Below are 60,948 nucleotides of genomic sequence, written 5' to 3' on the forward strand. Positions count from 1 at the left end.
TTCTCTTCCTTTTCGTGTTGACAGCGAAACCGGAAGCTCATTCTCAAAGCCCCGTTCTAACGGTCAACAGCGAGAAATAAAAAGGTGTCTGCCAACATTCCAGTGTACGTCCGTGGTTGCACTGTAAAGTGTCTGGGGAGAGGACCTGAGCCGAAGACCGTCCAAAGAAACACAACGAATTAACCCTCCTCTACAGGTAATCGTTACACAAAGTGGAGGAGGTGTAGGTGTGGTGGGTGGTGTGGGGTGGACAACTGAGCTTTGCATTGTGTTTGGCCCCGATGTCTCATGTCGCAGACATACAACCCCGGTCTGTGGAGTCAAGCACCAGGAGGCGGCGAGACCTCTAGACGTAAACACTTTGGCTGCCTGCGCGTGTCTGAGAGATCGGGAGAGAGAGATGGTGGGTGGGAGAAGGGAGGGCCAGGAGTATGCTCGCACGTGCGAGTCGTTGGCAGGAATGACAATTATGGGCTTCTGTTCTTTGAATGCTGCTACGTTATCAACTGCATGTCTAACCGACCCTACCCCCAAAAATTTCTCCCATCAGCTCTCCTCTGCCTAACTTCATTTCCTCGTCTGCATCCCTCACTACGCCAAGCACAATATCGGCGAACAGTCTGTCTCCCTCCGACCACTCTTCTCCCTCCATCTACAAACCTCCCATCAAACCATTCTTCCTTAATGGAGTAAGCGAAATAACTTCAGGGATATTTGCTGATGGTTTTAGTTCTGGTTATTCAAATAGCGACCAGTGATGTCTGCTCTCTGAGGAGGGAGTCAGCAGTTTTTGAGTGACACGCGATGTGTGTACGACGTGATCAACGGAAACGAGTTCAGTTCCCCGTGCGCGCGCGCTGGCGTGCAAATGTGTTTGCCTCGTATTTGCGCATCAAATGTGTTTGTATGTCAGCACGAGTTTGAGTGAACGTGCACGATGTGTATGAATGCTTGACTTGTTTGTCCATGTACGTGTAAGCCCTCGCATTACATTTAGATGTGTACGTTCTGAATACGTGGGCTACACGTGTTAACTTATTTTACCACATAGATGTGGATGCATTGCTTGTGCTCATAAAATGTGTTTGCATACGTTCGTGCGTGAGTGAGAGAGTGTGTGTGGAAAATGACCGATGCCAGAAATAAGAAAAGATTTCAAGGTTCATAGCAAAATTTCATCCTATCTGCAAAGAGCTCCATCAAACTCTAGTTTCCTTATCTTGTTCGTACAGTGTACATAATTATGCCCCCAACCCCCATCCTGGAATAGTAAAACTCTCTTTTAGTCGAAGACATGGTCACTGCCACCTTTATTTAAACACTCACTTGTTCTCGTTCAAATCTGATAGGAGATGACAGACTGAAAAATTTCAAAAACAGGAAACGAAAGATAGAAATTACAATTTAAAATAATTTGTAAAAATCCCCTCGTTTCTTTTCATGGTACGAAACGGTTTAATAATAAGTAGTTGTTTACACTAGGGATCAGAGGTGTATATGTCCCTGATCTATATTTACTCCAGGAAGTTATCTACTGACCTTAGATAGGTCCATCCCCCTCCCTCCCCTAAATGTCTTCTCGTATCTATGGTGGAGACGGGTTTCGCTCCGGTTTCTAGGTACCGTCCCCGAAAAGATAACAAATGACTAAACAAACAGTAAAACTGTTCATAAATTATTAGAACTAAAAATGGATAAGGAATGCTGGGGGCGGATACTAAATGGGAGTATTATACCATCTTAAGTTTAATTCATTTTGAAAAATAACCAGATAAATATGCATTCAAGACACAGACCCCCCAACTGCTTTGCTCACTTTTTGAATTATCTAAATTTTTTTCTTCGCTCAACTTTTGTTGTTGTTGTTTCCCATAACGTGTTATCGCAACAGGCAAACAAACAGACCCAACATTGGACATGCAGCTAACATGGCTAGAGTGCAAAGGGCAAAGACAAACGGACCTACAGCCACTTCATGACTCTGACTGCTTGAAAACAACGAAGCTGCAGGACGATCAAGGTCTTGTTCTGTCCGAGTGTCTGCATCCGGAGGTCGGACAACAATTCCAGGGGCTGACAGAGCAGGCGGAGGGTTCAAGGACGTGCATGCAAGTGTCAAGGATATCCGTTGCCAAAAGATTTGCTCTTCGGAGCTCCACGAAGCAGTGTGGTAAACTACATGTCTATATAAAAAAAAAATCAAGTTTAAACAGCTTTGTAAATGTGTTTGCCTTTTCGGTTCCCTAACTCCGTTGTAGTCGGTGTTGTTTGTGAAGGTGTTCAGGAGGGCGGGAAAAATGTCGCACCTGTGTGTGTGGGTGGGAGGGGTGGGTTTGAACAATCTGAAACAGCAGTAAGGGCGAGTGCGCACGCTCATACACACCTGCAGTAAAGCGCAGTCTTGGCAATAAGTATAAGGAAGAAAACACTTCTAAACTTCAAAATTTGTTTAAATCACCGCACAATGGAATATTTCCTTATAGTCAACACAGGGAAGCTCGAGGAGGATGCCTGCAGGCAACGTAAGACTGCTCGCATCTACACTCGCACACACATACATATACACAAGTTCTTGTGCAGGAACATAATTTTCATACATGCTCTCAATCACACGTTCGCACGCACTCACCAGCTTCCTCTTCAGGGCTTGTCGATTATAATCTAAATGGAACAGGAAGAGACATTTCTAATCAGAATAACTACAAGGCAAGAAATAAGCTGAGTGGATTTCTTTCTGTGCTTGTGCTGTTCTGGTTGTTAGTCAACGTGCGTGCATGTCCGTGTGTCCGAATGTGTGTGTACGTGCATGTTTCTGTTAATCCGTGTGTGTGTGTGAGTAAGAGAGAGCACGCACCTGTATTCGTGTGACCACGTTGGTGCGTGAGTCATGTTCACCGTATCAGTCAAGATTTAGAAGAATATTAGTTACTCAACTACGACTTTTCTAGTTGGGGCTTATTGTAAATAGCCGGAGGTAGGGATGGGGAGTGCTTGGTACATATTTTGGCAACCAACTACTCACTTGTAGTATAGGAAGTAAGGAGTGTGTACTTTATAGTCATTGGCTACTAACTTCGGACACTCACATGACCTGTTGATAGTGTCAGACACAGGAAGCATTTGTTCACGTACGGATCATCTTGTGTTACGATGATGTAGATGTTTGAGCAGATAAAGCCAGAAGAATAGTTTAAATCGTTGCTACTTGCAGTCCCCTCGCCCACCCCTCCAAGTGCTCTTCTGCATAAACCAGGGCGCACGCAACCCATGTGAAAAGTTTGTAGGCAGACTTCAAGTGTTCTCACAAGACAAGTGGTCACAGTATATGAAGTATCTCACAAGTAGTAGAAATCATCATAATCATCATCATCATCAATCATCATCCAAGAAGTGTGATAGTGTTCATTTCAAACCTCTCTAAAATAAAAACTTATCATCCTCTAAAAAGTTGTGTCATTATAATTTTCTATCTAAAATAAACAACTGTCACTGTCTTTTGCTCAGTAAAATAAAGAATTGCCAATGTCAATACTTTTCTGTCTAAAGCAAAGAATTGTCATAGTCGTTTCTCTCTAAGATAACGATTTGCCATCTTCGTTATCTCACTAAAGATCGACTGTCGTTCTCTCTCAAAAATGAAGAATTGTCAGTTACTGTCATTCTCTCTGACTAACGACTTTCTGTTGTCATTTCCCTATAAAATAAAGAACTGTCCTTGTCAGTCTTTAAAGTGAATACTTGTTACTGTCATTTTTTTTCTTTTGAAAATGATCGTTGTCGTTGCTTCTCTCTCTCACGTGGTCTGTGATCTACGCTCTCACGATCACCTGACAACAAGTGAGTCCGCCCACCACTTCTCTCGTATGAATTACTGTGACACAGACGTACGCAAAAACCCTACTAATGATAGCAGGAACACCTCCATTAAAATAAAACAAACTGTGCTTCCTACTAGTTTGATACATGTGTGTGTTTTGCTGCCAGGATGAAGGAGGGGTGGAAGGGAAGAAGGTGAGAAGTGTTGAACGCTAACTCACCATTGTAGTCAATGTTGGTGTGGGGGTAGGTAATGTACATAAACATGTATAGTGGGTACATTTTATGTAGATGGTCAGCGTGTATGTGTGTGGATGAGAGAAAGAATAGCATGTGCCGCAGGGGCTGAAAATATGCCTTCCGGAGCAATGTGTACTTATGTGGACTACGTGCAGGTCTGCGGAATGTTCTCAACCCAGGAAGCCAGTAAGCAGACAGGCAGGCAGGCAGACAGTCATGAAGACGAGCAAACAGGCACACAACTCCAGACGGACAGACAGGTAAAGGGTGAGACATCGCCAGGCGGAACGGCGTGTGGTTAGTGCATACACAGCTTGTGCCTATCAGCATGCTTCCCACGTGCCACGAGCAGCTCGCCCCTTGTCTTCCATCCAGCCCCCAACCTCCCCACCTGGGCCAGGTTCTCTATCCATGAACTCTAAACCCTGCACAGGTGCCGTGACCTGTCTGCTCGCGCACCTGACTTTGCAGCTTGTCCGGCCAGCTCGCTCACGGCAGCAAGGTCGCACGTGACGTCATGACAGCCGAACGAAACGTGACCACCCGGCCGGACGGATGCGTGGCGGATCTCACTCGTCACGCGAATGATGCTGTTGACCTCCCACACCATATCTACGACACGCTGTTGACGCAGTCTTCCCCCCACAACAAGGCCGTTAATTATATATATTTACTCGTCGAGAAATAAAATCCAAACACAACAACCAGTCACAGTGCATGCTTATCACGAGGCACCCGGAAACGTAAAGCGAGGTGGGTGAAGGGAGGGGGAATGTATTAATACCGTGATCTAAAAATAAAAACGGATGTTGCACATGCTCGTCACCTACACAGCTTCTGTCTGACGAGCGAGCGACGACTTTGTTCTATCGACCACTTCCCCCCTTCTCCCCTCGAAACCCGTCCCCATCCTCCCCATGCCCTATGCACGACACAAACGAATGCACGAGCCGTGGTAATGACGATATTAATACTTCTGCTGCTCAAGCACGTGTCAGAGACTCGCTTGGCTAATGATGATAGGTCACGACCAGGTTCAGGCACTGCACTTACAGCCGCGAGTAGGTCAAGCCAAGGGGTGGTCAATCTCCGTCCTGGTTCAGCTACCATGCACTCCCTCTTACCTCTCCCTCCTCTCACACACATACACACTTACAGCACATCGAGCCATTAACTTTAAGGACGTATAAGTATGATAAGCAAAGATTATTATTATTATTATTAGTAGTAGCATAGCTTGCAGGTCCGTTTGTGTCATTGACCTATATGGGGAAACGGATCGAGATACACAATCATTTTTTTGTTTTTTAGCCAATAATCACTAAATATTTACTTTAATATATGTACACGATACAGATTGGCTGGTCTTTCCATTTTTTGCAGAAAATACCTGAATATATAGTTGCATTTTTAAAACTCTGCTCCTGATTTATGCATTACACTGATGATTATTTTTGTACCTTAATAATTATGTGCACGATCAAACACCTTTGTGTGTTCAGGTCTTTCTGTAGGATATTGGGATTATAGCCAAGATCCTGTATTGTTATACAGAGTCTTTGAATATAGTCCTACTAGCTAGGGTACCCTTGTTCATTCGGGTTGATTCCGACCCTTGCAGATGTAATGTCCTCGTTGACTTTTAATCTGCTGCTTCAGTTGAATCAAGCACGCGCTGGTGTGATATAATGATAAATGCCTGTCCTCTCCATGTCCCTTACCAATCTGACATGGTCGGCAACGTCCTCGGCGTTTCACTCACTCCCCCTTTCGCCTACCACCCCTTTCCTCCCCTCACCTGTTTCCATCGGTACCACGCTCAAAACGACATTTTCTGAATGGTTAATTTTTTATGTTTATTTAACTCCATTTATATTGCATTATAACTTTCTCGTAACTTTCAAATGGAGCCAACAGGGGCTGGGAGGACCAATAAATCTATTTCCGGAAAGTATACACGAACAAATAACGAACAGCTTTCCAAACGGATTAAGTCGTTAACTTCCACTGTAAGCCAAGATTGTAATACAGAGTCTTTTTTAAAAACCACAACATCCCTCCATAAATGCACGCACACACACGCTTTTAATCTGCACATTCAGTTGAATCAAGCACGTGGTGTGATATAATAAAGCCTGTATCCCTTACCAAGACATGGTGTTTCAGCTCTTCACGTGCTCTGTCGTGGAAAGCTCGCCTGGAATGACTAAAGTAACCACGAGGTATCGGGTTCAGATCTCGTTTCAGAGCACGCTCTCAATAAATAATCCTTGTTCACAAGTCCAGCCGTCAGGTGTTTTCTCCGGGAACTCCGGTTTCCTCCCGTTTCGTCAACATCCTCCACGTGGTGCGAAGTTGACACGAAGTAGAAGCACTTTCCTGTTGAATAAATCAAATGACCTCACGTTTCTTCGTCGGTTGTCTACTGCAACTAAGACAGCAAGGTGTTTACGTGTTTAGGACCACCATTTGCGATAAGAGTAGTTGTCATGGAGTAGGTGCAAGTAGAAACTGATTGTGTCGATGGCAGCAGCAGCCAGGGGCGCTAAATACGAAGTGATTGTGCGTGTTGCTTGTCGGGTTATCCTTCCCTCAGGCCGTGCGGTTCATTCCACCCTTTTAGCATTTGTTTATCTTATTATTTGATTTCCCTCTCAAGACTAGTAGCGAATGTCATGTTAGTGACTTCCCGGCGACCCCTCGCATGTGGTGGTGAGCTGCGCATGTGCAGAAAACTTCATCCGCTCTCTAGGAAAGAAAACCAACAAAAACATCGGCGGAAGCTCACAGGCTTATTTTTATTTTTAATTTTTGCACATCCTGTGTGCGACGATCGTGTCTTTCTTTCACAATCTCATAAATTGCGTGGTCTATTATTAATCACAGTCGCGATATTTTATGCACGTGCATCTGTTCTTTGACAGGAGATGCGTGTGCGGATCGAGCAGGGGCGTAGGAAGACGCTCGGTTTTTGGGGGGCAGAGGACAAATTCATGCTGACAGTGAACGACGTTCACATTCTTACCTCCTCAGTATTTTTTTCTGAGGGTTCGGCTGCCCCCTACCCTTTGCTCACCCCTATTCCTACGCCACTGTGGAGTTGCACGCGCTTTAAAATGTGACCGTAGTGCTACCCCTATTAAAAGACCCTAGAGGTCTGTTAGCATTCTTTTCAAGACAACCAGTAGGGGCAGTTAACGCCTAATAAAATTTGTACTTATCCTGGCAAAGCTATTGTTCTCTGCGGAGGGTCTGCCTTAGGGTTAATACGTTTGTTGGGAAACGTTTCCTGAATGAGACTATAGATTGGAGGGGGCCGATCTACATGCATGTGTTTTCATCAAACCACGGGACAAAAGCTATCAAGTTTCGGCGCTAAAATAAGAACTCTATTCATTGTCAACCCTTTATATTAGGCAGACAGTGTGTTGAAAACAATCCCATCAGTATGTGTCTCTCCCCACCACACCGCTAGCACCCTGTAAAGTCTCCCACCTTTCACTGGCTGAGTTTCGAGGTGAATAGCATTACAGGTGTTTAACTTCGGTCACTTCAGTTAACAGCCTCTTGACGTTTGTCGATCTTGGAGTCAGCAAACCACACGATTGTCACGAAGCAATATATGTTTGTATATCCCAGCCTTATGACCGCACACCTTCACAAGTTTAACTGAATAGCTGAATGTCAAAGTTATACTCGTGAATAAACAAAAAAGTTAATATAGATATACAATCGCAATCATCAGCTACAGGCTTTTATTACTAAGATTACAGAAATTATAACGAGATTATAGCCTTTTTACTCGGCACAGTCGCAGTTGCCAGTGACGCATTTCACTTCAAAGAAAACCTTTGCACTTACAGCACCTGAAGACATAAAATTCCTGTGGTAATAGTAGTATCCTCCTCCACCCCACCCCCCCGAACACCACCACCAACCAAAATGGGGGCTAAAAAGTTAAACGGTTATAATTTCATTTTCTGGTGCAATATCTGTGTAGTTTGTGAAAACTGGTCACACTTAAAAATGTCTAAGGTTATTAAAGTTCACTAAAGGCGTTTTCAGGAGATGGTAGATCAAGCTGGCCGGATTTCTAGCTGCTGACGTAGCAGGCTTGGAATCAAGAGAATGCAACAGATTACCCCTCACCCTCCAACGTTTACGCTCCACAAACAGGATTTTCTGTTCTCAAAAGACGATACATTTCATGACTTAAAGGGATTGTAAAGGCAAAATAAAACTGATTAGAATCTCGTAAAGAGTATAGGATCAGTCTGAATCTTGTCTATTTTCGTGTCTGTTCATGTGGAAAAAGTTGAATGTTTTATACTTTATAGGATGTGTTTAATAAGAGAAATTACACGGGACTCTTTCGTCTTCCGCTGATGTCAATTCGATCACAGTGTGAGCTGATGCAATGATATGGATGGACATTGCTCATAGTCATCTTGATTGCTATCACTAATATATATATATCCCTAATCCAACTAACGACACACCACCGATCACTTGAGTTCAAATCCTAATAATGACCGACACTGCCTCTCCCTCGCTGACGTCACAGCACCCCACAGCCTTATCGCGTCCTTCAAAGCCTTTACTATACCTTTAAAAACAATCACTAAAAAATGTGTTTTCACACAGAAGCATTCCAAGAGTTTTTGGCGTTAGGGGCAAACGAAATGCCTCCTTCCCCAGGTTTACTGTTAGTTAAAATAATATATTGCTTTTTTTGCGGAATCTGTGATGTACATCGACGGGACTGAGCCTGTGATTAGTGCAATAATTTTTAAATATATTGAAGTCAAAAGTAAGTGAGGTGTCGTGAAAATACAATACTTCCAAATCAAAAAAGTTTAATATTTTATATTACTTAGAGTGTATTAAAATTACACACAAGCGCGCGCGCCCGCAAGATGCTCACCATTTTACAAAGTATGTACCAGAACATCAAAGGCTGTGTAAGGTGTAATAACGGATTCACAGAGTATTTTAACTGTCCGACCTGAGTAAGGCAGGGTTGTATTTTGTCGCCCATTCTCTTTATGTTCGTTATAAATCAGTTGGCCGTAGACGTGTCTCAGAATGGTATTCATTGCATCCAACTTGTTCCAGATACAGTACAGGACTCCTACTGCTCTTCGTGGATGATGCCATACTTACATCATATTCTGTTGCTGGTCTCCATAAACATTTTGATATTAAAAAAATGCACTGATGGTTTTGGAATTACTGTGAATCTCAGAAAAACCAAAATATAGTGTTTAGGAAAGGTGGATTTTTCGTCAAAGGAATCATGATTCGTCTTATTTATATGAATGACGCTAGACTCCCAATAAAAAGCTTGAAATGTGTTATATTATCTACAAGAAAACGGTAAACGTGCTTGGGCTTTCTTTGTAAAAGAACTTTTCTGTGTAAATGGCTTTGGATTTGTATGACAAAGTGTCGGTAACAAGAACATGTTTTTTAAGAATCTTTAGACAAAGATGTATAGTTTCCAACAAGACTGCCACAACGTGAAAGACTTGAGATGTATTCTAGTTTTAAGAGCCATTTACAGCCTGAGATATAAGTAAATATGTAAGAATACGTTGTTTTAGAGAAGCATTTATTAAGTTTGGAATATCACCCATCAAGGTGCAAAATTGATGTACCGGTGCGGGCATGAGATTGAAGATGAAGTGCACGTGCTGTTTGATTGTCCTGCCTATGACAATTATAGATCGAAAGTTAATGTTTTAAAATCTAGAATACCATATGAACAGGGTACAGATGGAATCACATGAGTCTTTAGATAACTCAGAAACAACCATCAATCACATAGTAAATAGAAATGAAATTGGTACAATTATAAATTGTCGGGAACATATAGGTCAAAATGTTAGCAGGCAAAATGTAACGCTACTGTAAATATTGCTGATGCTGTTTTATTTTAGTTATAATTTCCCTCTTAAAACAAACCGAAGGGTTTTCTCAATAAAGAATTCGTTAATTCGTTCGTTCTCCACACACACACACAATGTCTTTTTTCTTTCCAATATATGTCCTTGCATGGCTGGACAAAAACCTGTAGGAACGGATGTGAAAATGAAATGAAAAAAAGTCACGTCAATGTCATGGGATATGTGAAACGACAATTGCTAGTCTAATTACCACTGTCCCTTGATCAGTGGTCCCACGTTTTCCTCTTCTATCAATGATGATACATAGCAGCTAGATAAGCAAGTTGAACTTTCAGAAGATTATGTTTTCCAAAAGTATTGATTATAATGATTATTTTTATTTGTTTTCATGATACAAAGTATAAAACTAGTTCTGCTGTAATCTTCCTTTCTGTTTCATTACGAAAGAATTAACTTTATATTTTTTCTACCACCCATAAGAAGAGGCGATCTGTATGAACGTCAAGGACCCGTAAAACACTAGCTGAAGGGAGATAATACAGCTGTCTACGGAGAGATAAAAAAGTTACGTTTGTTAGAGCCAATGAAAAGCTGTTTTACATCGTAAGCATTTTTTACAGCTTAAAATCTCATGACTGTCACATGACCAAAACAACAACCATGGCGGAAGCGGTGAGGGAGCCTCGCAAATCACATAAACATAAGGTATTAGTATTTTAAAAAACCTGTTAAACAGAATTTAAAGCACAATGAAATCCGCAGTGTACTGGAGCTGAGTTAAATGCTCTTTATGAACCTAATGTTTCAAGTGAACCGCAGAGATAAGATCCAACGACTTAACAGCAACACGAAATCGAAAATTAAGGCGTTTGCTTTGTGCCGTTTGCGCATTATTATTATACTCCCTAAAAGGGATCATAACTAATTTTATACTTGGCTATACATATATTTTAAAATCGAAACTAAGTGTGTTTTCTTATGGTACATTTATTTGTGTTCAAAACAGATCTACAGTTGCCTGTACAAAAAAAATCAGTTGTTAAATCCTATAGGTATTCACTCTCAACAGACTGTATTTGAATCAATGAAAAGTGTACAAAGGGGAACGACCAATTTTCACGCTTGCGTGTGTGTGCATCCTCAATGGGGAAAAAGAGCAGACGTGAAAGGATATGGTATATTCCTTTTGGGATAATGTTTTTTGAACACACTGTATGTTACCTTACACTATCAATATGATAGGTACAGAAGTTGTTTTAATATCTCAGTAGCAACAACAACAAAAAATGTTAACAGTTACAGTAATTTATTAATACTAATTTATCAATAACAGCAGCAAGAACTTTTCAAAGTGAAGATCATATTTAATCTACTTTTCCAGGAACGCAAAAAAGGCAGCACAAAAACAGAATCACCTGTGAAGAATCGCACAGAAGACAAACCTCCAATGGCTGTTGGTGATTTGGAACCAGAGAAGCTTACATTTGAAGAAACTCAACACCCTTCTGCAAATTTGGAAGTGCCAGTACTGCAACAAACTGATGACACTGTATTTGATGGTACAAAAGGAAATAGTAGTAATTGTCTTTCTGTAGCTGATCTAGAAACTGATGGTGCTGAAGAATTAGGATCTAAGCTAGAAGCATTGTTGTTACATGACCAAGACCTTAGAGAATCTGACCCAGACCCAGAGCAAAGAATGCAGAAAGAGATTTCTGCATTCATGCATGATTTATCAGGTCAAACACAGTGGAGTGGTCATGATCAGTGTAATCAAAATGTAGCATTGAGCAGAGTAGAACTCTCAAGTTCAGGAGTGGATGACATTGTGACAGACGGTCTACCCAAACAGCAGATTAAGCATACAGTTGAACTCGATGCAAGATTACAAGTCACAGATTTAGAACCAAAAGAAGAATTTTCTGTAACTCATTTACCCATTAGTGAAGGCATTGTTTTAGACCAGCATCAAACTGACTGCACACAAAAGTTGCCCAAAGAATCAATAGTGACTGACATGCAAGATAATCACTCTGTAAAACAACATTTTGTGGACAATTTTGAAAGTGGAGAACATCTTAGTGTTGTACACTCTCAAAACATGGAACATTATGGGGATATGAATTTAATACAGCATCAGTCACCTGATCTTGTTGAACAGCTGTCAGTGTCTAACTCTTTCAGTGTGCCTGCTTCTCTTCCAGCAGAAGAAACCCTCCCCTCAGCACCAGAGAGCGTTGAAAAGTCCAATGAACATTCTTTACATTTACCTAGCATTCATGCATCAGCACCTGAGCCTTATTCTGAAACAGTTTCTGAGGAGACAGCCATAAAGACACCTTTGTTTGTGGATGCAATTTCATCATCAGCACCGTTGGTAGATGTTTCTCTTTCGACATTTGTAGAGGCAATAGAGCAGAAGGTTACTCCAGCAGATTGTACACAACTTGCTACTCCAGCAGGTGAGTGCTCTACTCTTGAGACGAGAAGCATACAAGCAGCAGAGGAAGCACGACGTCCAAAGTTGTTGTATCCAGAGTTGATGGAGGTTGGTAATAGGTTCAGACCATTGTCAGTTGAGGAGCTCACACATCTTTACTACAACGTGGAATTGCAGAACAACCCTCAGTTCATCGAAAGCTTTATTCAGGTGAACTATATGCTGCGATTTTAGCTACAACCAGGAAATACTTTTCATTATTTGCATCTTTCATTTAAATTGATCATTTTTCGTGTTCATTCATTTGATTGATAATAACAATTATGTGAAAGATTGGGAATAGGGAGTGGTACCATCTTCATCATCTCACTTTTCCATTTTATTGTTTTGAAAACAAAAATGATGCTACTGTCTTGATTGGGCTGTTCTTCCATTTTATTGGCTTGATAAATACAAATTGTGTGGGAGATTGAGGACAGAGCACAATACCTTCTCCATCATTGTCAAATGTGTGTGTGTAGAATGAAGAAAAGAGAGCAGGCCACGAGTTCCATGAGATTTTAATGAACTATTTTCGGGCACGCAAGAGCTTGCTTAGCGTGGAGGAAGATTTGAAAGCACTCCGACAGAATTATGAACGGGTGCAGGCAGAGCTGTGGATTGTAACTCGGAACACTATTCAAGTGGAGGTAATTTAAGATTTTCGGCATTTTAGTTTTTGAAACTTCCTGTGCAGCATACTTTCTTTTTTTCCAAGCTACATGAATTACAACTTAAAGTTGTATCGCACCATAGCCAAGAGTAATATTTGTTGCCTAAAGTTCCTCATCAGCAGGACAGGTGAAGTTATACAGAGGGAGAACAGATTTTCTTGTCTATTAAATTATCCATTGTCTGTGTCTATTAAAAAAATATAGTTTATAATTAAAAGTATTTTACCTTTACGTGGTAAAATTGTGATTTAAAAAAGAGAATTGCTCGGCCTGCCAGGGGCAGTGTGCAGATGGCAGTAGGGTGACCAAACTACACACATACGAGCAGTGTAAACTCAACAGGGATGCTCTTACCAACATGGCATCCTGTCTGCAGTCTATTCGAAGTGAAATGCAGGGTGATCTAGCTTTGTTTGCCTACTCTGCTCAGATGTCAAGGTAAAAAAGCTTGGTACTGCAGTTTTTAAATTTGATTTTCTGCTTCGAAACTGTCATAAATAAATGCACTTATATTGTGCATACATTTGTGTCTCACTTTCCTTTGTCGTGTATTTATGCTGCATAGAGTTTATTTTATTTATGGCACTAGAGTAAATTTTATAAGAGAGAAGTCAGGTCATAATGAGATTTGTGACTATGCATTGCATGTGTGTATATTTGGGTGGGTGGGTGTATATATATATATACTTTTGTGAAACAAGAAGAAAAGAACTGTACAGTGCATCATCAAATCTAATAGATTGGTGTATGCAGGATATTTACATCTCAATTTTCTGTGACAGACTGCAGGTGGAGTCATACATACACTCTTTTTTTATGAGCTGCCCTCATTTCCGGGACATGCCCAGAACAGCACCAGTTACTGGTAAGATCTTCATCAGTTCTCTCATATGGGTTTTATGTTATGAAGAGTGTATTATAATTCTGAATTAATATTATGTAGGCCTAAATAATAATCATTTCTTATAATTCTAATAATTCTAAATGAAAGGATGACAGGTAGTGAAAGTGAAATGATTTTCTCAGTGCTTCTTTTTAATCCAGCCACAGAGTATACTGCAAGAGAAGATGTTCAAGCACAGGCAGAAAGATTGAAGGAATGTATCTCTGTGCTGTTTGTTTTCCATCGCAAGCCCACACGGGACACAGAATTTGTGGAAAATATTCGGAGATGGACAGAACGTCTTGTGAGTAGTCATACTGTTGTGTACTTCCTTTTACACTTCATAGCTTACAAAGTGGATGTAAAATGTGCCCAGGTTTGTATTTCAAGGATTGCAAAGGGTATGTGTGACAAATTTCTTCCACTCTCCAATGCTAGGTATCAGCTCTGTTGCGGGCTGCCACCTTTAAGGATCATCTTTTCATCCTCAACCATATTCTGCGAGCACCAGCAGGAGTGGGACAATGGGCAGCAACTTTAGTGCAGATTCCTCCGCCGACAAGTCTTACATTGCAGACTGCAGTGGGCAGTCCCATCCTTGATCATGCTGTTACATGTCTGGCCACAGTCCTACAGCCTGTCAGGTGAGTCACATCCACAGGACAGCAAAAAGAAAAAAAAAAATCCATGGATGGCTCTTTTTGTACATTTGGTGTGACAGGTGAAGAAAAAGTTTCTAATTTTATATCATGCACTTACAAGTGACAAACCTCACTTCCAACAAAGAAAAAAATGGTTTCCTTGATTTTGCAAAAATGTCTGAAGTCAAATTGCTACACTGTGAGTGTAAAGATGCCGTACTCATCTTTCATCCCTGAATTAGTATAATGAGTGCACATATTGTCCTAATGTACATATTTTTTTGCACAATGCCAAAGGGAGGTTCATGTAACACCTTGTAACGGAGCCATTTTTGAATGAAATTACCTTAAAGTTGCCATAATCCCCTTAACAAGTAAAACAGATAATAAAACTCATGGCTGATTAAAATGATAAACTTAGAGAAATGAAAATCAATAAGAACTGGCATGACTCAGTTTAAGGCTTATAAATAACAACATAAATTCCAGGTGATAATCTTAAATATACAGCTGCTCATTTTGAAGGTTGTTTATTGCAAAAGTTTTCTATTGGATAGACTGTAGGTGTTTTGTAAAACCTTTTTTTTTTCTTTCCATATCGAATTTTTTTGCATTTAAAAGAAAGTACTGTTTCAGGATCAGCTCATATAGAAAAAGTTGATTTTTGCCTGTTTTAAGCTTGTAATTTCCTTCTATTGTTGATAGATATTTGTTATGATTGTTTTGAAAATAGGGGGATTAGTGGACACCTAGGTTACTTTCCAAATGTTAAAAATGCATACTCTGTGGGTTAAAGCAGGTTTCATGCTATGGTATCTATATCCTGTGTTAGAGCCAGAGAGGCCTTTATGTGCCACATGCGTGTCAATGTGACTGAAAACAGCCTGCAGCTGGAAAGAGCATGGATACTTGTCGACTCTGATGGAGAAGAAGTTAGTTGATTTTCATCTCAATGATTATAATACTCATTCTCAATATTTTTTGCAGATAGGTGCATAGTTTAGTGCCTTCATAAAATCATACTATACCAAGCATGTAATAATCAACTTGGGGGAAAAATGTCATGCACCCTGGGAAATAACCTATCTTTAAACAGTTTTGAGTCATGAAGAAAAAGGAGCAGTAAGAAAGCAGCGATGATGATGATGGTGGTGATGACAATGATAATGATGATAGCAACAGTGATGTTGTTGCAGGTTATTTATTTGTGATGATACTGTGAACTATTTTCCTGATAGGATGAGGACCCAGCACAAGCCTGGTTACACCTACATGAAAATGATGTCGTGGCATTGCTGCAGCAGTTTCCACTGGATGCTATCTTTGCTTATTTGCTGCAAGCTCCCATGAATGAAAATGGTAAATAGAAAGTGTAAATTGTTTTCTGTATTTAATTTTATTCTTCGTTTAGTACGGTTGTTTATTCTTTATAGTTCATATGTTATTTGTTTGTTTTCCTGTTCATCATATGTTGTCCATGTTTCCTTCTTGTTCTTAAGCGCTAAGAGCATGCTCCTTAGGAATGTGAGTACGCACTTTACAAATTGTGCATTTTTTATTATTATTAAAACATCTCAAAATATGCTGTGAGTAGCAAGGCCATGCATATACCGGTGCAGTGTGACTTAATTTTCTGTTGAGTACCTAAACATCAAACATGATAGCAAAGATTCTGTATACTACACAAGCATTGTAATTTCCAGGCATTGCTCAGTATGACGTGCGTCGTTGCACCGAGCCTGTCATGATGCAGCTGTTTGCGTTCTGCACAACATGGATCATGCTTCTGGGAGACGGCCTGAACACTTACAGCATGGCTCGGTATCGCCAATTGAACAAGCGCCTGGGGCGGCTGATAAGGTGAATGTTAAGAATTTAAGTAACAGATTTTTGTTATGTAAACATATATGGCTTACTATACTTGGGGCATAAAGTGAGAGGTAAAGTTTAATCTTCTTCTTCTGCCTTTACCTTTCTTGATAAACAGTACATTTCTGACGGCTTTGTAGGGGGAGTTTTCCATCAAATGCCTGCGCATTCCACAAACTGACAGCTTTCTGCCTCAAAGTCATGTGTACTTTCCATCAGGAAGCGGAAAATCATTTTGTTTTGTCCTTCGTTGATATTATCTTCTTTATTATTATTTGTGGTGGTTTGATTACTTTAAGCTTATTGGTGAGGAAAAGACTCATGGCTGTTCATAAGGAGATTTCTGCAACAATCTTTAGAGTATGTTTAATATGAGATCTGTTTAAAAATGTGAAATTGGGTCTGTGTTTCAAGCTAATGAGTGCCTTAATTATTTCCAGGCAAACAATATCCTTTGTCTCTGACCACTGGTTGAACTTTAAGACGTATTATGGTCCTCTGGCTCCATCGGCCTCATTGGAGAGGTTGCAGCTGGAATTTGATCAGCTGTTCATGAGGGCAACTTACACAATTCTCACAGCCCAAAAGTGAGTAGTAATATAGCATTTTACATTCTTCATCTTTGTTCACTGTACACAAATTCTTATCAGTGCAACAATACCCTAGTGACCAGAAAACCTTTGATCTTTATGTTCGATATTCAAGATCAAAGATATTTTATTCTTTTGACACCTTAATGGGCCATTAGGAATTAAAATAAAATTATATGAAAAGAATAATCCATGAAGATACATGTAATCTCTCTCTTTTTGTTTCCCCATCTTTCTACCTGACAGTATAATTACTACATAATTACTACTCCCCATCTCTCTACCTGACAGTATGATTGCAATATAATTACTACAAAATATATTTTGCAATTAAAGAAGTGTTTACAGACAACAAAATATTGATCTGAAAATATCTACTTTTGCTTAAAATATATCAGAGTATTAAAATTTATTGTAGCTGGTAGAAAAATTGCATTTCTATACTACATTAGGCCTTTGCTTGTAGACTTCTGATAAATAGTTGCTTTAAATGTCTTGCAACTTTGTCTTTCAATACATGACTCTGGCTTTTTTTGTTGATCAGACAATCTGAAGTGTATAAGCAACCTGATAATATGTTTTGTGATTGCAGACTTGGTTCTTGGCAGTTCATGGCTGATATGCCATTCACATGTTTATCTGCTGGCAACATTTGGCGGTTGCTATGGTTACTGCAGCAGGCACAACCTGTTGACCTGGATGCCCTTCCATCTGTTGAGAAATGCAAAGAGGATATGAAAGGTGTGTAAAATATATGATAACCTGTTTTTCCTTTGCCACATTGCTGAATACTGTGGATCATGCAAAGTATGCTGCAGCACATTCAGCTTTTCTCTTGATGCAGGACAGAGTATCCTGAAAGGTGAACCAGAGGATACCTTGTTTTATGCAATATGACACGGAAAGTGCAGAGCTTCTAATCAGTAATATTGTGGGCATTCTGTCAAATTCCTTACTCACCAGTCACTGCAGAGACCCAGTAATTGGGTGGGTTGGGTGGTGGTGCTTTGTGCCAAGTCAGCAACTGAAGCTGCCTTTCAGTAAGCTATCCCAGCTTTGGCCCAGTCAGTGGGCAGCAGTCACCTCAGTAAACATACATGCTTGTGCTATCATTCTTTCTTCCATCTTACTCCAGGCCATACCTTTCAGCTACCAACCTCTGTCAACATAAGTTAACATATAAATATTTAAACTACCTTGTAAAGCACCAAGAACCTTGGAACTAAAGGTTTAAGTGCCATTTTTGCAGTTTGGTTTCCTTTTGGAAATGGAGATGCCTTTAACATAAAAAATGTTAAATTAATTGAGCTGCAAATGACGACCCAAGAAATATCATCTCTCAAGGAAGTGTAGGATAAAGATAGCCTTCTCTGATTTTTTTGGTTGCCACAATTTACGTAGAGGCAAGAAAGCAATTTAAAAAAATGTAAAATTGACAAAACTAAAATAATAAAATAATTTTATAAAAAATAATGTTTTTGCAGATATTGAAAGTCGTAGACAGCTGGCTGACACCCTGCAGAGTCTTCCTAGGTCAGAGTCTGAATTTTTGCTGACCACATTCGCCAACATGGCAGCAGCTCGTCCGCTTGAAGAAGATGAGTTCATTGAATGTGTCACTCTGCAGGTCTTTGAGGTGAGCACAGATGTGTAGAACTTTGACTCAAACCAGTTTCAATAGCTACAGTTACAGTAAAAGTTCATGTTGAGGCAGCTAGCTGATACAACAAGATCTTTTGTTTTGTGCTGGAAAGAAAGAACAATTTCTTGTTAGTTACATTATTGCTGCCATGAGATTTTAGTTAAAACATTCGGCTTGCTCACACCATGCATTACTTGAGCTGTACTGAGGTTGTGGTCATCACCAGATTGCCTACATCTGTGACCACACTCGTGAATTCTGCTTCAAAATTGGGCGACAACTGCTGTGTTCCATAATTCAGAAACACCCAACTGCCCTCTCCATGCTGCTGAGAAGACTCCAAGTTGTCATGCCACAGCTGGGAACGGTGAGTATGACATAAATGTGGTTTTCTGCTGTTTTTTTTCAGGGTTTTGCTTGTGTCTCCACCTTTATATTTGACTTTGGATTGTAAATTTATCCCAAGGTTACACAAATGTTGGATTCCATGAGCAGGGTAATGCTCCCTAAGATAAATGAGTTGTTAAATTACTAACAGTAACAATTAATGAGTAGTTATTATTATTATTCTTGTGCATGCAAATAATGTACTTGCTTTTTTGTACAAGGTTGTGCCCAGGTCTTTTTATCTGCCCATGCATAGATCAATAATATTTTTCGGATGGCTGTGTTCAAATCAGCTTTCCTTGTTGAAGGAAAGAATTTCATCTAATTAATGATGAAGATCGGCTTTCATTCCTTGTTGATGAAAGGATTAACATCTCACAGTCTTTTAAAATCACCACAGATGGCACTGTACTTGTTCCAAGAAATGCCTGCAAGTATTTGGTCTCCTCAAGATCCTGACATGCTGCTTTTGAGACAATGGCTTCTCAACTTTGACCTTACCACTACAGAAAACCAGCTTGCCCGTCTGGTGCTTGAGAGAATGAACTGGGATGTGTTTTCTGAGGTTAGAAAGATTGTGTTATGTATTTCCACTGTAAAGATTGTATGTTTGATAAGTTTACAAAGGCAAGAAAAAAAGAATTTGCTATGGAGAAGCCATAGAAAATAGCTTTTACTACTCATGAAAGATAAGTTTTGAAGATCCATCACAATCCATGTACAACTGCCATAAATGTAGCAAGAGATGTAAAGACAAAGACAACTGATTAACATTCAGACTAGTCATGCAAACAGTAATAAGGAAACTGGCTGCCATTATGTCTTTTCCACATTGCAGACAGGAAAGCTTGTGCTTGACATACGCTTGCACAGACAAGTGGCACTACTTCTGATTGAGAGCTACATCAAGTATGTCTCTGAGAGGAAAGCCAGCTTTCTTATAATAGAAGGCATGAAGCAGGTAAAATTATTCTCACTTGCTTTTTATTGACTCTTTAAATTAATCCAAGGAGGACGACTTCTTACTTCTTTCCATGCATGCACTCTATATTGCTAGCTTTTAAATCATTTCTTGGAGTTCAAGAAGTAAAATCTGTTAAAAATGTTCTGGTCCAGTTAATTTTTAAGTACAGCATTGTGTATTAAACAAAAGATTCAGAGCTCCAGCTTATCACAATGACTTCAAATGATGTAAGCTCCAAGAGCCTTTCAGCTATCTTGTTTACAGAATAAATGAGGGTCCAGTAAACTGTTCTTCACTGTTGTCTCAAATTGAAAAAGTTTAAAATGTTGGACATGTCAGGTAGTGTTTGACAACAGCTCAAATACAAATCAAATGAAAAGGATTTTATTACATTTTCTTTGTACCAGATGGCAGCTTTTGTGAGTCAGAAAAGCTCACGGGAGCAAGTATTCAACAACTGGGTCTGGGCCCTAGCTCTTCGATTAAAACTTCACCATGAGAGTACCCTGATGATGTCACGGGCTGCAGTATCTAATCGTTTTCAGCCTCTTGCCCTTCATCAAGATCAGCATTTACTTCCTATTGTGATGGCTGTGCGCAACAAGAACCCCCTGGCCTGCTACTTGGCATTGACTATGACAGATGTGGGGCATGAGTATGCTGCTTCTCTATCCTTTATGTCTATTGTAACTTGCATTGTGTAACGAAAAATAAAACTGTCAGGTAGATGTAGATAATCCATCTTTTGTTTGTTTTTGCATATTGTAGCCTTTGCAACACAGATTGTGTATTAAACAATAGCAGATTAAGAGCTCCAGCTTATCACCTTCAGATAACATAAGCTCCCAGTGCATGGTGGCTAGTAAGATTGTTTACTGCAAGATCTCCTATCCTTTGAAAGAATCATGAATTATTAAAATTCATATTAAATTCATTTTTATGCATTTTATCAAAGGACTCAACAGAATTTTCTTCATGCTTTCAGCACTGGCCAGTTTCTTACATCCGGTCTTGACATGTTATTGACACTGGTCACTTCCAGCCAGTTCTCCACAGTCATCCATGTTCTGAGCTGTGTTGTTCCTCTCTTCATCGCCACTCCACAGTATCTTCTAGATAATGAAAGGTTAGCCATTTACAATGTTACAAATGTAATGCATTTACAAGACTGATCACAAAGAAGGTTTCAAAAATCCTTCAGTCAGCAGCAAGCAGACTGCACAAAGATGAACTGTCTTATTGCCCATCCATCTAATTTGCCATGAATTAAGCAAAGGTAAACGACTTTATAGTCCTAGGGAAGTGAGGTGTTACCCCTCACTGTCCTGTGACTTTCCAGTCTTAGAAGGGTGAGGTGTTAGAGAGGCCATCATTGCTGCTTAACCTTGCCTGACCCTCTGAATTGTCAGGTGTCCAATCCGCAGTTAAGATTAACTTGGAGGGGGAAGTATGCTGCCTCACACCTCAGTGGCCTAGGAGAATACTTGGTTTTGGGGATGGGGGGGTGGCAAATTCCATACTGACAGTGAGCGACATTTATATTCGTTCTTCCTCAGTATCTTTTTTGAGGGGGCGGTTGCCTCCTTTGCTTCCCTGTTTCCTGCACCACTTCACTGATATCAAACCATCTATTGCTAAAACCACTAGTCTATTAAATCTGTAGGTAGTTGTGAAGCTGGAACCAAACCAGACACCTGCCTAACCAGTTTCCCACTATTTAGTTTCCTAACCAAAGTGATCATGGGGGTATGCATGATTGGAATCTTAAAGGGTGTCCTGAGCTAGATGCTGCAGGGTTGGGGTTGCTAGAGGAGTACACTCTTAAGTGTTTTCAGATCAGTTATTTTGATTGCCTGCCCCTCTTTTTTGTCTTGTTGTAGCACACCTTCAAATTACTACAGTAGGAAAATAATTGATGCCTTTATAAAGTTTTCTGATGTTCTGATGTCTGCAGTTTCCAGAAGATTTTGCAAATGATCGTAACAGCTGATGACAATGTTCTGAAGGTGACAAAACTCGTTCTTGGGGTGGAGTTTCCAGGTGTGGTCACCCGTCAGTTCACCCAGATGATGCAGGTAATGATAAATTTATTATTCTCATGTTTCCGTTTATATCTGTCTTTGAAATATTTGAAAATTGGAGTTCTGTCCCATCATATAACAGGCTGAGGGAATTGGCTGTCCTTGATTTTGCTCCTGTGTTGTGGTCATGCTTTGATTTGATTTGCTCACACGTGCTTCTGTTTGCGCTTTCTCCCCTCATCTTTTTTGCAGTTAATTGTATACAATGTTATTCTGGTGTGAAGTATTTGGATCTACTTGCTGATTCCACTCTGCCATGCTTCACTTGCTTCGGCATCAACCTTAAACTGAGGTGTATAAACTGAAGTGATAATCACCTTTTTTGCAGTTTCGTATGATAGCTTTTCTTAATAGTCTCAAGATTTCCCACTGTATTTTCAGTATTCTCCTGATGTTACTAACCCTTATTCTCTGAAGTTGTTAGCGTTAAATCTGCAGTGATTGCCCTTCACTGTTGGAACACAACAAGACTTCGCATTGTTCTTCGTTCTTCAGCTTTGTGCCTGTTTCACAATCTTGTTTAGAACAATGAGTTTGCCTTTGGCTGAGATATTGCACTCTATGAATTATCAATTATTATTAATAAATATTATTATAAATAATAAAATTGTGAACCATAATTCAACTTTAAAAGTTGTAAAAGGGTATAATTCTCTAGATACATTTAACTGATGATTCAGTCACTTGCATTTTTTATGCAAAGATGCTTTGCAGATAAATATAGACAATTATAAAATGGTTGTGTCTGATGGTTGGAATAAGAGGAAGAAGGCATTTATGTTGGGTAGGATGTTGTTAAAAATGCAACACCTTATAAAAGGAAGAAAATTCTGGTTATCATATAAATTTAAATATTTGTTGTAAACAGGCTATGATTTCTGCACGGCTGGATGGCAGTGAAGCCTTACCAGTTTTACTCTTCTGGATAAGAGCTGTCTTCAAAGTGGCCAAGTTTCTAACTGACAGGTATTGGATATTTTGGGTAATCTGTTTTGAGGGTCAAATATGCAAAGTATAAGGATTATCTTATAACATATATGTGCATGCACACACATGCATACATTTATTAAAATTTTTTTTTTCTAATTTTCTTTGTTGGTATATAAATATATATGGTAGTTTGGTTCAACAGATTTGTAGTACATCTTGTTTTTACAGCTTGTGTTTGCATATAACAGCAAGTGTCATATGAATGCCTCACTGAATGCCATGGAGTACTTATTGTGTGCAGGAACTGCTGCTATATTCTGGACAACCTGGTTCGCTGGGGCTATCTACAGAAAGGAGCTCGGGAGAAGCTAGATGCTCTTTTCCGTGACTACTTTAATGTCAGTGTCTTAGACCTTAAGTATTATGATGTTGTCATGGTAAATAACCGAAGGCTTTTAAGATCTAAACATCTTATATGACTGTTCATAATGTACTCTTCTGTTGGTTGGAAACACAGATAATTTTCTAGATAGCAAAAAATAGAAGGGCTGCTAAGCTGACCACTGATTGGCTCAAATAGAAAGGGTGACAATGTTTCAAAGTGCATGCATATGGGGAGTGCCCTAAGAAATTCTCATTATTGTCATTTGTTTATGAAGTAACAAAATCTCAAATCTGTGATTGTGCAAGCTGTGCTAAGGTAGAGCAGAATTCATCCGTGGCTCCCATCGTATAGATTAAGAAGTATTGGGAAATTGTTTTTTGTCCTGTTTTAGCAACGGCAAAGTGAGGCAAAGTCCCGTGGTGGATTTTTGAATTGGGTTGGCAGTAGTGGTGAGGGCCCACCTTCGTTGATGGAGCAGGCATCACTTCCAGAGTTTGGCTGGCTGGCAACACAAGTTCTTCATGTAGAGAGTATCTGTGAGGTAGAATCCAGGGTCTGGCCAGGACTTCAGCACGAGCTTCTGTCTACAGCAGGGATCTCCTTAGAGATGGCTTTGAAGGTAAGGGTTACCCACAGTTTACCACTGGGCAGGTCATGTTGTGTTCATTACTGTAGTTTATCCACAATGACATCTTTCTACTCTTCTGTTACTATGCTTTCATATGGTATCTTGGCAGCAAGTGTAACACAGCAATACGTGGATCTTGACTCAGCTTGCTGTTGGGTCAATATTTTGTGTGTGAGTACTTTATGAAAAATGTTTTGTAAGAGATGTCCCAACAATACTTTGTCACAGTTTTGTAGAATTCAACAGAATCTTGATAAATAAATATGTATAAATTAATTTTATAATTATTTATAAAGACCATTTCCTTTCCTGATCAAATCTCCATCTGAAGCTGTATCTGACCTGATATGAGAAGCATGGCTGAACACAGTCTCTCTCTGCATAGAAAATACTAAATCTCAAAAGTGCAAGTACAATGGAAGCACGTGCCATTATGCGCAGGAAAGAATTCCTACTTTCCTAAATTATTCATTTAGAGAAGACAATGGGTCAGCTTCATTTATATCTGTATAGCTGACTTTATCATGCCTGTATAATAATATTTATGTCCGTGAATATAGTCTGTCATGTACGAACAGTGATGCTGTGTTCCTAATTGTTCCTGGATAGTATATACTATGCAGAAGCAAAGATGTTTAAGGTCTTGTTGCTATAGTATCTTAGGCCTGTGCCTAATATATGTAAGAATGTATTTTCTTGTCCAACAACACAACATTTTCACTCTAAAACTTCCAGTGTTTGTAGTACTGTGTTCTCAAAATCTGTCACAATGGTGACAAGTATTTCTGTCCACTAGAAATAGCTGTGAATGGCTGCACAGTTATCTTTAAATTTTGGTGGTGATGTAGATACAGCAAATCATTGATCATGATTACAAATAACAGTTTTATTAAAAATGGATATCTCTGATATTTTTGCTTTTTCCAGTATTTTTTTTTTCCCGTTTATATGCTGCTCAATGAAAATTTTGTCTCATACTTTATGGTCAGCTTAAACTGAGCATGCTAACCATAACAGTGTAAAGCAGTTCTTCAATGTCTAGTTTGTCTGATGCAATGTTTTCATCTGGTATTTGAGCATCTCATTCCTCAGGTCCAAACATGCATGCTTAGTACCTTAAGACTATTCAAAACTAAATATTATTCTTTGCAGCCGGAACAAAATAAATTAGATCTTTCAAGGAATATGATGGATGTATCAAATACGACATGTAATATTCACACAGAAATGAGATTTTGCATACTTGCTGATTGCAGATGGAAATCACTAACTTTGACATTAAATTATAAATAAATGACTGTGTTTTGGGTGCTGAAATCTGCTTACCAGAATCTTTGTATAGCTTGGACAACTTGAGAAGACCTTTAATAAAAATGATTGCATTACACAATGAAAAGTCATTCTGCAGGAAGTAAAATCACATGACTGAAAGTAGAAGTAACTTTCATATGTTTTTGATATTTTGTTGTGCCAATATGTCCTTGCTTGGTACAGTAGCAAAATATCTGCAGTGGATGATAATGATCTCGTTGCTGTCATTACTCCTGCCCCCCATCATTATCCTTATCATCTTTATTTTCATCATCACAATCCTCCTTATCATGTTATCATTGTTATTCACCTCCTTCTCATCATTATCATGATCATTAGTGGTTGTAAAGTGTTCACTAAGTCAGGTTTTGTGCTCAGCATGTGCAAGCGCACCTGCGGATCCCCACAACACTGACAGTGGGGAGACTGAGCATTTACAGATGGGCACAGCAGGCTTTGGACACGGACATCAAGCATCCCCTTCTTCCTGTCATATGGCAGCGCTTCTTTTCTTTTTACCTTGGCCGATCTTCTCTTGGCTCGCAGTAAGTACACCTTTTGTGGGAGTTTTGTGTGGATGCTATAATCAAGCGTTTAGAATATGACTGTTAACTTTGTAATGTAGTCTTAAATTTATACAATATCCTAAAAATGATGGTGTCATTTTTATCAGTAACAGTAATATAACTATAATGTTAAAAACTAAGGTATTCTTTTTTGCCATTTTAGTGGAAAAAAATAGTTTCTTTTTACTTCATATTGTTAAAGCATCTTATCATATTTTTCACAAAAACCAGGCTGGGTTATTAATTTTCTGATGCATTTGTCATATTTAGGATGCCTACACGTGCCAGTGTGGGAGAGCAGTTCTTCCAAACAACAGCCATGTCTTCAATGTTGAAAAAGATGAAGAAGAGGCTTGCAGAGTGTGCACAGTTTCATATGAACTTTGACCCACAGGAAGAAGGCAGGAAGGGAGATCAGCAACCTCCAACACCTGGAAGTGAGTAGGGCTCTAGGGGCAGAAAGTGGGGACAGATCATTAGCTTTTACATTTCCATCTCCAGTGGTAGTGTTAAAGAGATGTCATCTTGGGTGATATCAGTGAAGAAAGACATTGCAATCAAATGTGCCCATTAAGAAGGTAAAGGAAGAGTGAGTCCCATGACTTTCAGTCATTGGGTAATAAGGTGCTCTTATCTTGAAGCCATTTTTTGTGTGAGGGCATTGTGTCTTCACTGCTGCACCACAGGGCGAAGCAGCTGACAAACTCTTTCTGACGAGGTGAACCCCAACCAGTTTGTCCTTGGTGTCAGGGGATTTTTACTGTTGCACGTGTTTTAGTTACTTGTCCTGGTCTCCAGAGTATTTGACAGCCTATTTTACAGCAGGTTCTTCATTTTTCTTGTTTAGGTTTATCACATCTACAGCTATTTTCATATTTTTAAAGAGGATAGGGTTATACCATAATATTTAAGGTTTTATGTTTTATTAAATTTTGTTTTTAGGTTCTGCTTTGTTGGTGGCTTTTAGGCCACAACACTCTTTTTTTCTTACATATTACCTACCATTTTATAATTTTATAAAGAGCATGATGCTTACGATTGCTCAAATTTCGATCACACGTTTGGTACACAAATCCAGCATTTCTTTTGTAGCTGCTTTTCACATTTTCAATTATTTGGTTGGTCCATGTCACAATCTCTGTTGTCATGGCATCATCAAAAAATAAATCAAATGCTTTCAAGGGTGTGTCTGCTTGACACCCATTCCCTATCGACCCTGGTTTCTGTTTGACAATATTTCGCATTGGGGTTCTTCTGACAGATTTTGACTTCTGTGACCACACATACCTTTTCCACAAATATCATGACTGTCATCATCTTCCGATTTATCTTCTGAATTATTCATTAGCACTTACTTCACTGATAACATCTGATTCTTCATTCCTGGGTTCATTGTCACTTTCATCCCAGCTCAAATCATTTTCAGTGTCGTCCTATTTTCACTTTCAGTGTCACTTAGATCACCTAAAGACTGCAGAATATTATCAAGAGAAAGTCCTTGTTGTGTTGCCATTTTGTTATGCTGTGCCCATCAGAAAACCTTAAAATAAGAAAAAAAATACCTTCGTCACATTGAGGGTACTATGGGGTCAATTTGACCCTAAGGGAAAATAAACCTAAATAATAAATAACTGGAAATACTTTGAAATGATCAAACATGGTCACATACTTAGGAAGGCTTTACAAGAAAATACTTGGCAGGCAAGGTTACTAGTCTTGATAGTTTCTAAAAAAAAAAACCATGGTCCAAAGAGGGCTGGGGTCACATAGTCCTCATGGTACCAGATCAGGGCTAAGTGTCAGAACTAAAAAAATCAGGCCTTTGCATGGCCACTCACACGTTACAAAAAATATGCAGGAATCTAGATAATGGTTATTTAAAAAGAAAAAAGAAACACAAAACCAAGGAGAGTATGATGATATGCAACATGTCCAACCAATTCTATGCGACAACAATAAAAAAACCTGCCTTTAAGTCCAGTGACTACAAAGGCACAGGAACTTCAAGAATGGCCAGGTAGAATCTTTTTTCTTCTGTTGACAGCAAATGAATCAGAAACAGACTCACAGCAGGCAAGTCCAGTGACAGAAGAAAGCCCTTACATAGGGTCTCGTGATTTCCATCTGCAGCTGGCCAGGTGAGATTGCATTTTCTAAGGTTAACAGATGTATGGCTTAAACAGCAATCTCTGATGATAATTTCTATGATAATTCATTTGCTGTCATGCATTGCATTTCCTAGGGTTTACAGGTGCATACCTTAAAGGCCTGCTACTGTGCAAAACTTTTCTAATGAGTGGGCGGAGTTCAGTGCAGTGTACTCTTTCCCCAAGTTTGGATGAATGTAGCTCTTCTGTTTTAAAAAATGTAGATCTACAAATATCACTATACACAAGAAGAGGCCAAAAACACATATACCAGTATTGTATATGGAATCATTTATATTTCAAGGCTTCAGCCAGTGGGAGAGTTGGGGCTGTATGTTAACTAGGTACATCCATGGATGGTTGTGATGTCATATGAGTTTCACCCCTTTCCTTATATCTATAAATGATCTAGAGAACGGTACTTTGAACTTCACTCAGTCCAATGATTTTAATCAAGTTTTTCACCACACCACGCCTTTAAACAAGAGTTTGAGTTAAGAATTCCTGTGTCAAATCATTTGTTTCATTTAAGATTTTTGTAAATATGCATCTTTTAGCCAGCTTTATTCCCCTGAAAACTATATTTACTTTTGACAAGTTTATGTGCATGCAGCCAGTATCAGATGTTGGTTTTATGGCCCATGACTAGTTAACCTGTGCAGCCAGTCCCGGATGTATGTTTTCATTGGTTCATGTCAATGTTTATGGATGTGCAAGCTGTACTGGACATTTCAATTTTTCTCCATGACAAGTTCATTTGTGTGCAGGCTGTATCAGACATTTGTTTTATGGCTGGAGGAACCCCGTTTACATGGTTCTGACCTCTACCTGCCAGCTTTGCCACCACAGTATGAAGCTGCACGCCTCATGCAAATATTCATGCCTGTATTTGTAAGTGACATTGCTTTTTTTGTATCCTGGAAGCCAGTAATTTGGTGTGTCTGCTCCTGATTTGTTATGTGTGTGGAGATAACTGTTCATTTAATTGCTACTCCTTACTCCACAATTTACTTGTTTGAAATATAGTTTTTACCACTGATTATGTTGGTTTTTCTCTCTCTGTCCGCCTCCTTTCCTATCTCTGACTTCTCTATTTTTTGGTGGTCTTCCTCAGGAAGTATCAGCTATGGCTTTCTCAGAATTTTCAAGATAGTGCCAAACTTGTTTTGCTATGTGTGCAGAATCCTTGGTTGGAGTTTGTGGATTTTGAGCAGGCACAGTACGAAATCAGCTGTACTGCTGCAACATGGCGAAGTGTGGTCTCTGGCCGTCCCCAAATGGAAGCACCACTTCATAGAAGGAGACGACTTTCAGAGCAGTCAGGTAAATATTGAACCCATCTGCATACGTGTGCTGGTATAAAAGTGTGAAGCACTGTTCAAAAATCCTGTTGTTTTCTTCTGTTGTTTTCGGCAAATAATGTCTCTTATGTTTTATTTTTTTTAGCAACTGAGCGCATTCGTCAGCGTCTGCAACGTTACATCTCCCCCAAGCCACCACCACCTCTGCACCACATCAGTCCTCCTGTGCCAGAAATTCCTCCCACTCTCTTATGGGACAAGATGGCAGCAGTGCGTCTTCTAGATGCTGACCTCAGCATTCTAACGGAGTTTACCAAGTATATCGTTATTTCGCATATCAGACGTAAACTGCTGGTTGTCTGCAGAGAGCAACTCCTTAGCCTCTTTCAAGCTGAGCTGTGCAGACGTTTTAAGTTTCTTGAACCTTGTGATTATTATTAGTAGTAGTATGATTAATAGTAGGCTTAGGTTTATTGCCAGAATCTATTTAATCTGTTAGTAGAGACTATTAATTCCCTTAGTGTTATGTTGCCAACCAAAAAGAAATATGTTTTAAATGTAGTTAATAAAGACGAGTAGATGAATGGATTCAAAACCATACGACATTATAGAATTAATGTGCTCTCTCTCTCTGTCTCATGGAACACAGATTTTTCTCAACACGAGCAGCACAACAGTGTGCCATTGATGGTGTGTATTTAGACCTCCTTCCAGAGCAGTACTCCAATATTATGAAGCTGATACAAGTGTCAGCAGAATGTAGAAGTCGTGTGAACCCCCTTCACAGATGCTCTGGTCCTGCTGTTATTCCAGTCCGGGTAGGTTGTGTGTGGGTGTGTGTTTTTGTTGTTCGTAGTTGTATTGTTATTATTTTAATTACTTTTGTTTGCTCTATAGCATATATGTGTGCATATGGATGTTTATGTGTATTACATATTGCTTCTTAACTTGACGTAAAGTAACTGCATATATAAATAATATGCAATTGGCCATTGCAGGTAGAAGAACGGGAACAAAACACCATTGTCCAACGCAAAATAGATGAAAACAGAGCAGAGTACAATCAGCTGATTATTGAAGCTGTGCTTCCTCCTCCTCAGAACATCTGCAGTGCAGCTGTCCATGTCGAAAACGCCATCACGTAAATTATCTGACATTTAATTTTTAGGATTTCTCATAGCTGAGGCAGGCAAAAGAAATATAGTATTCGATTGGGATTAGACTGTCTTCCAGTTCCCAAATGAGAATTACCAAAAAAAAACCCAAGGAAGAGTAGAAGAGTTGGTTGCAATGGACCACTCATTAATCAAGAGCAACTATGATGATGTAGATGATGCATTAAAGAGTTTGCTGACCTTAACGCAAGTACCTGTACGGTCTGTGTAACTAGCCTATACTTTCTTGGTCTATTGCATTAGGAGGTCATGTCTTTGGCCAAAATCTGTCTTTTGAGAGATTCATTATATATACACACATACACAGTATCTACACACCTAGTTTACAATTCTTTCTGCCTAGGTTGCTGATCAAGATGTCACAGAAAACTGCAGATGAGCGAGAGCTGGAGATGCTCAGAGATGTGGCCTGCACTCTTTTCTTTCACTTGGCAATACAGGTTACGGAGGAGACAAACTTCTATTTGCCAACCAAGCAGTTCTTTTGTTCCTGTGTAGAGATCTTAGGCCAGGTAAATACTGGTGACACCAGGTTGAATTCTGATTAGTTTTCATGATCCACTGGTCAGGAAAACAATTTTAAAACTTGTGTTACCTCAGAGTTTCAGCAGTTATATTTTTTATTTAAAATGCATAGTGTTTTTAAAAAAGGGATAGAGAATGTATGAATAGATTAGTAAACAGTTTCTTTCTCCACCAAACAGTGTCAAGTATATTTACTTTTATCAGTGAAGTCAAGGGTCTAAAATCCATCCTTTGTCCATTTAAATGCTTAAGTGTATAAATGTAAAATTGTTTCCCATAATGTCATGCTTTCTTGCAGGAATTCGTGTCCCGGGTACCACAACAGACTCCCCTTATTCTTCAGTTCTGCTTGGACAACACTAATCTTGCAGGAATAGTGTCCCCTCATTTTGTGCCCAACAATGCACCAGAGAATTTTGTGCAGATGTATGAACAGCTGATCACTGTGCTGCAACAACAGGATCTCCATCTTGTCTTCACTCTTTTAACGAAGGTGAAGATGTCTTGTCTGTAGTGTCTGTGTTATTGATGCTAACCCTGTCTTTTGTTGTTTTGCTCACTCTTATCATCACTGTTATCACCACTGTTCATGAACATCATCACCACAATCCACCAAAACCATCACCACAATATCTATGAGGTTATGATTGTTCCTCTATGAAATTATTCCTATTGGTGCCCCCTCCCATTATCATTCTCCTACACCTCATAAGGGTTAGTATGTTTATTGAAGTTTTATAACCTTTATTAGCATGATTCTTTTGTGTTCCTCTTTCAACGTGTGTCCTACATTTTGTGAAGGTGCCATCCTCATTCATTTTGCAAAGATTCTGTTCAAAGAACGCAAAATGGTTAGAACTGGTAATAAAGCTTGTAACTCTAAATATGACCCCATTCATTTCTAAGGTTTCAGAATCTGAAATAAGTTAGTTTGGATACAAGCTTCCTTCAGAGGTCTGTCTTCTCAAATCTGTGAATTTTCTCCTTTGAATTTGATGTCTTATGGTAATGATGGTTTCAGTTTGATGTATGGGCATGGCTTGAAGGGCACCGCCCCAGTGCTGCAGACAAAAAACGGTTTCTGGAAGTCTTGGGATCAGCCTTGATGTCCTGTGGGGCAGAACCAAGTACAGATAACAAGCTAGTTTTTGATGTAAGGGCTTCAAGTAGTTGTCGTTGACTTATTGTGAAACAAAGTTACCTGGTTATTTAGTAGCTAGAACACGTGGTTTGAAGTTGATTTGAAAGTGTCAATAAACACATGCAAAGCCCACATTTAGCAATCAGCTTCATGGTTTCAGGTTTACGTTGGGCACCTAAGGTGTGTTCTCAGACAGCAGTTTTCAGACAGTCTTTCGTCCATTTTGCTCTTGCTGCTTGAAGGTATGACTAAGTGATGGTAATTGTGGTCATGGCTGGATGGATAAGTATAGAAGCATAGTTGGTCCTCTGAATTCAGAGGTTTAGTTATTTGTGGGTTTACCATCAATAACCAAATAAGAATTTAATTGAGTTGCTGCAGACTGCTGCACAATATTGCAGATGACAGAAAATGTAAAGAAAATGAAATAAAATTGAGTGTCATAAATGCATAAAATACAAATGTATATTATTAATGTTTTAATACGTACTAAATTTTTTCTGTAAAATATGGCTTAAGGTATCAAGATTAAGGTTTGGAGAGAGAGAGCCTACTTGCAGATTTAAAAATTTTACATTTGTGGGGCTTTGCACCTCTAACCTTGCAAATACTGAGGACCAATTGTATGCTCACTGCTCATGGTAACACAGCTTTATCTAAATAAACTTAAAGCAGTAAAATATGGATATTAGATAACACAGAAAATCAACTCCAGACCACTTCGAAAAGAGTTATGAAAATAGAACTGTAGAAAAATATGCTGACAGTAATATGGTGGTGCAGGCTCCAGTAATGAGGCGTTGCACACAAGCTGCTGGGAAATGTTCCTCATGGAATGCTGTAATCCCCACTCTGGTCCTGAGGTGCGGCCCATACTACAGCCCTTCAGCAAGGAGCAAGTGGAACAGTGCAGCAACATTCCTCTCTCAATCCAGCTGGTAGGAAAGATTTTATGTTGACGATCTTTTATTTTTCTCTGCATTCATTTTTTTCCCTCCCTTAATTAGCGATAAGAGCAGCAGTAGTGGTAGCTATGGTTGTAGCGGTGATGATAGTAATCGTAGGAACTTTGTACCAGCATCAGTGATAGTGTCTTCATCGTAGTAGCCTCCACAGCCAAGTGATGTGCTCAAGAGTAGACAAGAAGGTTGAAGGCCTGTTTTGGGGCTGTGGCTGGAAAATTTTCTTCTTCCAATCCAGCATCATTTCATCAGAAATACCCAACTGGTTTATCAGGGAAAGTGAAGATGGTAGAAGGAGAGCACACCTTCAAAGGTGTCATGCCCTAAACATGGTGAACCAATTACATTCTCTTCCCTTGTAGCCTCCAGACTATGGAGCTCTTTACTTTTTTTTCCTTATGTACAATCTATCCTCTTTTCACTTTTCTTGAAATGTGAATGCACATGAAGTAGTTAGGGTTTCATCATTCTTGTGAAATTGCCCCCCCCCCAAAAAAAAAAAATACTGGGACCATAACCATGTTTTCTTGTTTATAAACAGTTGCAAGACTTGCAAAAATTGCTGGGAGCCTATTTCATGCATCAACGCACGAAAAACCCTCAGGTGCAGAACTTTGGTTTGTACCCTAGCTGGAGTCGCTATGTTCCTTATCTGTCCTTGCTGATGGGTCTCCTGTCTAGAAGCTTTGCTACTAAAGTGATGGTGAATCTGCAAGACTTGGGCCCTTATCGAGGTGAGGCGACATTCAGGGTACATTACTGTCTATCCACGTCTTTGTCTGCTGGTAGATTATAAACGAGATGGTTAAAGCAGACAGCTGAGTGGTTAGAGAAGTGATGTTCAAACCAAGAGTCCTGCTGGTTTGATGTCTCATAGCTTATACTTAGTCTAATTTGCATTATGAATTTTCATCCTTTTTTCAGTTATTATACTCTTTCTTCTTTTTTGGTTAGTATACCTTTATTACCATGCTGATAAAAGATGGTGTACTTATACCTGTAGTTTAAAGGCAAACATCAAACAGAGTTGTTGGCAGGTTATAAGACCATGGCAGTTTCACTAGTTTGTTACAAAAATGTGTTGTAATTTTTTTTCTTTCAAGAATATCACACATATCAAATGATGTCATGAAAAGCTGTAGTCAGTTCAAGAGCTTCAAGCCTTCACTAAAGAGAGTTCACCCTATCTAGGAACCTACTGTTGTAATCTCACAAGAAATGAGGTTATGACCTCTTTACAAAACTCATGTTAGAAGTACAATGTTTAAAGGCCTGCATTTTATGAATGGAGAGTGAATAGTTTTTGCTCAGATTTTGAGACTTAATAATAAGTTACAAGGAATATTGCATTCTCATTTAAAAATAGTTTTGCAGTTGTATTAGCATTTTTTCTTTTTTTTAAAAAAAATGCGTTGTGATTTTTTGCTATTTCTTCTCAGCCTTAGAGTGGATATGGGTAAAGCAGTGTGAGCTGTGGCGTGCATGGATAGAACCCTTGCCTAATCCTGCTGCAAATGCTAGCAGTTCAGCTCCAGTGATGCAGCCCTGGACTGAATCTGACAGCACCACGTCTGTGATTATTGTGGAGGAGTTTAAGTCTTCTGTACTTTCCGTACATGCAAAGATGGAAGGTGAGCTACAAGCTTGTCCTGATCCTTTCATCTGGGTGTAAATCCCCCCTAGCAAAGCAAAGATAAAACACATGCTTGCAAGCAAATAGGAATACCCCACCCAAATAGCTAATACATGAAAACATACAATATACATGTAGATGTGCGTGAAGAATAATGATTAGTGACATCAGAAGAACATTAACCTGTGATGTCATACTACAAAGCAAAAGATGGTCATCGCTAGAGTGATTTCCCAGTGACTCGATATTACCAATCAAAGAATCTCCAATGCGAACGAAGAAAGCCAGAATAGAAAAGTTGAAAAAGAAATTAGTTGGTCAGTATATCTAATCAGTTTTTAAAAGATCCAATCCATTCGCAATTTCGTTTAGTGAATAATAAGGCCAATCCATCCATTTGCTTGTGTGTTGAAATGGACCCTGTGATCCAAAGAGTATTGATATATTTAAATAGGCATAGGGTTGCCATTCAAGGAGGAATGTGAAATGTCAGCTATTTTTATGCTGATGATGGTGAAGATAGTTGGAAGATATTGGCCATATGATCCAGACAACGTCAGTATATTTAAATTGATCCAGGATTACCATTCAAGTAATGTGATTGATGAAAATATTTTTAGATGGATAGGGTTCTATCTGAGAGCATGAGATGAGTCTAAGTGAAGCTTACTTGACAGATGCAGTCCCGGAAGTCAGCAGCACTGTGCTGTCCCTCTTGCTTATGTACTACATGACTGAACTGTCTCAGCCAACTACGCAACCGTATATCAGCCAGGTCTTCATAGGTGTTTTCTCACAGTTGCCATGGGAACAGATGAAACCTGACCCACAGTTGCTTAAGATAATGGCAGAGGTAATTTGTTGGCTTTATCTGCTAAATTATAGGCTTTGATCAGCCAAGTGATATATTATCATCATCTTTGTTTCTAAGCTGCATGTTGTTTGCCTTAGTTAGCTTTTCAAAACAGGTTTTGGAAAATTACTTGTTACTTTCCTTAAATTCGTAAGATTTTTCATTAAAAAAAAAAACCCCGTAGGAAACCATGAGATTTGACAAACTTCTCAACATAAGAAAAAAAAAAAACCTGTGATGTTTTCAAACATGATCTTACTCTGATTTATGCTTGAAAATAATAGTTCTTCATCATTTTCGCTAGCTGAAGAAGAGGTGAACCCCTTTTTTTCCCGTTTTTCCACTTCACTGACCATGTATTTTCTCTGACAGCTGAAGGAGAGATGTGCCCCAGACTGCTTCCAGCTGCTTGGTCATGTGTTACCAAAAGTAAACTGGCCACAACTGTTTGCGTATTTCAAGTCTTATCATGATCCTGAGAAATCCCGTGAAATACAAGCCTCTCTCTTGTTGCTTCTTATCCAGTGTTATGGTGACAGTGCTATCCAACAGGTAAAGGCTTGTGCATATCTAGATATCACTTTTTCTGGCAAGAAAATATAACATCTAAAATTTATGTGTAGAATGTAGTGCATGGCTATAAAATTGCCAGCTGTCTGCATTTCCCACTTATATCCAAAGCCATTACTACACAGTAACATTCTAAGTGGTCCATTTGGATCTGCCAGCCCTATCTTACAAATATAGGATGTTGTAACATTGCATTGGACAGAGAGAGAGACTTCAGACTTCTTTATTCCGTACAAGCTCACACTTGTGACTGAAGGGAGTAGATAATTGTGCAAACATTTACATTCTGATAATCTAACAAAAATTAGATTTTGTAGGAGGGAAGCAGTGAATCACCCAGACTGGGGACTCTGCCTGTGTACTGTTTTATGCAAAGAAAAATTAGTGATTTTTGCTAAGATTTTAGTGATCTTAACTTAAATGAACTGGGGGCTGTTGCCAGGTCGGTTGCATGTATACATTACAAGTGCGTCCTGTTTTCCAGGAAATACAAGTGTGTGTGAGAGAGAGAGAAAAAAAATGTGCGCTTTTGAAGGGTATATGTTTAAAAAAGTTGTAACACTGAAGACATTTCACACCATACATTTTAGCATTTTACATAACAGATTTATAAATCAGCATGCTTAGTTATGTCCTTATCATGTGGCCAATAAGCAAAGAATTCATCTGGCAACTGCTGACATGTAATTCTGTGGTCCACATGAACTGTGAACTTTACATCAGCTGCCTGGAGTAGTTCAGCTCCTTACTTCCTCTGAATCCTTTGACTGGACGGGCCTGACAGTTGAGTCATACCATCTCGTCTCCTGCTGGTTCCTGAATGTCTGTCAGCCACAGTGGGTATTGGCACAGCGGTCAACTTTGCCAGCAGTTGGTTTTAGGTGAGTGTTAAGGTGGGATGGTAAGGTAATATAACTGGATCAAGCAGGAAGATGAAATGGGCTTTTTAATTTATGAAGCAAGTACTAATTATTAATGACCTCAAAGGTGAGCTATGTTAGACTGTGTTATGGTGGTTGTGTCTGGGTTAATATTTGTTTTTTTCTACTTTTCTCATTATTGCATATGTTTAAAGCTATTAGAAACAGAGAGATTTTTACAGTAGTTTTTAAACAGAAAAGTGCAGTAATATAAGATAGTTAAAAAACATTATTAGAAAGTGTAGCACATGCTGCTTCTTGTTGTTGTCATTGTTTGCCTTGGTTACACTTGGAAGGCAGCTCTCGAGATGAATCTGGAAATCATCTGTAGGGCATCCACAGATCCATGCAGCTTGATATTGAAAGGCATTGGCGACAAGAAGATTACCACCCTCAGTTCCTGGAAGAGTTTGCACACTTCTGTAGAATATGCCTTGTGGTTTCTCTCTATCCCCTCATGCTGGATGACACTGGTTGTGGCTGTGGTGGTGATTAAGTCTATTGTGCCCTGTCCTGACGCAAAAAAATTATCACGATCTAATCAGGACAGATGATGGTAGCTGTCTGGTGGCTGGGTGGTCTGTCCAGAACCTTGATGATTGTCATCATCTCTATTAGGCTGACTTTGCTTCCATTCTGCCTGACTTCAGCCCCATTCTGTCAGGTATTCATTGCCCTCAGTACCACAGTGTGAGGGAATCCACAGCATAACCCCTTTTTTTTAAATAGGTGATTAATGTTTTTTAGTGCTGCTGTCAGCTTAGATAGCATCTGTTAGGAACATCACCTGCAAGTGTGAGCTTGCTCTGCTGCTGACACTGTTCACTGCACAGATCAGAACTTCAACTCCAGCTCTGTAGTTGGTACGGTGAGATCGTGTTGGTATGGCTACCACTTGCCTGTGTCTGTCAGGGTGCTGGATGTTTACCCCAGCTTCTCCATTTTGGATGGTATCCATCTGTGTAAGCCTGCATCTTGAGGGTACTTCCAGCATGGAAGGCACCAGGATTTTCTCGCTTTCTGTTGCTCTTTGTCAAGGTGCTAGTTCACTTACATGGTCTCTTTGCCTAAAGATCTTACACATGTATTATTACTTTCCGATTCTATGTGTATTTCTTTGAAGTTTTTGCTCGCATTACACAGATGTAAGCTGCAGCTTTCATGATGGCTGTCTGTCTAGCATGAAACTGCTTTAGATTTATAATCTTGAGAATGACAACTATGTGCCATTTTACAGACATAGATTGTAAGATTTTGAGCTATACTTGTAGCTGGTAGACTGACCATCTCTTTTTTAGCATTACACGAATGAGCAGTGCCAAATATTAACATAGATGTCCATGGGGTCAATTGGTCTCAAACATTGTATTGAAATATATTACAAAATTGTAAATGTGGATAAAATAAATGAATGGTCCTTGCCATTGTGTCTGCCCCTGTGTGCATGATGGCTACCCTGTTACATGTTCTGGTGACCACTTTCACAGGCTGATGAAGATTGCAGCCGAATTCACCATAGAAGCCAGTCAAGCGTGGACAGCAGAGATGGCAACCAAACGTACTACATACATCCACTGTGTCGCACAGCAGCTGTGTCAAGTGACCTACCTGGCAGACACTGATATGGAAGCTTTGCAAACTGTGATGGTTAATCTCCTTTCCGAAATTGAGTCAGTGGAATCAGCAGGTGGGCAGCTTGAAACTTTTGACTGAATTTTTGAGCACAGCGAAGGACATCCATAGAGATTAAAACTTAAAAGACAATTTTTTTCCTGTGAATGTTCTTTTGATTCTGCTAACAATCAAAGGATGTAAAATATATTGTCTCCTTTCTTAGAATCAGTAAGACGTGGAGATAAGGCAGTAGTAGATATATGAGAGGCCTTTCAGTGCATAAGATGAATGCATAGAAGAGTAAATGTTCATTGTGGTACTAAATGAAACCAAACTATAAATATACTGACTTAATCCTAATATGCTATCACTACACAAATAAGTTCCTTAAATGACTGTTTTACAAAATGTCAGGTGTCAACCTGAAATTATTTTTACTTATTTATTAACATACTTGTTGGAGCTCTATGTGTCAGGTGAGTCCGAATATATGTCATTTGTTTGACTAATAAACAATGTTGCTTGATGACAGTGGCAGATGTAAGATGCCAGGAGGAGGAATCGCTGGACCTGATGAAGGAGATACTAGGGCTGCTTAACAACAGCAACCCTGAGGGGACCTCCCAGAATCTGCTGCTGCAGACATTGTGCCAGTGGCTACACTCCTCTCCTCATAGCATCCTCCTGACACCATGCATCAAAGCAGCATCTCGCTGCCTGGCATCGCTGTCACAGATGGCAGTCATTACCGAGACCTGCATCCAGGTTTACTTCATAGCCTGTGAGTCATGATGATAAAGTTTGTGTTACTGGCCATCATTTCCATCTTAGCATTAGTTTATTCTGTGCTGCAGATTTTGCCTTTTGCCAACATAGCGTTCTGTGTATTTGTGCCATTTGAATAAGAACCTGAAAAATGGAATATCTTATTTACACTGACACAAGTGTAATTTAAGTTTTTCAGAAGGAGATTTTTCTATACTATAAGCTTGCTCAAATTCACAGTAAATAGTTTTCTTATAATCTGTATAAACCAGCTGCAGTGAATTTTCAATAAAATTGATGGAAGTTTGGGTCAAAACTAGATTACAGTCACGAAATAAAACAAGAAATTCTTCTATATTAATGATTGATACATGCATAATGGTTCCCAGTCACTTAATCCCCAGACACTTCATCCCCGACACTTAATCCCCGACACTTAATCCCCTAGACTTTTAATCCCTAAGCACTTCATCCCCAGACACTTAATCCCTAAACTAAATCCTTAACTATAAAAATTATGAAGTCAGCGAAAAATTTAATTGAAATTCAAATAATTCAAATTCAAATCATGCTATTAACTTCAACGTCATTTGAACATCTACAACATTAGTTAAAGTTCATATAAGTTAGTAAATTTAATGTTCTTAAACAATATGATATGAAAATTGTTCTTGAGTGTTCGCGAGGTAATTGCTGTTAATCAATATAAAAGGTAAGCTAATGATCGGAGGTACAGAAGACGATCCATTGACTCATATCTCTCTACAATGTTGCCAGGAGTAAATGTGTGGGGATGACGTATTCTAATTCAATGCTTTGACAGAAGCATTACATAATGCTTTATAAAGGATTAAGTGCCAGGGGATTAAGTGTCGGGGATGAAGTGTCGGGGATGAAGTGTCTGGGGATTAAAAGTCTAGGGGATTAAGTGTCGGGGATGAAGTGTCTGGGGATTAAGTGACCGGACACCATGCATAATGATTTAATATATAGATAAAAGTGTTACATTTAACAGTTACATATATATTCTCCGGAACTTATTGAATAATTCTTAGTAAACTTGGTAACTGACACAGCACAACAGACAGTCTACATGTAGCCAACACAACAGTCCCTGATGGCTACGTAGGGGTTGGCTAATCGTACAAGAACACAAGAAAGATGGAATTGCTAAATAGCTGTAGATTTTATTCAGAGTTTCACTCAGCGGCTGGCTTGACGTCTCTCCACTGTCACTTCCAAAATCAAAAAGTCTTCTTCAACCCTAAAGCTACACTACTTATTCTATCTTTGTCGAATGTTCCAGAACAATCCACCCACTTTTCCCATGGTCTCATCACGACCTTTCCCAACCCCCATGGCGCAAGTGTTATGTCTTGATTAGAGGCATTTGTATTCATGACTGTGTTGTCAGTCAGTTAAAATATGCCAAGAGCAAGCTACAAATGTATTAGTTTTTTTTTTTAACTGTGTAGTGCTGTCACTCAACAATACTTTGAAAACTCCTAGCACACTTAAACTGGTGGATGAATTTGAAGCCATTGGTGTTATTTTAATGCCTGTGTAACTTTAACAGGCAATGGCGAGGAGACACCTAACCGTGCAGAGAACACTATGGGCTGGGGTCACATTCTGTCTGTCTTCCAAGTCCCAGAACTGAACACCACTGAGTACCTTAAAGAGGCGGTGAAGAATGGTGCTTACTTGCTGCTGTACACTGTGTTGCTGCACAGACGCCCTCTGTGCCGGAATCTTGAAGATGAGCTCCAGCTCATGGAAGACATTATTCTTTGGACTTCCCAGGTTACTCCCAGGTAATGTGGAATTAGCTTAATTCTGCTAGTTTTGATTTTTTTTTTTTACATAAAAGTATGAAGCAGAGACAGATGTAGATTTTCTTGTCCTTTGTGGAGGGCACTATACTTTTATTTTTAAATGCCATTTAATGGCAGTGTTAACATGGTCCATTTCATGTACATTAAATTTTGTACATTAAGGGCTCGTCGGAGGTTTTTAAGTTGAAGACCCATTTACATAAGTTGCCTAAATAGTGTAACATGATCAAAAAGCCCTGGAATTCAGGTTTGATCATATGGAAAAGATTAATGCATGGAGAATAAACTGTAAATTTGTTTTGTTCAGTGGAGATATTTGTATTTTTGTACATACATCATAACACGCTCACCCATTTAGACCACCTATTTAGACCCATCATGTTGCTTTTTTGCTTTGTGTGGACAGTGCCAACAATGAAGCCAAGCTTTTCCTTTGGTGGAATGAATTTTTACAAATCTGGCTTAGGCAGCTGGACTTTGCTCCATCTTTGTTGCGCTGCGTAAATGCCGTGCAGCGGTTGATCCGCATTTTTCATCAGATGGGAGAAGATCGTGCGTCATCAGGATTTTTTGGTGTCCTTGGCCTGGGGAAACGCTCTCTGTTTTCTTTACAGTAAGTTGTTTTCATGTAATGGACAAAATTGTGCCCATGGTTTTGTGAATGGTGGCATAGAAGGAACCATTCATCTTTTGTCCGACATTCTCTACTTCACTGTCATATCCAATTTTTTTATTCTTCAACATTCTTTACTCCACTGTCATTAATTGGTGCATAGTCATTATCAACACACATTAATGAAAAAAATGTAGTTTCTGTTACATGTTTTTTTTTCACAAGTCAGGATTTTCAATTCCTTAACACATGCTTTTATTATGAGTAATTATTATGTATATTTTTATAATGAATTTTCTACTGTTGTCTTTTTTTTTGTTGCTTCTGTGCAGATTTCGCCTTGCTGTACGAGTTTTGGCAGCTTTTCTTTCAAGTCAGCTGTTGAGTGAGACAACAGTTCGCGTGAAGCCCACTGATCCCCTGAGTGAGCTGCCAATGGCCAAGCAGTCTCGTGTTGCTCTGACTTCCCTGCGGACCAACAGAATGTATGGACCATTCAAAGAGAGTGTGGAAAACATGATTGGGTTTGTACACCGGACAGATTACACAGTACGTGAGTCCTTGGTCCTGATAAAAGAATTGGCGAGAACACTGTATCCGAAGTGCGAGTTCCTCCAGGCCACTTTTCTTTAGCAGAACAAGCCTTCATTTTTCACTGAATTAACTCAGAAGTAGTTGTGTCACCATTTTGTGCATGCCTCCTTCAATGCATGTCTGATTTTTTAATTTTTAAACATGCAGAATATTTTTGAAGATTTCATTTATGAAATGAACTCTGTGAAAAGAAGGATAACCCAGCTAAAAGAATATATTTGATGTTCTAATGGTATGAAACTGTGTGATTAAAATGTAGGTATAATCACTTTCCATTATGAAGTCTTAAAGCATTGACTACAAAAGTTTCAGAAATGAAGGAATATTATCCAAAATTAATGAAAACAAGTGATCATGAATTGTCTTCCAGCAGGGTAAAACTGTATGAAGAATTTTATTGGGTCTCTGTAACCATTACATATTACTAACAGAATGAAAAAGGCCAGAAAAAGGCCAGCTGGGGAATTGGAGGTAGGGTGAGAGATATGTTTCTGTCTCTGAATAGTCACTTTGATAATACAAAAATAAAATGTAAATTTAGTTTTTGGCAACTTGTCACATTAAAAATGTAAATGGTGCGGATGGTCTACTAGATGTCTGACGTTGTGCAAAGTCATTGTGTGGATGACGATGTGACACATTTTACTGAGATGGATAATTGAAAGAGTCTGAAATGACAAAACGTTCTGCTGTGTCAGTGTATTATGTTGTGACCTTGCTACTGGCTGTGGAAATAGCTTTATGGACGCTCTTGAAAATGGTAGACCCTCTCAAAGGCCACAGACAGTCTTACTGGACCTTAGTGTTTGATGGGTCTTATCTTTAAACTGCTTGAGGTGACTCCTGTGCTAAGCCCATCCAAGCCTGACAGAGGTACGTGTTCAGCTGGGATTGGAATGCATGGTATCTTTCCTTCTGCAGTCTTGTTAGAATTGTTTTGTATCCATTCCTGTAAGAAATAGTGTGTATGTGTGTGTGTGAAATAGAGAGTTTTGTACATATATGTGTTCGTGTGCAGGTGTTTCTGAAATGATGGTTAGTAGAAGTTGCTATTCTTTATTTGTTTCTCCCCACTCTTTATTTTAAGCAGTGGCACAGGAGTGTCAACACAAATCTTGCCACTAAACCTTTGTAGTACACATGACTGATTTGATCCTGTCGCAATAACGCTTTGTATCCTGCAATACAAAATCAGCTGGAAATGTGGCTGGCATGTGCCACATTAAATTACTATTTAATAGCTGGATTGCAAGAACTTTTAATATTTTCTATATTTTGTAGGGTGCCATAGAATACAAGCCATGTACTGTTGACTAGATTCTTTTGGTGTTTTCCTTTGTAGGAATCCTTGGTATAAGCTTTATCTTGGTGGCTGGTTCAAAGGAAAGGGATGCCATTAGAAGGAATTGATTTGATCACTGAGGTTGTCTGTTGGTGATGCTCACCTCTTGAAGAGTTGAATATAGTGCATTCTCATAACTTCGGAACTTACCTCATCACTTCTTGGTTATAAAATGTTAGTTCATTTTTTAAAGATATTTCCATACTAGCTTTCTGTAGATGTCACCTTAGTTACCACTTAAAAGAAGAAAGGCAACATTTGTGTTAGCCTGTGCATTTGATTTTGGAACCAAGATATTGGCCTGAGCTTCAGCTAGTCCTGTAACTGGGAGGTTCACCCTGCTCACCCAGGAGTAAGATGTAAATGATAAAGGTGAGACTTCCTGTCCATGTTTGCAGTTCACTGTTCACATTGAAGCCTATGGTGTTTAAAAGCTATCACTGCTGAAATTATTTTTTCATGTGCCATTTTTGTTGTTATTTATCCTGTAGTTTTTGTTGAAAACAGTTGTAAGCAGAATGTGATAATTTGCTTCTCTTGTTGCTGGGGAAAAATTTATTGAAGGGTATAATGTAGCCAGATCACATTTTGTTTTGAAAGTTCATGTACAGATACAAGGTGTGTGGTAAATGCTTCTATCCCGTTCTACAGAACTATAATAATAAGGCCTTATCTTTCAAGTGTTAACATTCTTCTTGGAAATTAGAAGTTTAAAAGTATTTCATCGAACTTTGTCATGAGGAGTGAATTTAGTCAAATGCCGTGAGTGTGTGTACATGTGTGTTTCTGTTCATAATTTGTGAGTGAATTTGGAACTTACTTTTGTGAAGAGTTCAACAGCGTGTTCAATTTTTGTACGAGTACTTTTTGATGAAATGCAATATTACTGTCTTTAATTGCCACAGATCAGGTGGGCTGAGGGAATTAATAAAACAATTGTGTACAAGAAAGGTAAAGAATTGTGATCTTTTTATACCCAGAAAGTTAGCATGATCACTATAAGATTGCCAAATGAACATTCAAAAAAAGACACAGCAACAAAGAAAAGGCTGCATATGAATTATTCTTTTGTGAAGCACTTAGCAATGCAGAACCCAGCGCCAGAATGCTGTACTTGATAAGTGTTTTGTCATGAAGTAAGAGCTGGTAACAGTAACAGTTTCTTAGAATAGTTTGCACAAATCATGAGAAGAGCGAGGATCAGTCATGGTCATGATCTGTTGTGAATCAAATATGAAATACACAAAATCTGTTAAACTACTGCATTGTTGAACTATTTCTGTGTTCTTTTGTTGAATGTTGTCATCTAAGTACTTTAGTGTTCCTCATGATAAGTTGGACAGTTTAATCATTATCTGGGACTGTTAGTTTGCTCATAAAGTTTGGTAATTTTCTGAGATTGACAGTACCAAACTGGCATCAAGGGACAGGAAGAAATTAGACACCTTTGTATAGATTTAACAAGTGGTAATTTTTAGGCTGTTCATAGACAAGAACAACTGGTAGGATAAAATGTACAGCAGACCTGCAAACCAAGATGTGGATTAGGTCCTTACCTAGATGAGATCTGAACACAGGTCCTGACTATGCTCACTGTGGGGATGTTTGATTGTTTAACCCCTGCATTTCTGGGCACTCAGAAAGTTGATATCGGGAGCAGAAGGCAGTACTTTTGGTGTCTGTGATGACCTAGTGGTGCAGATCATTGTAATGAATATAATGTTGTGGAGTGCATGTGTGAAAAGGCTAAGATAAAATTAACTCTGGCTCTGGCACACTTACACAACTGCTCAGTAACGAACTAGCAGTCCACAGGACAGCGGGGCATAGAACAGACTTTATTAGTATACAACACACATTCAGGGTAAAAGTTTAACATTTGTAGTATAGTATTTGTTACTCTAACTGGACAGAATTTAGTCAATAAACCAGTGTAATAACTGTGACAGCTTCTGGACAATGATATTAAAGGGAGGATGGTCAACAAGTAATAACAAGTAATCTTTTCTGGCATCCGTGACTGTGTACTTGAACATGGGTCAATTTAACAAAACATCTCACTGCACATAGCATATATGTGAAGTCAGCGCACACATACACTCAGACTGAAAATATATACATATGGGAGATGCTTTACGATGCTTTGCATCCACCATGGGATGAGAGCAGACTGAAGTGCATTGTCATTTAAGAGTTAAAAGATCTTGAAAATGTGCTAGTCTCCCTTTCTCTCATGTCCCTTGTATCTTCTTATTTTCCTGCTGGCTACTTTCTTTGTTACACAGATTTCCCTTAAAAACAGCGTTTGTTGCTTATTTTTAGCAGTGTTTACAAAAAAAGCTACACACTGTCATCTAGCCTTTTTACGCTTTGAAGCAGGTGTGTCATGTCATCTGCATCACAAACTGTTTGTCGAAAGGACTCACATTTTTTTTGTTGGTCTTCGTGAGAGACGCTTTACGTTCATTATTCATGTTACGTATGTCAGTGACACAGAGCCCTTTAGGTATACCTAAAGAACGTTTCTGTCATCGCATTTCATGACAGCGTAATTATTGTCATCTGTGTTCTTAGCGTTATTATTATCATCCCCATGTCATCATAAAAAATACCCCAAAGTTTTTTTTTTGCGGAGTGATACAGACTTCTATTTCTACCAAATATATTTCTGTTGGATCGAATCTTTTTGTCAATGTCATAGCTACTTAGGTGTCCTTACTATTTGACACCGTCTTCCAAGAGAACAGGACATGAGGAGAAACTTCTAGGAAAAAAAGGTATCACCGGCAGAAGACTGGGCAACGCTCAAAGGAAGATACTTTTGTGCACTGGGTTCTGTTAATGGAAACTACACCACAGCACACCGATAGAGTGGCACCAGTCGTCACTCCACTCGGGAGCTTGCCGTAGTGTACCTTATAACCACCTTTCAACTATGTGTGATGATAAAGAGAATGAACAACTGCAGTCTTGACAGCTTGGAATGCGGAAAAAAAAATTGGACGTGGCAGGCAGACAGGCCGGAATATGAGTACGTGGGGTGGTAAGAACGTCACACGTTGTTTTCAGCATCAGCGGCCTTGATTCCTGCTCATATGGGGGTGTCCTGCATGGTCACACAGCTGAGGCCGATGGTGGGCAGGCACAGAGGCTCGACTCCTGGCAACCAGGAGCTGCGTGCTACGTCCAGGCACTCGATGTCCTGCAGCGCCATCTTGGATAGCGAACACACGCCGCCAAGGATGTAGATCCTGTTCCCTGGAAACGTTTGGGAATGCAGATGTACAGAGGTGAAATCGTGTATTGATAGCTAAGCTAGAATTGTATCAGTATCAGATACAGCAAAGTAAAATGGATTTGGTTGATCTCGATAGCTCTCGAACTTCGACCGTGGGACTTGATAAATCACTTGACCTCAGTCAACGAATCAGCATCCATTAACTTAAGTGTTGCTTTAATTTTGATCGTGCAAGTGAGGTCTATCACTCGTCAGTCTCGGCTCACTGCCTAACTCGAATCATCCGTCGGTCTCAACAGGGTTGTCAGTCTTAACCTTTCGTATTGACACGTAGGTGTCGGGTGTCCGTCTCAGGCCACAAGTCTCTGCTCGCTATCTGCCTCTGTTCACATGCCAGCCTTCTCCATCCAGACAGTCTCACCCACTCACCCACGGTGGTGCAGCCGAAGTCGTGGCGCGGCTTCTGCATTCTCTGGAATGTTTCCCAGACGTCGTCCAAGTCGTTGTAACGCAACACCGACGCCAGGGACTGCACAGCATCCGCCTCGGACACGAGGGTGGACCCCCCGAGCAAAAACAACCGGCCCCCCACCTCCACCGCGCTGGAGTGGCACCGAGGCGAAGGCAGAGGGCGGCGGGATATCCACCTGCAGCAGAGCACGTGACCTCTCATTACCCGACTATGAAAGGTCTATCACCTCTCTGGGATGTTAGTCAACGTTATCACTGTAACTGTCGACGACAACCTTTCGATAACTCAGCTTTCTTTCGTGGCTGTTCTCCTGTCAGACATAAACTAGCAACCTCAGCATATTTGGATTTATAGGCTTTTGGTGCTATAACAACACTACCATTGGCACGAGAGTTGGAAGACTTGCCTGTTCCTTTGGGGATCGAAACACTCTACGCTGCCCAGCACGATGCTCTCGTCGTCCATCTCCAGGAAGCCGCCGATGACGTAGACGTAGTTCTTGAAGCCAATGGCCGCCACGCCGATGGTGGGGTCTATGAGCGAGGCCACGTGACCCCAGGTACCGCTGTCGGGGTTGTAGTACTCCACGGTGCTAAGAAATCTGCGATGGAAAAGGACAATCATTATCAGAAGTAAGAGAACTGAAACACAGGGTCTGCACGGCTGACTTGATAGGGGGAGTGGGAAGTATCATAAAATAGTCCCGAAGACCGCTATAATCTGTCACATGACTATTCTTGACAAGACGTAAGACTGTTAGAGTCACGGAGTTTTTATTATTATAGACGTACTTATTATTTTTTTATTATTATTATTTATTGTAACAGCCGAGACATGCATCGCTCACTTGTCGTCGTATGTCTGACCACCAATGACGTAGAGAACGCCCTTCAGGACGGCCAGTGCATGATACATGCGCGATGAATTCATGGGGGCAATGGCCGTCCAGTAGTTACCCGACAAATCATAGCGGTAGCAGCTGTTGGTGGGGTTGGACATGTTGTAGAGGTCGCGGCTGTCGACCACGGACCCCCCTGTGGATGACATTGCAGGAGAAACTCTAATTACAAACAATCTGAAATGCTTGCTTAAACTACAGCTTTCATAAGTTTTGGTCTGGGATAGCTTTGTGTTACTTCCCTTTGTGTAACAGAGTTATCGTACGTACCAGACTTCTAAACGTTTAGAGAAGTGGATAGCTGTTATTGAAGACATGTCTGGTATAAATAAGAAATTCAGACAATAGGCTTGTATTATCGACACGTACATCTGAACAGAGCACGTTTAAAAAAAAAACACCACACGATTTTCACGTTAACTCGATCACTCCACCCACACACACATATATATATACACACAGACAACCCTCCACACACTTCTCTCACTCGAACGTACACGAGAGCGAATGCATCGATACACTTCTCTTTCACACCCACACACGACGAACCAGAGAGCAAAAGGAGAGGACATGCGAGACATACGAGACTTGTACAGCAAAAGTCTATGTTACACAACAACATGGCGGCCCTGACCGATCAGATAGAGGCAGCCTTCGAGCACTGCGCATGCGTGGTGGTGACGTGGATCCGGTAGTTTGGTCAGCAGATGCCAGTTGTTGTTCCTGGGGTCGTACTTCTCCACCAGACGGGTCGGGACATTTGTATCGACCTTGTAGGGGTTCAAACCTCCGATGGCGAGGAGGACAGTACACGGGCCCAAGGACTGCTGAGTGTAGCCTCTGAAATAATGCTCATGTGAGGACGACACCCTGATCGACAGCAATATCGTAATTTATTTTCAACCATGGTTTAATAATAATAATAGCATCAATAATAATAACATAACTCGGAAAGCCAGTTAGACTTGTAGATCTTGAGTTTGATAGATTCAATGCTCACCTCAATCAGTGACTGTTTTTCCTTCTTTCGCCTACTACCTTCCCCCACTCCGCTTCCGCTTGCTCCCACCCAACGTGCAGCTAACCTAGTGGTTTGCTTACCTGTCGTCTCGGACCATCTGCTGTGGTCGCCTTTTCAAGTCTGGCCGAGGTTTGCTGCCATAGTGACCATCATCGTCCCGCTTGGTGTGTAAGCCCGACCAGCCTCTAGGGCTAGAACCACCGCCCGTCTTCGCCATGTTACCATGGTCACTGAAACTGTTGAACTCTTCTGCTTGTTGCTGTGACTGAGAGCTGAGGTTAGCGGCGTGCTTAGGGTCGACGTATCTGTCAAACCGTTCAGGTGGTGTGTTCTTCCCTTGTTGGTGCTGATGGTGGTAAATCGCGGTCTGCCTGGCGGTGTGATGTCGTTGCGACGTGTTCGGACTTTCGTTGCTGGCTTGAGGCAAGTTCATCGAGCCAGACGACTTCCACTCTTCCTTCGTTGGCGCGTCCGTCGTTGACCCCCGTGTCGCAGGCTCCGAGAAGGACCTGACGTGGGCCCTAGTCTCCGTGCTGTGGCGGTACACCCTGGGAGCGCTGGGCTCAGTTATGCACGGGGGCTGGACCATGGGATGATTCTGATTCTGTTGCTGGTTGTCATTCCGACTGCCGTGACAGTGGTAAATTATCTGAGAAGACGAAAATTCTGGAAACGGTCCATCGCTTCTGAAATTGAAGTCCACCTGCCTGCGGCACGCTTGACCTTTGTTCTGCTCCACGGAGCTGATCCGCTGCACATTTAAGATCATTCAGTCATTTCGACACGCTCTCTTGAACTTTCGAACTGACTGAACAATTTCTATAAGTTTTTCTTGTTCAAGATCGATACGTGCGTTAATATTATTTGTTAAGTGCAAAATTATTAGTAAATTTCAAAACAAAACAAAGATCCAAATAACTCCATCCACCCAAATCATTAACTCCCCCTACCCTCCAAAACAATAATTCAAGTAGCTCGAAGTCAAGTAAGCCTTGCGTGAAATACACAAAGTAGAATTATTAAATAAATTCTCACAACCGAAACAAAATCTAATCTTGTATTAAAACAACAAAAGCATTATAAGTAAATAAATAAAGAGCAGATTAGCATGGACATAGTTGCATACCTGGCGGACCTTGACCTGTGGCGTTGGCGGCCGCTTGAAAGTCGCAGGAACATATCGTCGGACTGGAGGCAGCTTGTGAACGTCCGTGGCCGTGATTTCACACTGGGAACTTTGTAAAGCGTGATACCTGCTCGACAGCGGGAGTGCCTGAATAAAGGTCCGCGCATGACCCACAGGTCACTGCGGTAAAGCATCTTGAAGGGCTATCATAAAGAAGGGAGGGTTACGACAAGGTGACTGTTGAGTCCCGTGTACCTGTACGTGACGTCAGTATCTGAGAGAGAGGAGGGGGGAGGGTAAGTGCCTGCGTTAGATGGTGAGCGGTCAGACAACAACATGTGATCTCGAGACACGTTTTGGTTGGATGGTTTTGTGTAAGGTGACCAGACGTCCCGCATTAGGCGGGACAGTCCCGCTTTTGACCTCGTGTCCCGCCTGAATATCGGGCGGGACGCCCAATGTCCCGCTTTCTGGCTTTCTGGCAAGTCCATCAAATCTCCCCGTTGTCTTTAAAAATCTGAATACCGTACGCTGATACGCCCCCCCCCCCTTTTTTTCGGCGTTTTTTGTCGGTGACGACACCATCTTGGGCACGTGTCCCGCTTTCGCTCCCGAAACGTCTGGTCACCTTAGTTTTGTGGGTCACCTCAAACAGAGAACACGTAAGAAACTTCTCGAACACGCTTCTCTGTTTAAGCATCAACACACGCATACGCGCACACATGCATAAACTATCGCGCACATACGCACGCACCTGTACACTTGCAGCAGCACTTCAAGACCTTCGAGCTCCATGAAGAACTTGCAGCTGGGCTCGACATGCAGCATCAGGTCCTTCGGAGAGATGTGCTCGAAGCGCACGCACGCCATGACGTCACCGGCGTACTTTTTGCGCTCATCTTGGTGGTTGAGCCAGCTGTGCGCCGCGAAGAACACATCCAGCTCTCTGTTCACCTGCCCGTACATAGGTGTCAGATGACGTTGCAGCTTCTCTACTACTATTACTGCTGCTGCTGCTGCTGCGCTTGAAAGAACTCAGTTACCGTATTAGATCTGAGCTTAAAACGGAAGCTCAGCACCAAGTTATTTATTTATTTTTGAAAAGATATCCCGTCAGCATCGCAGTCAGTAATAGCTCTGTTTTGCCGACACACAAAGTTTGCTAATGCAACACCGTATCATCTAGTTTGTTACCATCACCTTGAGGCAATCATCGGAGAGGAGAGACTGGAGCTGCTCCACGCCCATGGTCAGGAAGCTGTGCGTCTTGATGATGGAGGTGAAGTTGGAGCGGATGAAGTCGCGCAGGAAGGGAAGCACCTCAATTAGGTGATGCTTCTCCGCCACGTACCTGGGCGCAAGCAGAAAACGCGGTGTGCATCAATGAGGAAGAAAATAAAGGTCTTGTGGGTCTAAGAAGACAGAAAGTGTACTGTCAGTTTAGGCAGTCTGGAAGTGCAGGGTGGGTCTATGTAAAACAAATACAAGACATCTTTATTAATCCTTTCAGGAAGATATTATCTGCCATATAACTATGACATCCGGATACCTGTGGTATGACGTATAATGTGGGTCTAGCACAACTGAAAGTGTAATGTGGGTCTAGCAGACAGACGTGCTCCTGGACAGAAGACACAATTAAAGTGTGATGTGGGAGATGTGGAGATGTGACACTGCGGTCATGTGACGATGTGAAAATGTGCTGCTGAGGTAATGTGGTCGATGAAGACAGTGGCAGCAAAAACTTACTTGTAGTACAGGGCGTTCTCCAATGTACACTCGTAGAGCTGGGCCTTGCACAGGGAGACGACGTCCTCCTGGTTGTAGAAGATGGCGCTGATGAGCAGGCTGTCGACGTTGTTGGGTGTGATGCACAACGAGGGGCTCGCCGAGCACCATTGGGTGGAGCAACTAGCTTCTACATGTATTGTCTGGCAGAATAAACATCATAACCGGTAATTTCTTCATATTTTCTTTACAGTACCCTGATCATGTTCGTTATTCACAAAGTTAGCGAGAGACATGTACTACGCATTCCTTTGATTATTCATGATTGTGCTTTTAATTTTAGAATTATATCTTTGTATCATTTAATAATAGTAATATTTATTATATTCTTGAATATTTATCAGCATTTCATTAGTATTGCTAGTTAATATTTAGAGAAAAAGAGAGTTTCTGGCAGACAAAGGGGAACAACTCAGTCGACAGAAGACGCGATTTTTTTGATGTTCTGTCAGTCGATCCTGAGTAATTCTTTCGCCCAGCATCAGTTGCCATCTTTAAATTTGTTTTTCTTCTTTGGAAACACACATTATTATATAAAGCATTATTATATAGAAATTTATATAACTTTTTAACACTTAAACAATCTTTTAAAACATATTGTTTTTTTTTTAATGTGTTTCCAGAGATTCAAAAAAGAATGTCAGTCTAGAACGCATTTATATAGTTGATTAATACAGTGCCCGCTAAATCTTGTCCTTCTCTACCTAACCCTTATTTTGTTTCTCTCTATTAGTTTTTAACAGGTGTGATATGGTAAAACTCTTTATAGCGTATTTGTCAGTTGGAATCTATGAAATGTTTGTGCACACTACTCACAAATGTATTTGAAGATGACAGCGTTTTAAAACTCTCGAGATCAACTTATTTATACACTGTGTGTTAGCAATGCAACTAGAAAATATGATGTACTGTTAAATAATTCTTTTTTAACTTGTAAGGGCACGGTCATAATCAGAGGTCAGAGGTGACGTGGGAGAAATGCAAGCAAATGTGGTAGAAAGATGGAGAGAGAGAGAGTTGGCCAGAAAGTTGTGATGATCGCACATCATTTGGTGGTAGATGATGATGATGATGATGATGAGGATTGATGATTGATGATTGATGATGATGATGATGATGATGATGATGATGATGATGTACCTGATTATTTTCACTGCGTCCTTCCTGAGGATCATTCATGCCTATTTCCAGAGAGACGTTGTTTACCGAAACACGATTGGCAAAACTATTTGTTTTCTTCTGTGTATCGCCTTGCGACGCCAAGGAAGCGTTGGATTCCCTACACAAGGATGGCGCCCCTCCAGCGCTTTCACTGCGGTTGGCCTGCTTACCAAGTCCAGTATCGCGCACAGGAACCTCCTCCTCGGATTCCTCCGTAGTGTCGTGCCGTCTGGGTGCGTGAATGGAGCAAGACAGTTCTTGGGTGTTTTCTCTTCTGGAAGGTCTGGAAGACTGGAAGATTTCACTTCGATTCTTCGACATGGCGGAGGCAGGCTACCTGACCACAATGCCTCTGAAGCTCAGAGAGGAGGGGTTGGCTTGCTCTCCCCAGCTCTGGGATGGAGAAGGATCATCTGGTCGGCTGGGACCACTCGCAGCTGGTCGTCGTGCGCCGCAGGACGCTGTTTGTCGATAGGATGTGTTCGCAGGAAAGAAATGTTTGGATTGATTTCAGTACTCCATGAAAACACAGAGGTCGGAGGATTGACTCCTTGTGCCGACAATGACGCAGCTGTTGCGTAGCAATTTTTGTGACGTCAGTAATTATGACGTCTTTACAGGAGAGGGTGGATGGGTGAGTGGGCCTGGAGGGAGGGAAGGTAACGTAGCAACGGCGTCTAGGTTATCTCGCAGCAACGCCAGTAGACGAGATAACGCGAGGATGAGGGCAGCAGACTCCATTCGATTGTATTTGTTGGTGAGCAACAAAGTGTTAAAAAAATTTTTTGTTTGTTTGTTTGTTTGTTTTTTGTTGTTGTTGTTGTTGTTTTTTTTACACACAAATGGCAAGAAAGGAAGTGGGATTTAGGCATTGAAGAAAGTTGCTGTTTTAAGTGATGCCGTTCCAAACATTTCCATCATGATTTTGCATTTTCCTAACTACTGGAGTCAGCGTTGCTACCTGCGAAAGAAGCTTCTCCAAGTTGAAGCTAATCATGAACTATATGCGATCCACAATGAGCACGACCTCGTCAATAGGATTGATTTCGATAAAGTGATTAATAGCTTCGCTAGACTCGTAAAGTGTGTCTGTAGTCTCTAGGTTAAAACATTCATGATTCTGTGCTTGTAATATAACTTACAGGTTAACATTATTAATGACAAAATAAAATATTTGCTTTCAAAATTTTTAAATTATTATTTTGGTAAGTCCGTATCACGCAGCCAATACCCTAACTACGCCACTGCTAGAGGGTTAAACAATTTTTTTCTTATGATTGTGTAAGATGCTACTTCCCCAAATGTGCTTAAGTACATTTTTTCTTGAGATACACGCCTGTCACAATGCACTGAACAATTCTGTGCAGTTGTTTTTGACAACACATGCCATCTAACCAGTTTCGTGAAAATCATCTTCGTGGTGGAAGTCATTAGCTTACATGCAGGGCCGTGCTTAGGGGCAGGCGGACGAGGCATCTGCCTAGGGCCCCGCGCTTCAAGGGGCCCCGCGCTTTTGATTGATATGGTAACTAGGCATATGTAACCTATTGACGAACGTTACAAATAAATTAATCGTAGGCTTATGTTGTAATGTGTATGCAGCGTGCTGTCAATGATAAAAGACGAGATATCCCTGAGGACAAAAGTGACTTTAGATCCCAACTAAAACCGTGTGATCGTGGCGTGAGGGTCCCGCACATGCCCTTTGCCTCGGGCCCCGCGGGGGCTAAGAACGGGCCTGCTTACATGCACTCCATATCACTGACGTCCATTCCACAGACGTGTATAGGTAAGACAAGTACCCTGTCTTTCTCTACAGGAACATTTGTTTTACACCCAGAAAGAAAAATAATCCAATCACAACTCACAAAAAAAAGTCTGGACTGATGATTTTCTCAACCATCTAAGCCGGAGTGCTATAAAGGAAACAAACTCACTACCCATGTTTTAACAATCATGTAATGCTAAAACCAAAGATGTCTAGTACTAATAAAAGCCAATAAGAATCATTAAAAACAAATCCCATTTCTTAACAAAGCTAAGTAACAGCAAAACTGGGTACAACTATACAGCACGAGTTTCAGTAAATCGCTGAGAACAAAATCATGAGAAAAATAAAACGCGCATTATTAATAATCTGCTTGTTCTTGTTGTTGTTTTTAGTTGTTTTTTTTTTCAGTCGTCTGTCAGTTGTTCTATGCAGAAGTCAAACATTCTAACTTCAACAGCAGACGCCGGCAAAACACACGTTCCCCTCCTTTGGAAACTAGTCTCTAGTTTTGGGACTGAGAAAGTTTTCTGAAATTATCTGGTGCTTGGTAAAAAGAGTCCTGGTCCAGCTGCTTACCTGCTCCCAACACAACTGTTTGACTGGCTTAGGTCTTTCCTTTTCTTTCGGCGCTATATTATGTGATTGTATTTGGTTAACAAAAAGATGTAGTAGCTCAATGAACTTTGCCGTGCCTTTTTATACTCTTTGCTGTGCTTAATCTTTGACTTTATTAACAACGAAGTCGATTTTTGTCAGTGTCCAGTCTCTTGACAACATCTTTTGATAAATAACCACTTTCAAGAAGCAAACAGATTATGAAGTTTATTTGGTTATAATATCAAACAAAGGCGCTTTGCTGCAATGACTGTTAATGGTCTTCCGTCTTCTTTAATCATTTTTAACTTCAATAAGTACACAAATATCATTAAATATACAAATATCTTCGGCTCCAAGACAAAGCAACGATCATGCACAATTTTGAACAATACATTTTTGGCAAATACATAGAAAGCTTAACAAGCAAAAGGCGAAATACATATCAAAGGTTCTACATGGACAAAAATAATGGCATCGCGGAAAATGGAAAAACATTTTCCAAGTCACAAACGCAAACAATCGTGACCATGGACTGTGAAGACTCTCGTCAGCCCGCGATCACACTTTTCAAATATTTCTTTGATTTTATGAACATTTTTTTTTTACATTTTCTTTCTACACTTTCCCTTCCTTTATGAAAGAAGAAATGTACTGGAAGAAAGATCAAAAGTGGGAAGATCTGCCAATCACCAGGTCCTGACCATTTATCTCGACCAAGCAGTCGGTGGTGTAAACCATTGCTGAATGAAAACAAAGATGAAAAAGAACAAAGAAACAAACAAAAACAGTATATGCAAGATGGTATATGAAACCAGGACACACCATCCTTGCTGTACTGATAACAAACTATTCGGACCGCTGCAGTGTTGCAGAGAGAGGGCAAGAGTTGGTCTTCAAGATCCTCAAGGTATTTCCAAGCTGTCAGAGTTGACGACTGAACGATAGCGATGAAGACTGATGATAGATGATAGAAGACGACGAGGATGACGAAGACGATGATGCAGAGCCGGTCTGTAGCAGCTGCAGTGGACGTTGCTGTAGTCATGGAGGCTCAGGGGTAAGGCAGACACGGAGGCGGCGTGGTCCGAGGGCCCGGTGGCAGGAGGACATAGGCATTTCTCCTCCACTCGGAGTACAGGTCCCGCCCGTAGAAGGGCTCGCACCGATCACCGGAAAAGCGACGGTCTGCAATGTGGCAAAATCCCTGGTTGTCTACCCAGGGTGGGCAAGGCGTCCGAGGCTGAAGAGGGACTCCGTGGAAGGGGAACAGACGCCGCGTTCCAGGGGGACAAGCAGGCAAGGGGGACCCCCTGAAACACATCAGATCTTTCTAGTTCCTTGCGCAAAGGAATTTAAGTTTGCGGTGGTAAGACTTCGGACAAGCGGTCAAGAGTGAGAGAGAGAAAAAAAATGAGCAAAGAAAGATTTATCTACGACAATTTCTTTGAAGCAAACTAGTAAGAGATCAACTGTTCCTCTGAGATATGTAGGTGAGATAGGCAACCAGGAACACACAGAAGCCTGTTCTACACAGTGCTACCTCATAATCCACATTCCTGGTGAATAAATCTTTTTTAAAACACCGGAACAAATCAGATTCAAGTCACTATGAACAAAATATAAGATAGTAATGTTTACAGTTAAGCAATTTATTCCTTATAAAACAATCACGGAAAGAAAAGGTTACTGACCTATGGGAGTCTGCGGCACAGGCAATCTGGAAAAAAAAGGCGAGAAAACATTATCCAATCTCAGTGTTGTATATTATATTTTCAAAACAAGAATCTACTTGGACTCCCAGTGTCTGTTCATCAAAGAATAGAGTTAAAACTCAGATCAGTTAGTTCAGACCTGGGCAAGGGCCGGCCCGCGGGCCGCATCCGACCCGCCTCCTGTCTCTGACCGGCCCGCCCGCTGGACCGCCCGCCAGTATATATACTATACATACAGTATTGGTAAAACTGAGTTAACTATATTAGTCCGGCCCTCTAAAACTATCCCAACTTCTCATGCGGCCCCTTGGGAAAATTAATTGCCTCCCCTGAGTTAGTTGCTCATAGTTGCAACATCTTACATCGCCATTGTTGCGCAAATAAAAACTCCGATCTGGTGTCATCTACTGAGACAACCGTGTATTAGCGATTGTCTTTTGAGATAATTATGTTTTGCAGGGAAGGTTACTGCAGTCTAATTATTAATGTGCTGGAACCAGCTGCAAAACATTTTTCTAGTTTTTAATAACTTTAGACCTTCAACCTGTTTAGATAGTCAGTCTGATTGCTTTTCTGAGATCGTGTAATATTGGGGAATTATATGAATATAGCAACAATTATATTGATGTTAATTGTTTGGGCCAGTTACACAACGCATTTCTAATTTAAAACAATTTTAGGTCTATTTAGATAATCACAGTGCACAGTACAATTTTAAAAATTAAAATTAAAAAGAAAATAAAACTGCTGAAGCCAAGCTTTTTGTTCCCATCAAATATTCCCATCTAAATGGCATAGGAGTGATTTTTGAGAAAAAAATTTAAATTTATTTTATTACAATGGTTTAAAAGTTAAGAATCATGTGCAAGTAGCCCTTGAGGCACGGGGCAGAGAGAAACCCAGGAATTGGACCCTACTTTTGCACACGTCACCAGTCGCATGACATCAAAGGACCAGGAATGTTGCTGGAGCCACCTACCATGTAGTAATTAGTCAAGGTGCTGCGCTTGTGTCTTGTCAAGGAAGGCAATGGAGCCATGGGTGGGTCGTGGCCATCGACATCAGCATGAACAATGACTGGCAACACCTTTACAGACACAGAAAGCAAATTCCCTGATAAGAGACAATCTCTCCATGCACAAAGAACAATTGTTTTTGTTGACAGAAATATTCTCCTTTTAGAAAGCCAGCAAGTGTTTTTAATTGCTATTTCTCTATTGTTACCGGGCAGAAATAAAGAGGAACGTTAGATACCGTTATCATCTTTATCATAAACCATGAAAATAGTTTCTTTTCTTAGTTGGACGATGAAGAATGGATCAACATTTAGATGAAAAATTGTGGATGAACATGGAGGAAAATAAACTAAGCATGAGTAGTTATTGTTAATTTGATTATCGTAAAGACTGGACACTGGTTACTCCTGTGACTGAGTGATTCGGTAGTCAGCCAGTTAGTCATGTGTCCAAGCTAGCTAACTACAATAAAGAAGATACTCACACAGTAGGACAAGTTTGGCGTAAAAATTCATCTTTCTCCTCTCGTGAATGTTACTCGTCACTAAGCTTGCGATGTCTTCTCTTAGCAAAATGTTTTTCTGGCACCAAATGTTTCCTCCAGCGAGGGGAAAGTCTATCAGATGAACTATTTCTCTGGTTAACCACTGCTTATGGCGATATATTGCAGCCCATGAAATGCCAAAATCAAGGTCCAGTCATCCAGTATATCATTCGTTGGAGCCACTGGGGAGAAAAATCAACAGGATTTCAGTCATTAATTGGAATTTAAGAATGTCACACTCACAGGCGATTACAATACTGCTGTAGAGCATATAATAGGTAAAATAAGCACAACATAATAATACATTGTAATTGTCGTAGTCCGTTGCACTGAGCTTCACAGCTAGTTCGTGTTCATACACTAACACATGTATAACATGGACTTTTAGCTGGTGTGTAATAAGTTCGGGGGATTCTGTAGCCTCATGTGGATGACACTGGACTGTGGAGCAGAAGTTTGGTTCGAGGCCTGTTCAAAAAATTCCCCCAATTCCCTTTAACAGGTAAAGATGTGGAAGGAGAGGGTTGGCCTCCGCCATTCCGGTCATAAGACGTTAAAGTCATCACATCCACGCCTACTAGGCTATGTTCCTTCCTTTTAAGCCACTAGGCTATGTTACATGGCCACTACTTACGTTTCACTTTCACTAATCATACTATAACCATCTGCACGTTTTCACAAAATTCAAGAGCTGACTGTTATTCAGACTTGAACAAACAAGCGAAGTTGGACACATTCCCTTTCAACAAGAAAACAAACCACGTGACTCCCAGCTTCATGTGATTTGCTTGTTGTGCAGCAATCAAACCTCTACTTACCACGTAAGAGTTTTGTAAGCAGCAGACATCTATTTAAAAACAGAGAGATGATTGATGTTTAGTTCTTCTTTCATTTTTCTGAAACTATGTGTTCGTGTAACCCTGCCCCAGAGTAATTTGCCTTACTTTTCTTGTTTCCTGTCTTATTTTCGGTTTAGGCAATTTTGCAATAAAAGTGAAGAAACCTATTATGCCTATAACACGTCAGTTCGCTTTTAAATTACCTTGATTTTTCTTTGGGTAGAACAGATGCAAATACAGTTCATTCGAAACTTTTCTTTTAAAAAGCTATCCCCAGACAGATTCATGTAAAATCTTTTTTCATTCGGTCCTAGCAGAGAAATGCATATATTGGTCATTTTCAACTTCGAACCTTTTACTTGCCTTGCGAAGACGAAATTACTACATGATCGTCCATACAGGTATGCTTTATTCCCTAAAACCAAAGTTGAATCGGTGCGTTTTCGCGGTTGGAGGGACAACCGAACTCGAACGAGAACTGTGCGAGACTTTCTCAGCGGATAGTCTTCACAGCGTCAGGTGTAGCTTGGTGTTGTTTACACTTAGCGAGTTCCAAACATTTTTTCTCTGTCTCAACCTTCATCATTATGCTCATTTTAAACGTTAAATGTTTCGCGTGATGCCACATCGCACATTCCCACATTCTCTTCTATTCGTGAAGAAATTAACTCGTCACAAGTTCAACCCTGAAGTTCGAACCCAGTCGCAGTACACAGACAAGTAAATACAAAAACTGGAGTTTTAGCTCGACATTTACATTAAAATTCAAAGTTTTTACACATG

At 40.3% G+C, this 60,948-nt stretch overlaps 2 protein-coding genes and 2 long non-coding RNA genes across 6 annotated transcripts in view; 2 read left to right on the top strand and 2 right to left on the bottom strand.

Moving 5' to 3' along the window:
* Positions 1-2,214, top strand: part of LOC112572963 — a 4,010-nt gene extending 1,796 nt beyond the window's left edge. Inside the window, exons 2-3 of the long non-coding RNA XR_003101116.1 lie at positions 1-196; positions 1,892-2,214. The exon at positions 1-196 is cut by the window's left edge and continues 116 nt beyond it. This is a non-coding gene — a long non-coding RNA (uncharacterized LOC112572963). The remainder of the gene's footprint in view (positions 197-1,891) is intronic.
* An 8,338-nt stretch (positions 2,215-10,552) lies between these two features.
* On the top strand, positions 10,553-45,239 carry LOC112571446 (ectopic P granules protein 5 homolog). Of its 2 annotated transcripts, XR_003100827.1 has the most exons (46): positions 10,553-10,667; positions 11,344-12,612; positions 12,924-13,091; positions 13,393-13,553; positions 13,898-13,980; positions 14,160-14,302; positions 14,437-14,642; positions 15,472-15,571; positions 15,878-15,998; positions 16,343-16,499; positions 16,949-17,095; positions 17,691-17,839; positions 18,583-18,734; positions 18,967-19,107; positions 19,528-19,692; positions 19,966-20,088; positions 20,499-20,746; positions 21,077-21,217; positions 22,046-22,166; positions 23,041-23,138; positions 23,404-23,500; positions 23,879-24,106; positions 25,805-25,971; positions 26,263-26,429; positions 28,037-28,130; positions 28,907-29,030; positions 29,321-29,462; positions 29,586-29,757; positions 30,090-30,258; positions 30,439-30,581; positions 30,959-31,127; positions 31,439-31,633; positions 32,162-32,293; positions 32,442-32,523; positions 33,065-33,219; positions 33,785-33,977; positions 34,683-34,874; positions 35,554-35,729; positions 36,102-36,281; positions 37,023-37,180; positions 38,707-38,906; positions 39,366-39,614; positions 41,175-41,412; positions 41,840-42,046; positions 42,379-44,302; positions 44,355-45,239. XR_003100827.1 is itself a non-coding variant. In XM_025250422.1 (45 exons), the coding sequence occupies exons 1-45, from the start codon at positions 10,605-10,607 to the stop codon at positions 42,677-42,679; spliced, it is 8,286 nt and encodes a 2,761-aa protein (XP_025106207.1). In that variant the 5' UTR covers positions 10,553-10,604; the 3' UTR covers positions 42,680-45,239. The 2 variants fall into 2 exon arrangements, 1 of the variants encoding a protein (XP_025106207.1); XM_025250422.1 differs by having other exon boundaries at positions 42,379-45,239.
* Positions 45,240-45,801: 562 nt separating this feature from the next.
* Positions 45,802-54,239, bottom strand: LOC112571447. Of its 2 annotated transcripts, none has more exons than XM_025250423.1 (11): positions 53,666-54,239; positions 52,487-52,668; positions 51,938-52,088; positions 51,492-51,691; positions 50,738-50,864; positions 49,692-50,362; positions 49,225-49,460; positions 48,540-48,726; positions 48,099-48,293; positions 47,650-47,867; positions 45,802-47,240 (listed from the first exon to the last, which is right to left on the bottom strand). In XM_025250423.1, the coding sequence occupies exons 1-11, from the start codon at positions 54,005-54,007 to the stop codon at positions 47,074-47,076; spliced, it is 2,676 nt and encodes an 891-aa protein (XP_025106208.1). In that variant the 5' UTR covers positions 54,008-54,239; the 3' UTR covers positions 45,802-47,073. The 2 variants fall into 2 exon arrangements, with proteins under 2 accessions (XP_025106208.1, XP_025106210.1); XM_025250425.1 differs by having other exon boundaries at positions 49,225-49,430; positions 53,666-54,238.
* Positions 54,240-56,259: 2,020 nt separating this feature from the next.
* LOC112571449 lies at positions 56,260-57,800 on the bottom strand. Its single transcript, XR_003100828.1, has 2 exons — positions 57,746-57,800; positions 56,260-57,364 (listed from the first exon to the last, which is right to left on the bottom strand). It is a non-coding gene; the product is annotated as an uncharacterized LOC112571449 (long non-coding RNA).
* Positions 57,801-60,948: the final 3,148 nt, after the last annotated feature.

Source organism: Pomacea canaliculata, linkage group LG9, assembly GCF_003073045.1.
Source record: "Pomacea canaliculata isolate SZHN2017 linkage group LG9, ASM307304v1, whole genome shotgun sequence".
Lineage (NCBI taxonomy): Eukaryota > Metazoa > Mollusca > Gastropoda > Architaenioglossa > Ampullariidae > Pomacea > Pomacea canaliculata.

Bases quoted from the DNA above. Each gene is read 5' to 3' on its own strand.
- LOC112571446 (XM_025250422.1), top strand. From the start codon at position 10,605: ATGACCAAAACAACAACCATGGCGGAAGCGGTGAGGGAGCCTCGCAAA. The intron at 17,840-18,582 runs GTGTGTAAAATA...ATGTTTTTGCAG, and splicing joins ATGCAAAGAGGATATGAAAG to ATATTGAAAGTCGTAGACAG. The intron at 37,181-38,706 runs GTGAGTGTTAAG...CCACTTTCACAG, and splicing joins TTGCCAGCAGTTGGTTTTAG to GCTGATGAAGATTGCAGCCG.
- LOC112571447 (XM_025250423.1), bottom strand. From the start codon at position 54,007: ATGTCGAAGAATCGAAGTGAAATCTTCCAGTCTTCCAGACCTTCCAGA. The intron at 48,727-49,224 runs GTCAGGGCCGCC...TGTCATCCACAG, and splicing joins AGGCTGCCTCTATCTGATCG to GGGGGTCCGTGGTCGACAGC. The intron at 47,868-48,098 runs GCAAGTCTTCCA...GCTCTGCTGCAG, and splicing joins TTCGATCCCCAAAGGAACAG to GTGGATATCCCGCCGCCCTC.